Source organism: Corvus kubaryi, unplaced genomic scaffold, assembly GCF_017639235.1.
Source record: "Corvus kubaryi isolate FWS band 111438036 unplaced genomic scaffold, C.kubaryi_AGA036_p1.0 37396, whole genome shotgun sequence".
NCBI classification, from domain to species: Eukaryota; Metazoa; Chordata; class Aves; order Passeriformes; family Corvidae; genus Corvus; species Corvus kubaryi.
This window is the reverse complement of record NW_024581135.1, coordinates 18,792,559-18,853,506: the sequence shown is the minus strand read 5'-3', so window position 1 is coordinate 18,853,506 and position 60,948 is coordinate 18,792,559. Positions and strand designations below refer to the sequence as shown.

The window sequence follows — 60,948 nt, the reverse complement described above, 5'->3', positions numbered from 1 at the left end:
GGAGATTTATTAATTCCTACTGGCCTGCCATTGTATTTCATGCCTATTAAGAAAGGTTTCTGAAATCAAATAACCTATGAAGTTAATCTGGTCATAAGCAAGTGTTTGTTAATTCCTTAATGAAATACTGTGACTACTAATATTAGATACAAAGTTTAGTTGTACCAGATGCAGGTGCCCTCCTCTATGCTGAGTTCAGAACTGCTAGTATTGTAAACAGTATGAAAGTCATGCCCTTTACCTGACGCTCTTCAACAGTTTACTTGGGGTTTTTTTTGGTAGCAGTGAGGCATTTGTCTTTGCTGTGTCTGGTGTGAAGACTCAATGCACCCACTTTTGTTTGGAATGAAATAATGAGAAATGTTTTAAATGTTTATGTACTTAGACACTGTGCAACAGCTCAGTAAGAGATGTCTTTCTTCAAGCAAATTGGTTTTATTGCTTCAGGAACTGCTTCAAACCTTGAGAAGGTACATTGTTAATAGTAGTATTTGATACTTAAAGTATGAAGTTTTTTACACTTTGTTAAAGCAGGAAGGGTTTTTTTAAGCTTTGATATTAGCCATACTTTTATTTTGAAAGAAACCCCAAACCCAACAAACACACTTTATTTACTGTTGACAGTTTTCCAAATACTGCACAAATGATGAGAGCATTGTATAATTTTAACTTTATAACTCCTGCAAAGGAGGAAATATTAAAAATAATCCTTATAAAGGAATATCTTTGTAGTAAGCAGAACATAAATGTCATTTTAAAAATATTTTAAACTTATCTAAAAATGTAAACAGAAATTCAGATAATCATGTCTGAATTACATGTTCATGTTGAAAGAGTAGCCTTTAAGGTTCTACAGCAGTTTTTTGCAATTATATGCACAGCTCAGTGTGTAAATTAACTAAATCATTAAAAAGAAAGGCAAACCACCACATTTCAGCTAAATATCCTGTTCATGAGACAAAGCAACTCAGAGGTAGATGTTGCTATAAGCATAGAAGCACCAAATAATTAAAAGTAGAAAGCAGATGAGAAAAAAAGAAACAGCACACCTGAAATATGGGTCTGTTCATTAAAGTGCTTTACAGTACACATAATATATTCTGAAGTTTAGCAGTGCTCTTAGTACCCTGATAAACTAGGGGGAGTTTTGTATCTCAACCCATAAAACTAATTTAGCCTTCAGTCCCATATGACAGAAGGGTTCAACAGTTCTTTCTGAAAAACAGTATTATACTCGTGGAAAATACTAAAGGACATGCATGAGCTCAGCTGCTCTTACTCATAGCAGAAACAGTCTAAGAAATGTGATTTCCATACAGCTCTGTCAGCAGGAGTCCTTTCTGTCCTGGGTCAACAGGGGTGACAGAAGTTAGGAATCACACCTATTAAAGTCATTGTTTTAGCTGTTAAGACAGCCAACAAGATGTGAACTGTGGGCTAAGTGATGGTATTGGGGACTCTGGCAGATGGTAGGAACTATCCTGAAATTCCTCTATGAGAAAAAGAAACACAGTTGCTGTATATCCTTTAGTCTTTAACCTCAGGTTCTAGGAGAACAATTCTGTAGTACCGAAGTGTACTGTACTGGCAGATCTTTTACATCAAACTGTAAAATAACCTCTTAGAGATAAACATTTTTTCACTCTTCCCTTCTGGTAGGGTTTGAATACTTAACTTATGTATGGATGCAGCACTGCCTGTGTAGATCTGGGGGAGGAATATCTGATTGTTTATTTTTAAATGTGTTACGATTTGCTAGAATTATTCAGCCTCATTTGGTAACCCTTTTGTTAATACCATGTAGACATATGCTGTGGGATGCAAATCACAGTTATGTCCTAGGTGCTATACAGACAAGTAAGGAGACAAAGGGTTCTTGTCCCAAAAGCTTGCCCCCTCATGCACTCTTGTGGAAGTGCATTGGGATCTGATTTCACACTGCATGACAAAGTGTTTCCTTTTGTTATTTTATCTGTCAGGTATTATGTCAGCTGGAGGGAGCTAATCGCCCCATAAACAAAGCAAGGCAGCTTCCTTTGTGTGCAGATCGAGTCCTTCAAGATATTTGTTTATCTGCAGTGATCACTTGTAAGCACAGCTTCCATTTATATAGTGTCCTTCAGAGCAATGTCGCTATGAACATAATGAATGTACTTAGAAGTATTTAAAGATTCCATAAATATATATTTAATTGCAACTGCCTTGAACAGTGATGTAAGATAGGCCTTTTGTGTGGAGGAATGGATGGGTAGTGGACCATTTTTCAGATCCAAGTATTTCTGCTTTGCATGAATGACCAGTTCATATAAAGAACTTTTTTTCCCCTCTCCATTGATTCAATCAGTTTGGGTATTTTTATCTTTGTTTTTAATATATTGCAGTTTTATTGTTCGCCACCCCATATTTAATTTTGTGGTGGATCAACTGTTTTGACAAATATTTGCACTATTACCTAAGAAATTAATTATAAAAAATTAATTTGGCTCTCAGCAGGGTTAACCAAGAGAGAAGAGCCTTCCCATCACAGTCAGTGGCTGAATCCAGCTGGCAAAAATCAATGTGGTTCTGTTTAATCATGATTAATGTTTTCACTTATTTTATAATTTTGCAGGCAATTTTCTTTTTTTTTCAATTTTTCATCCTCTTGGAGGATGATTTGGCAATTGCTACTCATAAACCAGAGAGCTTGGTTCTGTATCATCTGATTGCTTACCGGCAAGAGGATGCAACCAGTAGTGGAATGTGACTGGTCCTTAATTTCCATTTTCTTGAATTACACAGCTACCAGAATACAGTAGTCACGTTCCCTGGTACGAGGACTGCAAAGCTTGAAATTGTCATCACTGGGACTATTTTATGATTGACACACAGGACTGTTTCTGTTACCCTTCTTTTCATTGAAAAGCACCTTAGGAAAAATTACTCACATGTTTCTCTCTCTGCAGTGGCATCCTCATAGATAAGGATGTCTGCCCTCTAAGGGACTGGGGATATTGGTACCAAAAGTTATTCAGAGATAAAAGAACTATTCAGGAATATTTGTCTGTGTGCTTCTGCTTATCATCTGGAAGAAAAAGTTGTCTAAAACCTCAGTTCCAAAGAGCTTGTAATGATAGTAGAAGAGTAACCAAAGGAAGCATAGGGTATAGAAAGAGATAGAAAGAGTGAGGGGGAAACAGTGAAGCCACCACATTATGAAGCAGTTTAGTGGCACTGAGCTTCCTAGTTCTATATATATACACAGCTGGCATTACAGTAATTTGCTGATTGCTTGTGGTTCTACTTCTGTATACATGAGTCTCTATATATGTATATGCATACAGACATGATACTCATATTACATTAAAAGATCGTTAAGTTTGAAAATTAAAATGCCTGAGTTCAAAACCTATCTGGTATAGTCTTTAATTTTGTGATTTCCCAGTGTTTTTCTCGGGACTCTTAACTTATTCAGAGTATAGGAGGTGAATCCTGCTACTTGCACAATTATTTAATATTTTGATTTATTGAATTATTAAAATATTACCTCAGGCTTTATTGATTACAACCTCCAATTTATCTTCTAGCTGCTACACCAATTCAGAAAGAAGTCCTAATAAAAATATTCCCCTAGCTGTATATCAAGAGGACATGATGTGTACCCTAAAAAAATAATGTGACATGTTGAAATAGAAAGCTATATTGCAAATATGGTCAAAATAGAACCAGATCGAAATTGAGGCACTAGATTGATAAAAGTTTTTCAGCTGAAAGATATTTTTTAGTATGAGCAAAATTCTATGCTCTTACCAGGTATTTTTCCTGGAAATGGAAGATGCCTTTTGGTAAAGTTTTAGAAGTAAATCAGTCTGTCTGTCCTTTCCTATGTGCAGAAAGCTTCTCCCCAAACAGATAACGTCAGACAAAATTATAAGCAATCAAAAGTCACATTTTTTTAAATGGCAAGTATGCAAAACCATTACTAGAATGGCATTACCTTATCCTACAATTAAAATACATACCTGCATGTGTAGGATAGAAAAAACCACAGATTTTAACATTACGGCTTAGCTTGAGTAAGTGTCTTTTACAGAAATCACCCCAAAGACGTGTTGCATTTTTTTTCCTGCTCCACCAAAGCATTCTATGTGTGTTAAAGAAAAATCATTCTAGAAAGTTCTTGAAAATTCTAGGATTTATTTTTTATTCCAAGACTTGAAAAGAGGGAGGAATTACCCCCAATATTTTAAACTTTAAACTTTAAAGTTTAAAACTCCAGAAGTCCATAAAGCATGATATCTTGATGCTGGTCTTTAACAGTTTTCATAACATTCAAATTGATCCAGATTTTGAATTTCCAGAACTCAACCACTTGAATTGTATTTGGCACATATGTAAATATGTCTTCAGCAAATATATTAAAGGAACATTAAAGTTTCAAATTCACGCACTCAGATATTGGGCAATGGTAAAATTAAGGTTGTCTGTTTGACCTTATTGCCTTACCCTGTGGATTAATTTTTAGAAATTATGGTCATGTAACAATGAATCAGTAATACAGTAGGTATTAGTAAATATAGTAATACATATACACATATTTGAACAAACTCAGTCAAGGTACAGGAGGTGCAGAATTTAATTTGTTTGTCATCTTCTCTGTTTAGCCAGGTCTTCATGTCAAAGAAAGTAATGCTGTGTCATTTCTGTTTCTTGGAGGTGATGATGAGATTTGTAGCTCATTAAAGAAAATGGTTTGTTTTCTGGAGCGTTGCAGTAGTCTTGAAATGTTATCACAGAGCATAAATGTCTGGACGTCTAATCCAAACCTCACCTAACTGGTTGGAAGCTTTTTGGAAGAAGTTTATGAAGCTGAGCTTTCTTACACAGGTGCTCACAAATAAGGTAAATTAGCCCTGTTTTTCCCCTCATTTTCATCTCTTTCCTATAGCGCACATATGCTTTCTCTAAAAATAAAAAGGTAATGGTGCATTCTGCAGTATGTCAGTTTATAACATTAGTGTTTTCAGATATAGTTTGCCATACATTATTAGCCAAATGTTTATATCATGATGCCTCCAGAAACATATAAAGGTATTCTTGGTTGTTGTCTTAATGCTTCATCTTGAAAAAAAACTATTTAGGCTTCATATTCTGGCCTAAGAAGCTGAGTCCATGCTGTTGCTATTTTATGGCATGCTGTCAACACGGATAGCTGCCAGCACCTGGTAAAGCAACTTTTCATTACCTTCACTCTGGGCACATAAGAACCATTGCTGGTTTTCTCAGCCAAAGCCACTAAGACCCAATCTGTAGCCTTCAGTATAGGAGTACTGTCCTACCAAAGCAGAAAAGCAATTTACAGGAGATAACAAAGAAAAAGAGGTTCTAAGCACTGTTTAGAACAGTATATGACACTGTTTATGCGCTATTCCCACTCTAATATTGCTTTATGGAAAGCTGTACAAAACCTCTTAAGATTGGAACTGCAGAATTTTTTTTCTGTTTCCATCTACATAAGCTGATGTTATAGCTATTGATTTCTTCCTTTTTATCTAATGTTCTGTAGAGGTCTTAACTGTGATTACAGAGAGAAACTGGAAGCATATTTTAAGTGGTAAGAGGGTATTTCATATAGATTAGTTATTATTTTTATTATGATATGTGCACCAGTATTACAATTAAGATGACAATCTAATTTAGCAAGCAGTATATTGAAGCACTTTGTTTAGTGTTCCATCCCCTCATGGTACAGCTGTACCTTCATTCCCCCTTAAGTTTTTAAATATTTCATCTTTTTTACTGAAAATTAATCTCTTTTTTGTTGTTGAGAGATGACTTTATTGATCATGAAATTTTGTGTTTGGTCTTTTTTTTTCTCTAATAAGGTTGACTGGAAAAACAGCCTGCTTTTCAATTTGGAATACACAGTTACTGTGGGGAAGAAATGGCTCTCATAGGTATTTGTTGTGATAGGGCATTATTCCTTGTCAGCATCTGTTGCATGTATCATTTCATCAGTCTAAGAGTCATTTTATATGGCTAGTGATGGCTACAGTGTAGAGAGTCAAAAGGTAAAATGGTTTGAAACACTTTGAGATTTTCCTAGTTTGTTGGTTTTTTTTATTTAAACAGATGATGCGATTTTGGAAATCACCTGCTGAAATGTGTAGTAGATTTTTCATGTCTGTTTTTAGTAAAATTATAATGTACTTAGCTAATGAAAGTCAGATTAAAATTTTTATTTTTGATAGACCTTATTCTTTCTTTTTAAGAATTTAAGACGACTTCTTTCTTTCTTTCTCTCTCATACCCTACCCTAAGAGAGGGGAGGTGAAGGAGCAATGGGAAACAGGAATTTTCCTCTTCTTTCCCTGAAGTAGTACAGTACAAAGCTGCCTTATTTTTTTTGAATAAGGACGGTACTGAAGAATTCAGAGTTTTCATGGCTGAATTGTAATTTACTGTTTTAGAAAGCCCAAAAGTAAGATCAGTCTGATTGTTTCTAAGCCAAATTTAATGCAGATCCCCTCTTTAGAACATTTGAAAATGCTTTTCATGTCAAAATCATCAAATGTAACCCACATACAAGGTGAAATGCTGTTTTTGAAAGTCAATAAAATTTACCCAAAGGATTTAACTTAGGTTCCTCTCAGTGGATGAAAGCATTGTGCTGGTTTGGACAAATTTGGAGGAAAAATATCCTGTGATAGAAGGCAGGTTACAACCCCACCAGGTTCGGGAAAAAAGAAATTTTCCTTGGAGGAAAGTGAAAGAGATAAAAACTATTTATTTAACAAACACAGAGGAAATGGATAATAATGCTAAATAATAAAACCTCTTGCTGTGGAGAGAAACCTGGGAGAATTTCAGTCCTTCTATAGATGTGGTCTCTCTCCTCCTCCTTGGAGCTGGGTCGTGGGCCCACCTCCAGGGCCTCGGTGGAAATTTCTCCCGATGTGTTCTGATGTAGAAACAGTCCAGGAGAGAAGAAGGGAAAAACCAAAGTCCCAGGAAAACAAAGTTCAACTCTCTGTCTCCCTCCCGAGAAGAGGAGCCGAAAGCTGGCTGAAAAGCAAGAAGGGTGCTTCCTCATTAGCCCTACTCTTGGGGACATGAGCATCTACATGGTGGACTTTCACAACTAGCTTTCTTACTCAGGCAGTGATGTCTTTCCACTCTTCAGCAGCCCAGATTGGTTTTCCCCTACGCTGCCAATTAGCCTCTTCCCACTTTTCCAGCCATTCTCATAGAGCATTGGCTACCATCCATGAATCAGTGTAGAGGTATAGCTTTGGCCACTTCTCTCTTTCAGCAATGTCCAGGGCTAGTTGAACAGCTTTGAGTTTGGCAAGTTGGCTTGATCCACCTTCTCCTTTGGTAGCTTCTGCAACCCGTCGTGTGGGACTGCAGACAGCTGCTTTCCACTTTCGTTTCATCTCTATGATGCAACAGGAACCTGTGGAAATACTCACAGCTTTTTACCGGCTAGGCTCAAGGTTCAATGCCTTAGAAAGCCTTGGGCAGCCTAGAGAGGTAGCACGGGCAATCCAGCATTTCAGTAGCTCTAAAAGCAGCAAATAGTAGCTGCAAAGCTGATACCACCAGTAGAAGCAAAGAGGGAGAAATATAGTCTTCAGTTTGCCTAATTCCTGCAATTAGAAGCTTTCAAACGGAGACAGAAACGCACAGATGCTCGCAGAAGGATTGCAAAGCCAAAGAGGGCGGGCCCCTTCTCGGGCCCTTCTTTTATTCAGAGAAAGGAAAAGGGGAGGAGTGGGGGCAGACCCGGGGTGACTGGCTAATCAGACACTGCTAAAGAGTTGGAGTTACATTTGGTTTTGCCCATGCTTGAAACAAAGGAGTTCAGGAGCACATGGCAGAGGCAAGTCCTGGCTTGTCTTGGGGAGGGGGAAGGGAAGCTTGGAACAGGCAGCAACAATTCCCTATTTTTTTTTCTTTAAAGCTGGGTTGTAACTCTTAGTAACTTAAAGTGCATAGAACAGTAACAAAACAACAGTGCAAAACATAATTGGAATCTATCATCCCTACAACTCGACAGTACCTAGGATGTCTTTAAACTAGTTCCCCAGTTAAAACTCAGGGGGTTAGTCAGGACATCTATGGTATGGGGTATCAGGACAAAGATTTACAAAATACAGTGCAAAATGTGAGTGCAAAACAGTGCAACTTAATTTAAGGGATTAACATCAAAATCTGGAGTAGGGGGTTTACATGAGGGTGCAAAATCAGGATCCTTTTTACAGCGTCCCTCCAGGAGGTAGTTTTAACCACCTTAACTTTTGAGGAAGTGACATAAGGTTTTACCCATTTCCCTGGGATCCACCTCAGTCCTTGAGGGGTAGATACACTGGCATATCCACGTCCCCAAGTTACAAGTTTGTATGGTCCTTGGATTTTTTGAGTCTCTGGGTCCCAGATCAGGACTTCTGGATTTTCCTTAAGTTTCTGTCTGCTGATGTTCTGGAAATGACGATAGATGGGAGGGTTTGGATCCTCAAAGGTGCCGTTCAGGAAGTTTATGGTAAACAACGCTTTGCTGAGTCTGAGGACAGGTGAGATGAGTTTAGTGGTCCCTGACTGTTGTAGCAGCAGTTGCTTGAGGGCTTGATGGGCATGTTCAACAATGCCTTGTCCAGCTGGGGAGCGAGGAATACCTGTAACATGTCAAAATCCCCACTGCTGACAAAAGTTTTTAAACTCCTGAGAGGTGTAGGCAGGTCCATTATCAGTTTTTATCTCCTCAGGTATACCGAGCACAGCAAAAGCTTGGACAAGATGTTTTTCAACGTCCTTAGCCTTTTCACCTGCATGTGCAGAGGCATACATAGCACCAGAGAAGGTATCAATAGAAACATGAACGTATTTTAATCTCCCAAATTCAGGGAAATGTGTGATGTCCATCTGCCACACTTCACCGCTATTAATGCCTCTGGGATTGACCCCATGCCCAGTGATGGAAGCTGTAGCTTCTGGCAGTTGGGACATGTTGCCATTATTGCTTTTGCCTGTGTCCGCAACAGATGGAACATGCGGATAAGAGCAGGAATTTTTTGATGGTACATGGCATGGCTCAATTTTGCTTGTTCAAAAACTTGGGGAAGCTTTGGTACATCGGCTGATAGAACTATGTCTGCTGGCATAGCCAGAGCATCAGCTCTACGATTACCTTCCGCAATAAATCCTGGCAGGTTTGTATGTGACCTCACAAGCATGACAAAATAGGGATGCTCTCTGTGGGAAACCAGATAAATCAGCTTTGAGAGCAAATAATACATTTTTTTGTTTGAGATTTCTTTTAGGAGAGCATGCTCAGCTCTAACAGTTACTCCAGCTACATATGCTGAGTCTGTGAACAAATTAAAGGGTTCTTTGAACCTCTCAAATGCTCTAATGACGGCTGCTAATTCAGCTACTTGTGGTGATCCCTGGATTACTTTGATGTCAGATTCCCACTTTTGTGTCTTTGGATTTTTCCACGCGATCACTGATTTTTTACTCTTTCCTGATGCATCGGTAAAAATGGTAATCGCATCGAGGGGTTTTCTACACTGAATCTCTCGAGGGATGAAAGAGAATGCCAGATTAAACATGTCATGTTTTGTGTAATGATTGGAGATCTGGCCTGAGTAACTATCTAATGCAAATTGTAAATCTATATTATTTTGAAGTAGGTGTTCTAATGCGTCTGTTGTTACAGGTAAGTAGATGCATGCAAAGTCACAACCTGCCAGGGTGTGGAGCCTTGCTCTACCCTTCATGATAATTTTTGCCATTAGTTCTTGTGGCTGGGTGATGGTCTTAGGCGGTTGGAGTGTAAGGAACACCAATTACGATGAGGGGTTCCTTCTGCTCTCTGTCCCACTGAAATATGAGGCTGTGAAAGTGTGGTGCCTTCCCTAGAATGACAAGCTTAAAGGGTAGGGAGGGCTGATACCTGTGTGCTTGTTTGGTGGAAATGATCTCTTGTATCTTTTTGAAAGACTGCCTTGCCTCTTCCGTCAGGGATCTAGGGGATGCTGGACTGCCTTCCCCTTTTAACAGGTTTGCAATAGGAGCTACATCCTCTGTGGTGAATCCTAACCAGGATCTTAAATAATTCAGTGTCCCACAGATCTGTTGCACTTCCTCTAGTGTTTTTGGGTTATTATTAATGGTAACGGGTGTTGGGGTGATAGAAGTTTCTGTGATTTTGAGTCCGAGGTATTTCCAAGGGCTTGTTCTCTGCATTTTTTATGGTTGTAATTCAAAGCCCTTGGCCTCTAGGGCCTCAATCACCATGTTAAGTTTCTGCTCAAGATACTGATTATTGGGAGCACATACCAGTACATCATCCGTGTAATGTAGGATGATGGCTTTCTCTGCTTTGGCACGTATGGGAGATAGAATTTTAGCAATATATTCTTGGCAGAGAGTTGGGGAATTTTTCATACCTTGGGGAAGTACAAGCCAATGGTAATGTTCCATGGGAGTTTCACGATTAATAGAGGGCACAGAAAATGCAAATTGAGGGGCATCTGCAGGGTGGAGTGGAATATGAAAGAAGCAATCTTTAATATCAAGAACAGCTAAATGCCAGTGTTGTGGGAGCACTGAAGGTGATGGCATACCTGGTTGAAGGGGTCCCATGTCTTCAGTAACCTTATTGATTTCTCTAAGGTCTTGGAGGAGCCTATATTTGTTCTTTCCCAGTTTTTGTATTACAAACACGGGTGTGTTCCATGGGCTGTTAGTTGGAACTATATTTCCTTTAGCCAATTGTTCAGCTACTAATGTTTTGAATGCCTCTAAGTTTTCTTCTTTTAGCGACCACTGGTTAACCCACACTGGTTCAACTGTTTTCCAAGTTAGCTTTTGTGGCTGGCACTCAGCTCCAGCGGCCGCAAGGGAAAATTTTGGTGTCTAGGAGTGATATCAATTTTTGTTCCCCACTGAGACATGGCATCCCTTCCCCACAGGGTGAATTTGGTGTCCAGGACATACAGACGAAGTGTCGCTATTTGTCCTTCAGGACCTTCAATTTGAATGATGTTTTTGGATTGCTTTGCAATTTGAGTACCACCAATCCCTTGTATGATACCCTGAGACTGTAATTCCCATTGCACAGGCCACTTATCAAATGGAATGACAGACACATCAGCACCTGTGTCTGTCATTCCCATGATACTGATTTTATGTGATCCGTGACGGAGCTTACATTCTACTACAGGTTTATCGTTTCCCAAAACCTCAGTCCAACAGATGGCTGGGATATGACCATCTGTGGGAAGGTATTTATAGGGCAGTGGAATGGCCTGTGCAATGACTTGACCCTTTGGCATAAAATACGGTGGATATATGCATTGTAACCATTAGGTTAGAACACCTGTTCTGATCCACTTTCATGAGTGTGGGTGTAACCTCTATCCCAGCAGGTGTTTCCTGAGTGTCAGGAAATAACAAAAAGGTATGTAAAGTCTGGCACGTGGTCCACATTCTGGAATGAGATGGGTATTACAGTCTGGTTGTTGTTGAAATGGTGTGTTTCATCACAGGTTACCTTAAACCTGAGTCCAGAAGTTGAAGTTGCTTTGTCTGCAGCTCTATTTATGTCTGAACATGGAGCTGTTAGGACGCATTGAGTCGCTAGCTTCCCTGCTGTTGACCTGGGAAAACAGTCTTTGGAGAGTTTTTATCAGCAATTATAATTGTTCTGCAATTGCGAGCTACATGTCCCTTTTTCTGACAATGATAGCATATAAAGTTACCTCGAGATTGAGTTTCCCTTGTACCCATAGAATTCTCCATAACCTCCCCAACCATCCCCAATTTTTTCAAAAAGGGAACAGCTGTATTCAGCTGCACCTTCTTTGTACAGACTTCGAGGATGTTTTCGACAGTCGGAGCTGGGTGCAAAGGAAGAGTCAGAATGACTTGTTTGCAAGCATCATTCGTATTCATTTGGAGCAGTTCGAGTAGGAGTGCTTGTTGGAGGTCAGGATTAGGGATCTGGGAAAAGATAGCCTCGCACAAACGGTTATAAAAGTGAATAATATTTTCATTTGGCAATTGTTTGATGTTAGTATAATGAGATGTAGGAGTCTCAGATGGTAGTAAAAGCCATTTCAGCAGCACGTGGTAGTTAAAACCTTTTCAGCAGCATGTGTGATTTCAGTAAGAACTGGATGAGGGATAAGCATTGTTTGTTTTTGGGGATTTGCCATATTATTGTGACCAGATAAAAGGTCTAATGTGATAAAATTGTTGTCAAAGTCCAGGTAATTATCTGGAGTTTGCCACAAAATTTGCAATACATCAGATAAAATTATTTTCTATTGTTGTTTCCACAACAGAAAATCACCAGGTGTGAGAAGAGTTTGCATTATTGTAATGAAATAATGAGGTACAAGTAAGTGAGTTGCAAAAGTAGCACTTAAAAGGCTCTTAAAATAGTTACTATGCATACCAAACTCCTTAATTGCCTTGCACAAATCCTTAATATTAGAATAACGAAAGGGCATCCAGCCAGGGTTCACTCCTGTACAAGAGAATGTAGTAGCAGCCGGAGTTACTTCCTGGTAGCCATGTGTTTCAGGATTTAAGAGGGTAGTCACATGACTGTAGGAACCTGGGGCGGGACAATGGGAAGCAGGGGTGGGGAGTGGAGGGGCAGGGGCGGGGAGTGGAGGTGGGGATGCGGCAGGAGGGAGGGGCGGGGTTGTGGGAGGCAGGGACGGTACTCGAGTCATGGGCGGGAACAGAGCGAGGAGTGAAACTTGACACTGTGGGGGCGGGGTTGGGGGCGGGAACAGGTTCAACGCGGGAGTGGGAGGGGATGGGGACAAGAAGGGATTTGTGGGGTGGGGGAGAAAGGGATTGTAGGAGGTATAGTTTGGAGATGAAGAAACATTGTGTCCACCATCATTGGAGACAAACAAACTTGGAGAAAAGGTGTTGGGGGGAGGGGGTTTTTCCCAGGTTGCGAGCACATGGCAATGGCTGTCCCTGGGAACAAAGAGATCGGGGAGAAGGGGTTTTTTTGCGTGCTTAAAACATGAGGTCTAGAAACTGGGGACAAAGGAGTGGAGAAAAGGGGTTGGAGAGGTCCTGGGATGGGCTCTGGATTCCTATCCAAGGCAGGGTGCTGAGGAAGCACGGGTGAGCCAGGAGGACAATAGCTCTCCTGTGCTAAAAAGCAGTCTGCTCTAGCTGTGTTTTCCAGTGTAGGGAAAGAGGGGTCAGGGACACAGGGGTTGGAAGAGGGTGTAAGGGAATTAAAAGAGGTTTTTTGCGGTGGCTTTTCATGTACTGCTTTTTTCTCCAGTAAAGTATAACTTAGTAACAGGAAAAAATTTTGAAACTGTTTTGTCTCCTGAGCGCCTAAGAGAGGAGAGTTTTCTCCCCACCTTATCCCAAAATTCAGAAGATCTCATATCCTCGGAGGTCAGATTAGGAAAGTACTGGAAAAGCCATCGTACAGAGATTGAAGTAGATTTTTAGGGTATTTATGCCCAGTACAAGAAAGGTAGCTTTGAACTTGGTAGTATATTTCTCTGTGGTGTGCAGAAACCTCGGATCCCATTATGAATGCAGCACCACAAACCTCAGTCCCAAATCGCAAAAAAGAGAAAAAAAAAAAAAGAGAAAATTTGTAACCAGCTTCAGACAGGAGCCCCTAAACCAGCAGGGAAATACTCACCAGAATTCTGGATTTACCACAGTAAAGCAGGTCCGGAGAAAAAAATAAGCGAAATGGGTCTTCCACTTTCCAGCCGTTCCCTCGCCACGTGGTGTGGGGGAGGGTACAGGCTGAGGCTCTGGGCTCGCTGTTACGCAAAAAGTAACAGCTTGCTAAACAGAGCTGGCACGGCAGGATGTGCAGAGCTAACTCCAGCAGACACGCAGCTGCTGGGACACCCTAAAAGTCTCTCAGAACTGAGGTTCAGAGAGAGCACGCTGGGTACCAGATGTGGAGATACAGCTTTTTACTGGCTAGCGCTAGTAGTTCAATGCCTCAGAAAGCCTCGGGAAGACTAGAGAGGTAGCACGGGCAATCCAGCAGTTCAGTAGTTCTAAAAGCAGCAAATAGTAGCTGCAAAGCTGATACCACCAGTAGAAGCAAAGAGGGAGAAATATAGTCTTCAGTTTGCCTAATTCCTGCAATTAGAAGCTTTCAAACGGAGACAGAAACGCACAGATGCTCGCAGAAGGATTGCAAAGCCAAAGAGGGCGGGCCCCGTCTCGGGCCCTTCTTTTATTCAGAGAAGGGGAAAGGGGAGGAGTGGGGGCAGACCCGGGGTGACTGGCTAATCAGACACTGCTAAAGAGTTGGAGTTACATTTGGTTTTGCCCATGCTTGGAACAAAGGAGTTCAGGAGCACATGGCAGAGGCAAGTCCTGGCTTGTCTTGGGGAGGGGGAAGGGAAGCTTGGAACAGGCAGCAACAGGAACCATCAGTGAAAAGAGCATACCATGTGTCTTCTGATGGCAGTTGGTTGTACGATGGAGCTTCTTCAGCTTGTGTCACTTTTTCTTGTTCTTCTTTGTCACTGAGACCAAAGTTTTCACCTTCAGGCCAGTTTGTGATTATTTCCAAAATCCCAGGGCAATTCAGTTTCAATTCAGTTTTCCGATATGGGCGTGCTGTGTTATGAGGGCAATCCAATTGCTCCATGTGGCATCGGTGGCATGGTGGGTAGAGGGAACCTCTGCTTTGACCATCCACCCCAGCACCGGTAGTCGGGGTGCCAGGAGGAGTTGTGCTTCAGTGCCAATGAGCTCTGAGGTGGCTTGGATTCCTTCATAGGCTGCCAAGATTTCCTTCTCTGTTGGGGTGTCGTTGGCTTCAGACCCTCTGTAGCTTCAACTCCAGAATCCTAGTGGTCAACCTTGAGTCTCACCAGACACATTCTGCCAAAGGCTCCAGGACAGACCATGGCTTCCAGCTGCAGAGTAGAGCACGTTCTTCACTTCTGGTCCTGTCCTGACTGGGCCAAGGGCTACTGCATGAGCGATCTCCTGCTTGATCTGGGCAAAGGCTTGTTGCTGTTCAGGGCCCCAATGGAAATTGTTCTTTTTGTGGGTAACCAGGTAAAGAGGACTCACAATCTGGCTGTACTCAGGAATATGCATCCTCCAAAAGCCTATGGCACCCAGGAAAGCTTGCATCTCCTTGTTGGTTGGTGGAGACATTGCTGTGATCTTATTGACGACCTCGGTGGTAATCTGACGCCATCCATCTTGCCACTTTACTCCCAGGAACTGGATCCCTCTAGCGGGTCCCTTGACTTTGCTCTTCTTGATGGCAAAACCAGCTTCCAGGAGAATCTGGATGATCTTCTCTCCTTTCTCAAACACTTCTGTTGCGGTGTTCCCCCACACAGTGATGTCATCAATGTACTGCAGATGTTCTGGAGCCTCACCCTTTTCTAGTGCAGTCTGGATCAGTCCATGGCAAATGGTGGGACTGTGCTTCCACCCCTGGGGCAGTCAGTTCCAGGTATACTGCACGCCCCTCCAGGTGAAGGCAAACTGAGGCCTGCACTCCGCTGCCAGAGGAATGGAGAAAAATGCATTGGCAATGTCAATAATGGAGTACCACTTTGCTGCTTTGAACTCCAGCTCGTACTGGAGCTCCAGCACGTCTGGCACAGCAGCGCTCAGTGGTGGAGTCACTTCATTCAAGGCACGATAGTCCACAGTCAATCTCCAGTCTCCTCCAGACTTGCACACAGGCCAAATGGGACTATTGAAGGGTGAGCCTGGCTCTCCAGCTCATGGATCATCTTGTGGATGGGAATCACAGTATCTCGGGTTGTCCGCTATTGTCAGCGATGCACTGTCGAAGTGGCAATTGGTACTCTTTTTTCTTCCACCTTCAGAAGACCTACTGCAGATGGGTTCTCTGGCAGTCCAGGCAAGGTGTTCAATTATTTAATGCCCTCTGTCTCCACAGCAGCTATTCCAAAAGCCCACTTGAGTCCCTTTGGGTCTCTGAAATACCCTCTTCGGAGGAAGTCTATGCCCAAAATGCACAGGGCCTCTGGACCAGTCACAATGAGATGTTTCTTCCACTCATTTCCAGTCAGGCTCACCTCAGCTTCCACCAGGGTCAAATCTTATGATCCACCTGTTACACCAGCAATAGAAACAGATTCTGCCCCCACATGTTGCGATGGGATTATTGTGCACTGCACACCAGTATCAACCAAGGCATCATATTTTTGTGGTTCTGATGTACCAGGCCAACGAATCCATACAGTCCAAAAAACACGGTTTTCCCTGACCTCTACCTGGCTAGAGGCAGGGCCCGTCTATGCCTGGTTATCCTTCTTTCCCTGGGCATACGTCTTAGAAGTTCCTTCAAGGGGATCGGACATGTCATCATCTTTTCCATCATTTCTGGCAGTTTGTCTACAGGCAACTGGAGCTACTTCCTTTTTGGTGGAACTTCCTTTCTGAGTCTTGCGCTCCTTCAATTCACGCACTCATGCTGCCAGAGCAGAAGTGGGTTGTCCTTCCCACCTCCTCATGTTTTCCCCACTGTCACACAGGAAATACCACAGCTCACTTCGTGGGATGTACCTTCTCTCTCTCTCTGAGGAACATCTGCATTTGGTAGCAGAATCTCTGATCTGTACTGACGAGATTTGGAGAAGGCCCTCTTTAATCTCCTTCTTGAGTTCCTGGTGATTCTTCTCCATCTTATCTTCCGCTTTCTGCAGACGTGTTTCTACAGCTGCGATTCTTGCATGTGTTGGGCCATGCATGGCATCTGCATATGCTTGGAGCTTCGTCACCACATCCTGCGCAGTCTCATTCCCACCATGATCCAGTTTCACCATTGCTAAAGCAGAAGTATATTCTTGTGGCCCAAGTAGTATGAGTTTTCGCCACATCACTGGATTAGCTCTGACCCTGTCTGGACTCCTCAATCCTGGGTCATTTGTGTAGACAATCTCTACCACTGCTAGTTCTCTCAGGCACTGGATCCCTTGTTCTATGGTCTTCCACTGGGTTTGCTGCATTTAGAAATTGTCTGTGCACAGATATCTTTCATTCATGCCTGTCAAAACCCATGTCCAGAGACTGACAGAGTCAGCCCTCCTTATTATTGCTTGGTCGATAGCTGGATCACATGACAAGGATCCCAAATACCTCGCTTCAGCACTGTCCAGCATTATATCATCACCTGCAGCATCCCAAATACAGACCATCCAACTTATTATGGATTCATCAGACTGTCGGGTGTAGTCCTTTCTTAGGCTGTGAAGGTCCTGTATGGACATGGACTCGGTAATGGTTTCTGTGCCTGATTCAGTTGGTGGCTTTGAGGTTCCTTCCCCTGCATCATCATCATCTTTCACGGGGCAATCAATTTTGGTTGTGTGCTTTTTCCTCGTGACAGGAGCCACTGTCAATGGCTTAGGCTCTCCATCTGGTTTGGCTGCAGCCTGAGTGACTGGGGTGTCTGCTGATTTATCTTCCTGCCCCTCTACCTTTACCTGCTGCAGTGTGCGATAGGCATATGCCAAGGCCCAACATATTGCAATGAGCTTTTTCTCATTAGAATTGTCATTGTATTTCTCTTTCGGGTATTTCCCCCCCTCAGCTGGAGTCTGAATTTGTTCAGGGGGGAAATTCCAAGCTATGGGGTCATAGAATTTCTTCAGGGTTTGGCCCATATCCTCCCATTCCCCACACCACTCAGGATTTTCCACATCTGGGTCAGGTGTCTCATCAGTCGCCCTGGAAATCTGAGCTCTCATTCTAGACCAGCTTCAAACCACATAGAGGAAGATTACCAGATAAAATACCAGGAAGGTGGTCTCTTTAACATCTGGGGAAACTGAACATTCTCAAGATAATGTATCAAATTTAAAGGGAAGGGAGATGAAAGGCTGGGAAACCCCATCTCCTCCTCTTCTAACAAACTGGGTGCAATTACTAATAAACCCCCAAAACAAGCTACTGAAACTAGGACTGGGATTAGGATGGAGAAACCACAAATCATACACGCTTTGAACAACTGCCTGTACCTCTGTTAACTTCTTATAAATCATTATCACCGAGCACAGCGAAATAGAAATCCGAATTCATGCCCCTCCTCTGTAAAATTTACGTATCAGGGAAAGGATCGGACCAAGTTGTGGTTAGGCAAACAGCCCTAGGGACCAGAACAGCATTAGTACCTCAAACAGGCCTAAGGACCAAAAATACATGAGTACATCAAGCCAGAGACACATTAGGAACTCAACCAACATGGTGACTACTTTACCCAACACAAAGTAATTAAATTCAAACCAAAATGTAATTAGTACAGGTTTTTTCACTTTCCTTCGAGCCATGCATTGGGCGCCACTAGTTTTCTGTGCTGGTTTGGACAAATTTGGAGGAAAATATCCTCTGATAGAAGGCAGGTTACAACCACCCTCCCCCACTGGGTTCGGGAAAAAAGAAATTTTCCTTGGAGGAAAGTGAAAGAGATAAAAACTATTTATTTAACAAACACACAGGAAAAGGATAATAATGCTAAACAATAAAACCTCTTGCTGTGGAGAGAAACTTGGGAAAATTTCAGAGTCCTTCTGTAGGTGTGGTCTCTCTCCTCCTCCTTGGAGCTGGGTCGGTGTGAGCCCACCTCCAGGGCCTCGGTGGAAATTTCTCCCGATGTGTTCTGATGTAGAAACAGTCCAGAAGAAAAGAAAGGAAAATCTGAAGTCCCAGGAAAACAAAGTTCAACTCTCTGTCTCCCTCCGGAGAAGAGGAGCCGAAAGCTGGCTGAAAAGCAAGCAGGGTGCTTCCTCTGCTCTTGCTTCCGCAGCAGAGGAGTGTGTATCTGTGTCCTTGAACAACTGCTTTGAAAAGTTTGCTCGGTTTTTTTTTTTCCTCTCCCCCCTCTCAGGCTCATTTTAAGGCACAGAAAGGCACAAAGTTAATTTCTGGGCATAGAGCAGCGATAGGGGATACACATCATAAAGTCACCCTAAGACAAGCATGAAAAGAGACAAAGGCTTTTATCTGTGTTCTTGTCTTCATGTTTTCCTGGTTTTGTGAGTGTACCCGGGGTAGTTAATGTTTTTGCAATTATACCTAACAGCTGGAGGTATACTTGACTGAAGTGACCCAAATCTTTTATAAGTAATTCTGATAATTATCCTGCACTTTGAAAATAAGGCTTGAACTATAATTATTTGTGGGAGGGATATTTCAAGACATGTTGTGTTAAAACAAGGCAGATCCTTAGCATGGTTTAATTGTCCTCCCTGGGCACTGTGTCATTTAAGATAACTAGTGTAGGTCTGCCTGTAGATATGTGTGAAGGAGATAAATGCTTAACAAGAGACAGACAAGGTATTTACACTTTTTGCAGTAATCAAGCATTTGCTTTCAGCTAGTCCTTCACCTAGGAGGAGTCCACTTCAGCTGTATAGTCAAAGTGTTACTTAGGTCTCTTTAAGGAGTTTTGAGGATGCCCCTGACTCTACAAAGACTCCAAAGGGACTAGTTGATATGCTGCACCTATAAAAATGATTTAAGTAGCTCTAAGTAAGCCTTTGTGCCAATTATGTTAATGAAGTTGCAAAGGCACTGCAAATTTAGAAGTCCTCTAAAATCCAGTGCTGGCCCAGCCATTAAATCAGGCTCTTTAATCTCTCTAATTGGTGCTTTTCAGTATAGAAGAATACATGAACCCTGCTGTGTTCTAAAAGCAGTAGAACATCTTCACTAGCCAATAATAGCCAGTGAAAATATACTTCTCAGACTGCAGGTCTCCCGTACTAAATAATGAAAAAAGTTTCATTTTACTGCTTCTCGTCAGTGCAGTTTTACTGTTGAACAGTGCTTGGCTGCAGCTGTGCTGGAAATGGATCAGCTCTGCTCTCCATGACTGTAAGGCCCCTTTCTTAGGCATGGGTAAATATCCTGTCCATGACATGAAACTTAGGAGTAGCCAGAGGAAGTTATCCTGCTGAGAGAATAGGGGGTTCAGTACCAGGATTCTTCTCAGGAGCCATCAAGCTTCTCTTAGCAGAATGAGACTTTTACTGACTGATGACTGGTCATTTAAACTCAGGTAGCAAAACTTAGAAAGCCTAGAGGTTAACTTGAAGATACTTAAACTTAGAATAACAACTTTCCCTCACAGAAATACAACTCTAATGGATGCTAGTCCTTTTTAAACCAGTAAAGACCAGCTCCTTGGCTGCAGTAAATCTGTATATGCTCACCAAAATGCATGAGGCTTTTTAGCAGCTAAGGAGGTACTATTCATTTAATATTTCATTTACAGAAAACCTCTAAGGTTGCTACTTTCTACAGGTTTTATCTCAATCTCACTTTCAGCTGCTAAATGCATTCTCTCCACAGTGTGACTTCTGTAGTGGCAATGTATGTATACATCAGGGTGATTCAGATATGACATCTCCCATCCTTTTGCCCTGTAAGGAGAAGGGTGTAAGACTCAGTGAGTTCCAGCCTTATCTCATCTCTGATTACTTCAACACTAAGCTTTTGGCTGAAGTTCTGAAGAACTCTTCTACTTCAATTTTTTTTCCAGGTAATTTCCATAGTATTTTATTACCCATGGCTGTTAGTTTTCCAGAACAAGTTTAGAGGGTGTCATCCTTATGATTTGTTTATGAACCCCAAAACAATATAATAGGGCTTGTGCTTCAAATAAATAATTATGCAATATAATCTCATTTTTTCCTTAACATTCATCCTCACTACTGGCAGAAGAAAAAAAGTCACTCACTAAGAGAAGAGAATGCAAAGCTAATGAATCCATTAGAGGAAGGCTCTGCATTTCTGTGTCTGTCCCATACTAAGCAGAATCTCAGTTGCGGAATATCCAAAGAGATTTACCCCATATGGTATGTCATTTATGTATGTTGACTTTACATAATATTCTCTCTGGGAGTAAAAATTTCCATGTAGTGTTGCTTTTTTCTACTGTTTCATCAAAGCTTTTATTTTAGTCATATCTAGCTGGCCAAAAGGAACACACTTTTTTTGTAACTCATTTTTGATTTTGTTTGGGGGAAGCTAAAAGGTCTGTATTTTGCAAGGGTAGTTTCAGAGGTGCAAATTTCTTGTGTGAGTTTTTATTATCATAATTGACATCTGTGACTCTCCTAGATTGTAGTATACAAGTTTAAGTTCATCAGAATATGCAGGAAGATGACAAATGGCATAGTACTGTACTTTAGGTACAAATGTTGCAGCCACGTTAGCTTGTCTTGAATTATCAACTTGCATATGATCACACCTACACATGTGCACATAAACACCCCCATTTCACCCTCAAGATAATTCCCCTTTCCTAACTAATACAGCCAAAACCAATCTTCTATCTAGTAAGAAACTGTGAGAAATGGGAGAGATTTAAAATTTTAGTTCATGTAGAAGTTCTAAATATACCAGCCAAATTCCCTTTATTTTCTTAAGGCATGCATTTTCTGTTTGTTTTTTTGGTTTTTTGTTTGGTTTGGTTTTTTTGTTTGTTTGTTTGTTTTTGTTGTTGTTGTTGTCTTAGCAGACGATTTTATCTGGAATTTTTTTGATGTTATTTTCAGTTGTGTTATCTACTCAAAAAAGAAAGCAAAGTCACTTAGTGCTATGTAGTAGCTCTTGGGTTTCGAAAAACAAATTATGATGGTTACACCCTAGTGGGGGGAGCAATAAGAGAGAGAGAGAAATCTTGATGAAATAATTCTAAGATGTTCAAAAGCAGCTGTAGGCTAATGCTTTTTAATAAAGTTCTCAAATACAGTGGTATTGGAGTGCCTTGTGCAAAGGCTGTTCTTCTGATAACATTCATTTAAAAAGGTCTTCTTATATTTCTGCATTTACTGAGAATACTTTGTAGCAATATACTCTTGAAGTATTCTTGTGGAAAAAATGCTATTCATGGTTTTCTGATGTGTGTGTATAGTTTATGGTTGTTTCTGTGTAGGGTTAGAAGAGTCACACGTGGATTTCCCACTTACCCAAAACCCTGTTGCTTTGGGCAATGAGTTGTAGCGCAGCTGACATTTTGTTCTAGAAGTCTGAGGCACAATTTCTTCAATGTTTTAACACTGTTAAATGTTAATGCTTGTCTTTCCTGTAAATTATTTCAAATGCCTGTCTCTGTTGGATCCTTCAGGAATTATTTTGAAAAATGTGTTTTGATTACCCTTCCCTTTCTCTCTGACACGTGGGTTTAAACTAGTCTAGTTTAAACTAGCATGAAGAATTTCACAGACTATTTAAGGAAAACAGTATTTATAAATTCATATTAAAAAAATTCACAAAATACTTTTTTGTAAAGTGCTTTTTTATTATGCATTATCAACAGTTAAATGATATGTTGCTGTTTCATGCAAGATGGAACAGTGTTAAGAGGGAAAATGTTAATCTGGAAGCAGAGGTTTTAAGGAAAAAAGTGCTAGATCTGCATAAGTTTGTAGAGGTTTAAGTATGAAAGTGGAGAGCTGCTTCAGCTAAAATGACTTTGAATTAGTTACTGAAACAACCACTAGTCTTCATTGCCCAGTGTCCCCAAATCCTGTTTCAGCTCTATCTAGGGTGTTTGGTTTTATCCAGTGTTAAAATTTACACACTTTTTTCCCCCCTCTATATATACTCAATATAACTTAGTAGCAGCTCGAGGAATATAGCAAAACAGTGCTATTCACCTCCCCGATGTGGTTACTATTCAATAATGATCCATTTCAAACTAAGTATTGCATGATATTGCAAAAACAGGAAAAAAAAGATTAGCCCCCCAAAATCTCAACCAAACCCTAGATTTTCTAGCATGAGTGAACACAACCAATGTACATAATATGTCATGGAGCAAAAGCTAAGTTAAAATAATAATACATTAGAAAAAACAATGGAAGCATTTTTTTCTTTGTGCACACCAGGTGCTTCACATCTGAAGTTGTTACAAATAATAAATTTTGAAATGGATTATGTTTCTCCAGGACAGTCATGTAGTAAAATATTCCTTGCAATGTTCAGAAACATAGAAAAACAAGGGGTATTTTATAACTACAGACTGAAAAAAATCTACACATCTTCATTACCTTAAATACAAACCAAGTGAATAAAGTCTGGGTAATTGACAGTATAATTGTATATTTTTATGTAATCTCTGGATATTAAATTCTTCAGGAAAGACTAAAATAAGTGGACTGAAGAAATATGTATTTATGACATACTTCATAATGAGTGACAGACATAGCTGACCACTTGGATGTTTTATCAATCTGCATCATAAAATCTATTATTTTTAATTTGTTCATCTGCAGTGAGCCATTTGAACTTGACTTTCTTGCCTTGGAATGATGAAACAGTAGTATGTCTTGAGCTCAGTAAATCTAAGCTTGTGTTTATGTCAGTCTTTGCCATTTGGATTATTTCACTTTCTTGACAAGCATTAATATAATTCAGTTCTGTATCATAATTTTCATGTTCTTTTGAATATGAACTGCAGGATTTTTTACTTACATCTACAGAGTCTATTAGACCACAGTTTAAGACCAGGTTGTCTTTTTTAAGAAAAGATGTCTTCAGAGTGTCAAATAAAATAGTATTTAGGCTTTTGTCTTTTTTGTCATATTCTAATTCTTCTCCAGTGCATACCAACTCCGTATCAACAGACAATGTTGTGTTAGTTGCCTTCTTCAAAACTAATGTGCTGCTAGTATGAGACTTCGGACAAGTGGCATCATTATTAAACTGAGCAAGTCTCTTAGAAGTAACAGCATCTTCAGCTTTTGAGTTCTGTTCATCCTGTGGCATTACAGCATCACTAGAATAGCTCTCATGAGGTTCATACATCTCATATATTTCTTCATTTCCAGACTGACTGTCCAGCTTTGCAAAGGCATGCTTTGATTCAGTGCAAATAGCATGGCTTAATGCTGTCTTTGGGGTACACATAGCTGAGAGAGTTGTTTCCTGTCTACAAAAGTTTCTATGTGAAAAACTGGCATAATTATTATTGTTGTTGTTATTGAAGCTGCATTCTTTGTGATTCTTTTGTACTGTTACATCATCAATGTTAGTAACCTGTACAACTTCATTATCAATTTCACTAATTTGTTTCTCTTGCTTCTTCCCATTACTATCCACATTTACATTATCACCTTCATTAATATCCTTTCCACTTTGCTTCCTATTCTCTGATGCTTCTAGTTTATTGACATTATCTTGCATGTTCCCAGTTTCCTCATAAATTCCCTTATTGCCTTGTTCATTTTTCTTTGCTTTGCTGGTATTTGTACCTTCTTTTTCAGACAGAGAGCAAAAGGATGAGTGTTGATTTTGTTGTGAATTTATGGTGTTGTTTTTATTTTGTTCCATCACAGTGTGATTTTTTTGAGATTCCTTTTCATTGCCCAGAGGTTTATTTGTATGTATACTAGAATATTCTTCAGCAAAACCTTCTGGGGGCCACTTCAACTTATTTACTTTACCTAATTCTTCAGTAGAAAATGTTTTCTTAGATGTTGCATCATCTGTTGAAGGAGGCCATGTCATCTTTAATTTACCTCTTTCTGTAGATTTTTTCAAATTATTATCCAAAATATCAGGATGAGCACCTTCAGTACCTGAGTACAAGTCTTTATCAACTTCTGTAATTGCTTTAGGATCAACAGGTACACTATTAATGGGATTTGTTTCGTCAGCTTGAGTATTGTCAATTGAACTACGTTGATCTTTAGAATTCCATAATTCCTTATGCTGCTTGTGTCCAAAACCTTCATCATAATTTCCTTTTGATTTGAAAAGTTGCTTAAAATGGGGTTTACAGTATATTTTTCCATGGAGAGATGCATAATTTCCCAAGCTGCCAAATGGAAGAAAATTTGGTTTATGCTTTTACATATCATAAATTACCATACGCCTCCCCCTTTCTCCCTTCCCCACCCCTCCCCCCCCCCCACCAAAAAAAAGTATCTAAAATCTTTGCTTGCAAATTCCCATACAATTTCAAAGTCAAAATGAAGGAGAAGAGTCATGCTTGGTGATTTAAGAAAGAACATAAACTCATTCGGTTGTTGCACAGAATAAGCTTCAAATAGAAGTGTTCCACAGGACCTCAGGGCTGTTTGGACCATTTTTCTTCATCTTATTAAAGTCCAAATCCTCAATTTTTCTACAAAGTAGCAGTAGAATTTAGTCTTTGTCCTTTATTTGGATTCTTCTCCCAAATGAAGTAAAGGAAATGTGTGTAGCTAACCCAAAATGTATTAAAATAAAAATGGTTGGCCTTTGCAGTCTTATAGTGCAATAAATCCTACGTTTTATATAAAGGTTACAGAATGATTTGCTAATGCAGAGAACTATCATAATTCATTTTATGAATGAGGAAAATTCAGAGGAAATTTGGTGTGTTTCGGATGTCTTAAATTCCACCTGAGTTCTTGTATCTACTGCCTCCGTTTCATGCTGTCCTAAAGGTCTGTAACAGTCAGCAGGAAGTAATATGGAGAAGAATTTGGAAAGTATTGGGATGGAGCAGTTCTATAAGAATTTAAAGGACTTGTTCTATGTCACAATGCAGATGTTAGGAGCACAGAATAAAAGGAGAACTCGGGATACCACCCTGTCAACCCAGCATCCTACAGGCTGAATAATCCTACAGCTGAAAATAATTTCTCCATCTGTACTTATATTCAAAAGCAGAGTTGTGTGGGTGAGCATGCAGTTACTTCTTACCTTAATTGACTGCCACAGTGGTGACATCGGAAACAGGATTTATGAAAATTCTGCTTATCGGCAGCTAGACATTCCATGGGGTAAACTCTCTGTTGACAGAGTTTGCATGTTTCATTTTCCTGAATCTGCAGTTTCTACAACCACATATTATAAGGTTACAAGTTAGTCTAAGCCACATGTTATGATTTGATTTGAACAGTATCAGTCCATATATTTTGTTAGAATATTTTCTGTTTTCTGTTAACTGGTATCTCAGCTGTTTATTGTAGGGCTTCATTTTTGTTCAGCTAACAGTAATACTTTGAAAGTTAAAAGCTACTTACCTTTCCATTTGCAGGAATCCATGCATTTGAAAGGACTATTCGCTTCATCAGGTACAATATCTCCCATTTATTTGTAATAACTAATTATTTAGTGAAATGTGGTAGTATAATAAAAGGTTTTCTAGTACAAGTAGAATTGAGTATAATGTATGTATAATTGTTGCATGTACAATGTGATTTGAAGATCAATAAATAGGGATGGATGTTTGAAATTCTGATGAGGACGTTTTGCTTAGCCATGCCAAATGCTCATTAGGGGTTACCCTTTTTGTGGTAACCTCCAGACCATGCACTCATATGGTCCAAATATGCTACGGACGTAATTATTTGTGACTTTCACAATTTGAATTGTCAGGCCTGATACTTTTTTCAGTTGAATTTTAATTCTAAGGTAGCTACATATATATTAGCAACTTATAAAGTTTTTTGCCTCTATGAAGCATATTTAATTATAAAGAAAACTATTTCTATATAAAGTACAAAAAATGAATAGAAAGCTTCATACCAGCAAGGGGCAGAAGGAAATAATGGTGTTGGGCTTGGAAGAATGCCTGCTGCTCTTCTGTCTTGATCTCTGAATGGCTATGAAAATTGTGTTAGCAGACAAATACAAAAAGGGTGGACCAAATAATTGCTGTATGAATATATCTGCACTGATGATAGTAATGCCCCCTGACATCAGCAGAAAATTTGGCCCCTTTCAGCATCCTGTCTCTTGGTTTGCCCGCTGGTATTGGTTTTATAACAGTTCACAAATCAAGACAAAAAATGATGTAGATTTTATAGCTACAGCTTTAGTTGCCACGTCTCTCTAGTGCCCATAACAAGGGCTTTGAAAAGTGCTGAAAGTTAAATATCTTTAATATAATGTAGAACTTGCAAAAAGAATAAACCACCAGTAAAAAAAAATCTCCCATAGAATTGTTGGTCGTGAATTATAAAGTCACAAATGTAGACTCTGCTTAGACTCCAAGGAGGCTGAGAGAGAGGCCTGGCAGGCATAAGTTCAGTGTTCCAGACATGCCTCCCACTCACTACGCACGGATAGCTTGTGAGCCAAGCACCAGGACTCAGCTGAATATTCTTAGGTACACAACTATTTTGAATGTAGAGAGGGAGGAGAGGAAGGAGCTAAGGTAATTAGGAGGGGGAAAAAAATGGTGACGTCTCCTGGAAAACCATCTCAATGAATGGTTACTTCGCTTAGTTGGATAATTGATAGCGAGTGTTGTGCTTCAGAAGGAAAATCAGGAGAAGAAAGCAGAGGGGAAATTTAAGGGAAGTTTAGCCCAAAACAACTTCCAGGAATGAATAGTGAGCCAATATTAATCTTCTTGAAATTGAATCATGCGTTGTGTGTCAGTGGCACAGTTTTGGTGGCTAGGCCGCCTCTGTGAGGAGCGGCAGGGGTTGCCCCATGCTGGGCACAACCAGCTCTGGATGCAGTGCACGGCAGGGCTGCTCAGCCATGCTCCTTGTGTCTCTGGGAAAATGTGTTCAAAGAGGGCAAAAAGCTGCACATGCAGCCAGGACTGAGGGGAAAAAAGTGTCGGAAACGGCCCTGTGAACACCAAGGTCAGAGAAGAACAAGGGGAGGAGGTGCTGCAACAGAAATTCCCCTGCAGCCTATTGAGGAGACCAGGGAAGCAGGTATTTCCCTGCAGCCTGCGGAGAGGACCTGCAGGAGCAGTCATCCACACTACAGTGGAGGAGGTGGGTATTCCCAAAAGGAACTATGGCATATAGAGAGCCCATGCTGAAGCAAGGGAAAAGTGTGAGAAGGAAGGCAGCAGAGAGAAACTGGTATGGAGTAACCCCAGCCCCCTATTCCCCATCCCCTCTGTGCTACTGGGGGTGGGAGAGAGACAAGGAAGAGTCAGGAGTAAAGCTGAGAATGTGAAAAAGAGGGCAGGAGGGGAGGTGTTGTAGTGTTTGTTTCTCACAATCTATCTTAATTGGCAATTAATTTTTCCCATGTCTGTAAAACTAATTGGTAAGTGTCCTTATGTTGTTCCCTGTCTTAATACTGTCCCATGAGCTGCTTCATCCTATTTTTTCTCCCTATGTTGTTGAGGAGGGGGAATGGGTGATTCCAAATGGCTGGAGGAGGCAGGTCAACACACCACATGTGAATGGTCCTACAAAATCAGTGAGGAAAAGGCTGGTCTGCTATTTAAGGCCATCAATATTTACCAGATAGAAGAGATTAAAAACAAAATCCAGAGGCTTGACTTCTAGAGAGCTCCCTATTCTACTGGAACTGGGTATTTCTACTCACTTTTAACATACTTGCTTTTACTGAGACTGTCTGGGATGCAGTTATTTTCTTCATAGCAGCCCATGTGGTACTGTTTTGAATTTGGGCTCAAGTGTTTATAACACACAATGTTTTAGCTATTGCTGAACAATACTTGCACAGTGTCAAAAGTCTCTTCTTCCTCCCACCCCAAGCAAGTAGGCTGGGGATGTGCAAGAACTTGAGAGAGCGCATAACCAAAAGAGCTGACTCCAGCTGACTGGAGGGATATTCCATAGCATATGGCATCATGTTTAGCAATAGAAACTGAGGGAGGGAAAGGAGAAGGAAGACAGGAAGTTCAGAGTGTTTGTCTTTCCAAGTCACAGCTGTGCATGTTGAGGCCTTGCTTTCTAGGAAGTGACTAGACATCAATTCCTTCTTTTGCTTTGCTCATGCCCCAGCTTTGCTTTATCTATTAACCTGCCTCTACCTCTGCCAACAGGCTCTCTTGCTTTTGCTCTTCTGATTCTTTCTCCCATCCCACTGTGGGGGAGTGGATGAGTGGGTGTGAACTTCGCTGTTAGCGAGAGTCAACCCACCACATGAAGTATTTTGTAGGATCACCACAAGGCTGTGCCTCATTTTACAGGCTCACAACCTACTCATGTTTAGTTCTGCTCCTAGTGTGAGCAGAGGTAGCACTCCTCTCTTGGTGCACAGTGCTGGGAATCCCAAAGCAGAGCTCTGTGCTCAGGAGTTACGCTGGTACAGGAGTGTTTAGCTCCATTCTGCTGTTTTCTCTGCTGTTCAAGCAAAAGCATTCGGTTCATGTATCAAATGGCTAAAGCTATGTCAACATCTGGTCTTCCTGCAGGATCCCATCCATATTCAGCGCCCAAAATAGATGCAAAAAAGGAGGACACTGATGTTCATCTTTCAGTAGCATATGTAATGTTTTCTGTGTTTCAAATGCATAACTTTGCAATCTAAGTGCTATTTTAATACAATTTTTAAGTAAAACATGCACCATGAGAAAGAAGTCATGCTTAATTTTCCATTTTTACTTCATATTCAGTTATATATATATACATATATATTCACATCTTATAGTTAAAACGTTTAGTTCAATATGGAACAAGTAGCAGGCTTCAGCTCTTTGAAGGACACACTGAATGGCTCCACTCCTTCGTGATGTGGAACCTGGACCTTGACGTCTTCTTTTGTTGCCTAAATTCAGACTAGGGCTTTATGAACTGGTTTAATCACCCAGTAGGAAATAGCACTTTTGGTTTTTTTTAAATTGCATAGTAATTTGTAAACCATTTCAGTAATTTTACTCAAACAGAAAACCTACTGAAACATAGTTCACTCTGTCTAAAGTCACATCTTGTATTTTACTAAACTAAAAATGGATGTGCACAAAATGTGAGCATTATTTTATCTCTTCACCTGTTTTATACAGGCAACATTTTTCCTCAGTTTAGAGGATGTTGTGTTAATTTTAAGCATGAAAAGCCAGGTGCATTCTGTGCCCATTTTCTAGCATGTTAATATATTTCAAATACAACAGTAATGCTATATTAATTGTGATATCTATTTTTAGTATCTTTTTATTTTGCTGCATATAATTCTTCAGGATAGCTCTCTTAGTCTCTAAGTTCCTGCATCTTCAGCTTCTCAGTCTTCTGGACTTCATGGAAATCTATCTATTTGAATTCCTACATCTTATTTTTGTACTACTTGGGTATTATTGCCATCAAAATCAGAATCAGAAATTGTGCTTTGCTCTGGCGTTACAGGAGCTGCTGCACCTTTTGTGGGACCTTGATCTTTCTTGTCTGATTTTTCTAATGGATATTTCAGCGGGACTTAATTCCTCTGGATCCTGTGTGTGCCAAGGCTGTATTTCAGCTATTTTGCCATGCGTGTAGCACCACTTATGTTTTCCTCCACTGAGATTACACATAGGAGTTTTATTTCCACCAGATCTTTGGTCACAGGTAAAAGCTGCATTTGTCTGGTGTGTTATTGTGTAATGCCTCTTTCCAGTGTCTTATCCATGGACAGCTTCGTTCTCCAGTCTTTGAAACTCTCTCTAGTAACAGACAGTGGCTGAGGTTCAAAATGTGTTACACTTCACACCTCTGTGAAGAGCTGAGCTTCTCCTTCAGCTCAGGCCTTGTCTGCAACAAGTTAAGGGAAATCACTGGGTTGAGCTGCTCAAGTTTATCCAGGTTCTGTGTTTCCAGCATGTACCTCAGTCTTACAGCACCATTAGAAACTTCTTAGATGCGTGTTTCAGCTGATGCTTGTTCCTCACTGGGGTGATTTTTATTCGTATAGTCCAGTGGCTGCATTTCAAACATCCACCTGCCTGCGCCAATGCCTCTACCTAATGCAAGGACATTGTCCATAGTTCCTGCAGAGCCGGGAGCATGTACATGCAGCATGTCAAGGGGCTGGGTCTGAAACATTCAGGCTGTGTATTTTAACATTTCCTCCTGGAATGGTTCCTTCTCTGCTGTACTTCTAGCTTTATCTGGGTCTGGAGGAGCATCTTTAAGTGGAACAAAAGGGTGAGTCTCACAGACATGTCTCAGAGAGAGGATCTCGCCTCTCTGGATTTCATGCCACTCTAAGCATTATTTTTCTGGTCTTGTGAACATCTGAATGATGAAGGCAAAGCCATTTCTAGCCTGCTGCACATCTAAAATCATATTCCATGTTTCAGATCCATGAGACAAAATATTAGAAAATGTTTTTCTAAGTGTTTTCTTAATATTGGGTATAAACATTTATATAAATATCTTAGTTCACATAAATTGCTGTGGGTTCAGATCTGTGGATGCAGGGGACTTTGTTGGAGAGCTGGATGATCCAGTGGACTCAGAATATACTGATATTTCCATTGGTGCATAAGTAGTGGGAAATTTTCCTGTGCTTCCATGTATCTAGAGCAAATAATTGCAGAGGTAGAAATTCCATTGTGTTTTTTCCTTGGTGTAGAAATTTCCTGTAGCCTGCTTGCTGAAGTTGTAGCAGTAGCAGATGAACTATTGATGGCAATGTAATTTCCTGGTAGGTATTTTCCATCTTTAGGGAACAAAAATGTTGGGTTGTCTGTGGTTTTTTCTTTCTTTTTTTTTCTTTTTTCTTAAGCATAGTAATATAGAAAACAATTTTTCTATTCTGCACAAAGGCTAGTTCTGCAAGCATCCAAGCAATAGGATTATAATAAGATCTGGAAAGACACAATCTATCAGCTATTGCTCAGAATGCATAAAACCAATCTTTTGAGCTAAGAGCTGTGCTATTTGCACCATAGAATATATGTGAAAAGAAATGTGGAATTAATGCAAAATGATGATTGAGCAGTCTTGGAGATTTTGCTGCGACAAATGAAGACTTTGCACTATAAGCATAACAAACTTTAGCTGTAGCTTAGGCTCATTTTCATTTCTTTTGAAAGTGGTATTTTCCATGCTTCTGAGAGTCTGTGGTGACAAATTATACATACTTACAGATTCAAAACAAGGAAAGAGGAGACTATTCAGCAGAGGAGGAGAAAATGCAGAAGTTTTTACCTTGAATTGTTTTTGTCACATACTGTAAGTACTTATGGAGCCTTCTAATGTATTTTGTATTACATTACGTGTGCTTAGTTCTTGAAATCCATATATTCCCACCACTTCCATAGGTTTCATTTCTAATCATAATTATTCAAAATAGAAAATCAGACAGCATGACAGACCAGTGTCTTAACTTCTAATTTGCATAAGGAAAGATCCCTCTTACTATAAATACAGACCTTTATTTCTTTAGCAGCTGTTGTGATCTCTCTGTCAGAGTGAACAGCCTTTTCCTGAGCTGCCTTCTCAATCTGCTGTTTTAAAATCCGTGTTACAGTCTTTGGGAGCTCTTCATTCTGAGCTGAATTGATTACTGCAATGGGAAGAAGAGTAAAAAAAGATTTTTTTTCCTCCAACCTGCATTTTATGAAATTAACTTTATCCGTGAACTATAAAACATTATTATCATAGAAAAATTGTGTCTAGCCTTGTAGAAGTCTAGAGAATCACTTGATCAGTCAAGAAATCCATGGAGAAAATGACAGAATAATTGTTGAAGGACACGATAGAACCTACTGTTTTGCCATACCTGAGTGGTGTGGGAGGGCTGAAGGGTGACTGAGGTCTGTGGGAGAATGTAATGCACAAATTCTTGTACAAGGGCTAAACTGCAGCAGCAGCGGTGTCTTAACACAGTAGTCATATTCCGCAGGGTTATTCAGTTCAGGTACAAACTGAACCTGACCCATTCACAGCTTTGTACATGCATGGACTAGTGTTTGCCTATATTTTCAGACAAGTTATCTAGTCCCCAGTTCTTTCAAGAAACTGAGACCATATTTAAAACCACATCCTTATGCAAAAATAATCTCTTCATAGTGAATTCTAAACTAATTTCTATAGTCCCATTGAAGTTAAGGAATGTGCTTTGCTGAGAATTTGGAGTAATGTGTGTTTTCATATTTATATGCTAAGAACAGTACATTTCTGGAGTTAAGACCTTTGCCATTGCTCATTTGTGAGCCTTTATTCTCATGCCGCTTCTTACCTGTGTCATGCTGAGTGAATGTAGAAGCCATTTTTATTTCATGAGTAACATGCTCGTGAGGAGAAACCTGTGTACAAAACCTTCACTTTAGTCATGATTTAGTGCAATGCATAAGAATTTTCCATACTTCTGAAACCATGATATTAAAATGTCACATCAATGAAAATATGAACTTAAATCTAAAAATTATAATGATAAAACAATAGCACATGAAAAACACTTAGTAAAACACCTTTAAAAATTATTATGCACTGACTGATGAGGTAAGCTCTCAGCAGAACATCCAGATCTTGCTGTACCAAGAGATAAAGGAGGAAGAAGCAAAGCAGGTATGTATCAGCATCAGTGAAATTGTTCAATGAGATGATTATTAAATGATATAGTTACCTCTTGTGTTTGAGTGGCTTCCGTTTGACTTTCTTTGGAGGTCATTTCATTGCACTCAGCTTCTCTGGTGCTGCTTGATACTGTGTCCCTGTTACGTGATGTTTCCTCGAGACAAACCAAAATAATTCCCATTAACAGCTAATAGTAAATCAGATTTTTTTTTCCCATGAAGGGCTTTCAGAAATTAATTCTCATGTAAATGGTGTAACTAGAGCGGCCATTTTACAGCAGAGTACCATTGTTATTATCTTTGATATTTGTTGCTATCAACATTGGAACAGGCTTTTTTATAACACAGAAGATGTCAAGTCTTTGTTACTGCAGAAAGACACTGGCCAGCACATATGGCAAGCTGCATGAATAGATACAATGCATAATTGGACTGGGAGGGGGCAGAGGTGACAAGGAGGACTTGTTCTGGCTTTATGTGCTGTGCCTCCAACTTGTTGCCTGTCAGTGGGCATGACTTTAATGCAACTTTTTAAAAGGAAGTGTAATAATAAGTCTGTATGAGGTGCTGCTTTATAAAGTTCTTCCAAAGCAAAAATCATGCTGAACTGCAATTGCGAAAAGACCCATAGAGTAACCAAAAGATCCTATAAAATACACAGGGTAGCACTGTAACTACAAGCCTGACAACTGCAGAGTAATAAATAGAGTGTATCTTCTGGAGTTTGAAGCACTGTCTGATACGTCTGTATAAACTGATTTCTGAGTCCATCTGTGTTTGGTTTGGCTTCAGATTCTGACAGTGATTTGTTATCTTATTTGAAGCCTGCCACAGAACCTGTGTTACATCATATTACCTGTGTCTATGGGGTACTTTGAGACTTAGTGATTAGAAGAAATAAATCTGAAAGGTTGATATTATTAAGGTAGCATTCCTGTGCTTCCTCTCCCATGCACACAGAGCCATCTAACAAATAATTTCACTCATGTCAAATTATATTTTCTTCTTCCTTTATTAGAAGGAAGCTTGTCTATTAGTTTCTACTGATAATAGGTTTTCAAATGAAAGGAGCTTCCAGTTCCTCCAGCAAGAGTTTCCCAAGAGTTTGGTGTAACTTGAATGTGGAAGCAGTACTGTGTTTCTGAGATTGCTGCTGTACACCTAGTGCAGCATAGAGCTGTAAGCTTCCTGCATCTCAGGTCCTGGCTACTACTTGAAATTCAGCTAATTGTGAGGCAAGAAATTAGTTCTTTCTCTTAGTCATGCCATGAAAAACATATATTTATGGGATTTATTCCACTTTCAAACTAAGGAATGCTTACACTGCTTGCCTTTCCATTAATATTTCTGCTGAATCAATATAGGGGTCATCTACTACCTGGCCTGTAATTTCTGCCATGCAGTAGTCAGCAAGGGTTCTTAGATCTATGGCAGAGAAACAATGAGCATCCCCTCCATGGGCTTTAGGAATTCTTTTCCACCTCTGTGCTGCCAAAACCTGTTTCAGCTATGAGATGAATTAAAATTGTACAAACAAAAGGTAGAATAAATTTTCTTATTGCTGGCTCAGTAAATGATTTAGTGCATTACCAGTAGCAAAATCAATCCTATCTGAACTGTCAGAGAGCATTGAGCCTTGAGGAGAGCAGGTCACAGCATGTCCTGCTTTTACAGGATGTCCTGGTTTACCCTTGCAGGCTCTGTGTGCATAACAGTTGTGAGGGAGCTGCACAACATGAGGAGATGTAGAGCTAACCACATACCAGGTTGAAAACAGGTGGTTCAAAAAGAATGAAGTGCAAATTTTTCCATCTATTCTCTGTTTAATGACTGTGTAGGTGTATGTCTAATATGCCTTTTCATTCCATATGGATATGCTTTTAAATATATTTATGCATATATATGCTTTTTAAATTTAAGATATGCTTTTCTGTTCTAATGTGCATGTTTTAGATATGTAATTCAAGTTCTCATCACTGGAAAAGCTCATTCATGAGACATGAAATATGTTCAGAATAGTCATTATGTGTCCTTTGAATGGTGTGGGGTATTAAAAAGAAATATAATTAGACTTAATGTATTCAGGAAGCAAATCTAATCTGAATGTCACTACTGCTTTATTGCTGTAACTTTGGTACTGCTTGTGAAGTAGTTGCCATATTGCAAAAGATCATAATCATTTAATGCTATAGCTATGGCCATCTCAAATGCAGCCCAAAAATCATGAGCCAGATTTTGACGATATAATTACACAGCCTTGCTCTGGGTGTGCTGGGAGGAAGAGGGACATGGAGGATCTCTTATTTTGTGTGTCAGTCAAAATGGCTAATTGAAATTCCAGTAACAGAGTGTTAAATGCTGCTTGTTTATTACTCCAGACAAGTGGAGAGTTAGAAAACCTGTGGTTTCATCCCTCCTCTATAACTGCCAGCTGTTGGATTACTGTAGGTAGGATTAATTTAGTCTACCCCATTATGGTTTGTGGCATGTTTTGTAGATCCCATGGACTTTGTAGTGTATTCTATAAAACTGATCAATTACTTTTTGTTTATGGCATATCATGAGTAAGCTTCAGAAAACACTGTCAGCTGGATGATTGTTGGCATGCAGCTCACTCATGAATTGTTTCTTACAGTTTTTAAATTTTCTTTCAGACTCCTTTATCCTCCAGTCTCTCACATTTGTTTCCTGACACCCTTTGTGCGGGCTGCTGGCTTTCCCGTGCATATCTGTGTACACAGAGGAGTGTAGTGTGCTGTTGTGTCTCTGGGTAGTAAGTCATTCTAACCTAAAACAATACTATTTAAAAATAAACATGTAAGTCTAAGTCTGTATTAGTTTTGTTAGAGGAGTGGGTTTTTTATGTAGGCATTCAGATTCTGTTACTGAAGATACTGAAGAGAACTGTAATTGCTACGCACATTTTATGTGAGTGGCCCATGCAACAACTTAAGTGCTTTGATACTGCAATAATTTAGATAGAATTCTTACTGAAACATGTGCCAAGACTTGAATTATCAGTAATTATTCTGTGTAACTTAAACAAAGGTTTGCTTTTTCGTGTTGATATTTTTAGTTTTCTTCTGTTCTAATAACAGACAATCAGATTTTCCCTTTCAAAAATAAAATTGTTTTTCAGCTCAGAATATATGCACTACATTATATGTATACAGACATAAAACATGTATGTTTTATATATACAGACATAAAAGACATAAAACATGTATACATTTGTAAGCATGTATTTCAAGGGGATCAAATAGCTCAGAGGTTCATCCAAGCACAAGAAAGACTTTTACTATCTCAAAATTGATGCAACTAAACTGTTTAGCTGAACTGTACATTATGGTCAACATATAATCTCTCAGAAGTTGGCTAATGTAATATTGTTTATGTTTGGCAGATTTAGAACTTTCTGTTTTAAATGAACAGTATGTACAAACTTGCAAGCAGCAGTGGAAGTAAATTGTGAGCCTAAATCTTTGGTTACAAAGTTAGTGACAATGGAATGACTACTTGACATGGATCTTAATTTCTTCCTCAAAGTGATTCTTTTTTTCCTATTTATGTTCTTAGCACAGTCTCACTGCACATCAGCACTGTGAGAGTCTTGCAGAAATTTCTTATGAGAACTTCACTTATCTGAACTTCAACCCTATGATTTGTCAGCCTTGCTCATTTGTATGTATATACTTAGGGTTTCCTGGGCACTATATGAAAGATTTTCATAAAAACGTAAGGTTTTCACCATTCACTGACATTGTCGCATTATTCAATCTTATTGTCTGCAATTGCTGGAGAATTGGCAATTGCTACAGAAGCCATCTTAGAAAATTCCTCTGGAGGGGCCCTCTGTGAAGGAGGGGTAACTATACCCATGTCAGTTCTGGCACGCTGTACTGTGTGGTTGAGTGAATATCAGATGTTTTTGCTGTATTTCACTCCTCTTTGCTCTGTAGGAGGTTCAGCTCACCTGCCAGCAATGGCTTGTTTCTGACACTGGGTACTGAGGCTTTGCCTGAGCAGTCAGGTAGCTGAGCTGGGGTAACAGAGCACTCCAGGCTGGCACCTGAACAGGTGCAACACCAAAGCTTGTGGCCTCTTCTCAGCTTGGTGGCTGATGCTAGAAGGTGCTCATGGTACCAGTGGTCAGAACACAGACCAGGTGTGTTGGTTGAGTTTATGAGCACAGAGCAAGTCTGTGATCAGTGTTCATTGCTGCTCGCCATTCTGGCCACGGGTTTAGTGCATTCTACTGGTATTATGGCACCTATTACAAAGAAACAATCTCCATTACAATGTAGAGAGCTATGAGTGATGCCTGCTGCCTGAGAAAAACTGGAAGATGATTAGTAATTATTTGCATATTTGATGACAATATTTTGAATGAAAAGTCATGAACTCCTTATACAGTAATTGAATATGTACTAAAATCTTCAGGTATTTAGATTAATGTTTAAAAATTTAATTGCTTTCTTACTTTATCTTGGATTAATAGTTTGGATTTACCCAGATCTGGAGATCTGTCTTCAAGCTAGGTGTTTTCTCTGATTTGTCCCAGGATGGATTCAGTGACCTCGAATAATCTTTCAACTACTTAAGAGTATAATCCCATTTTCCATGAAAGTGCAGTTATGTTACATAGAAATGGGATTTTGTGGTCTTGCAGTAAATTATTTAACCTAAATTTAAAGATGGTTCCATATGGTCTGAGTGATTTCATTTTTCCATGAATGTGGCTATTTCTGCTGATGATTTGAGAGAGCCTCCTTGACTAGCCACAGAGGGAAAATACATGGATAAGTATGCTTTGAGGTCACATCTTGACTGACAAAATGGAACCATTATAATGGCTTTGTGGAGTGCTAGATGTCCAGCGAAAATGCATCTACACATCGCAGAAATGAAATTACTGGGTTCCGTGTAAGAGAAAAGTCACATAATTTCTGTACAGGGTTCTGCATTCCTTCATCCAGAAAACTGGCAGGTAGAGTGGGCCACGTCATCAGAAAAGTACGTGCGTAACACCACTTCCTATTACCACAGATTATGCACCAGTGTCCCACTATGGGATTTTTCTGCTTAGTTAAAGATGCATTAATACCCCCGCAGCAAACTGTGTCCTCTTCCCTGCAAGCTGGAGTTTTGCTCTTTGTCCAAGCAGATTGTTGATGTAGGTATTAATGTATAAGAAATGAGAGGTGAGTGGTAGATGTGATGATACTTATTTAACATTAAAATAAACCTATGGCAAAATGTTAATGCGTCTTTTTCTACAAAGCTGGGAGAACAATAGTGCTTAAAAATCTCTCCAAGAAGTGCAGATGGTAAAGAAATTTACTTGTTTTCAGAGTGCACGGGACAGATTGTACAGTATTTTATTGTAGGGGATTTCACATAGTCCAAAATCATTATGTCCTACAGTTTTTCATGGTATATGCTAGTAAAGCAATGAAATGTAAAGGTCTTTTATATGAAGTAACACTTAGCTGCTGCTTTGTTCTACTTTTATGTAATGTCTGCGTTCTTCTGGGCAATTTTTGATCTGTTTAGGGGAATTTATTAGATTTAATTCAATGGAAACAGGAAACTCCTTTTGAAAGAGAATGACTTAACATCAAGTGCCATAAATGCAAAATATCACCATGACACATGATAATGTATAAATCATGGTCTTACAGACAGGGTTCAGTGTAAAATACTGCTATAGTAATAATCTGCTTTATTCAGTCTAAGTCTAGTTGAGTCTAGTCTATACTGAGTGTTCATCTGCATAAAAAATACATGAATCCCGTGGTACATCTCAAACATAAAATTCTGTGAGTTTGAACATCAGAGAAATGTTATCTCAGTCATAATGAAACCTCTTCAGTAAAGCAAGTAATCATGTTTTTTCCTCAAGTTATCTAGCGGGGCAGACCTAATTTGTTAGTATTAAAATGCTGTTGTTACCTGTAGAGATCTATGCTGGTGCTGGTGTTGGTACTGAACAAAGGTCCTTTTTGGAGACATCCTTTGTACTTTCTCGAATTGTTTCCTCACTGCTGCCAGGCCACCAGGCACGGTACAGAATTTGGTTTTCTGTGAACTCTAGAGTGACAAAATAAGGCCGGTTGTTTTCTATTTGCACTAAAATCATACTTCTGTGAGTTAAATTTGTTTTTAAAATTAGTTAATGACAGTATGCAGGAATGACTCAGACAATCATAAATACTATTTTTGGCAAGTTCATAGACCACTGCACGAGAGCCATACTTTATGATTTAGACAACTTAAAGGGATGCTTGGCCTGAATCTTGAGCACCAAAAGAAGTAAGTCCCATCTGCTTGATTTGCAGTAACAACCACTTTCCAGAACAATCCTTCTGCTGTTCCCTCTTCTACTTGTCTCTTCTGAATTCTTTGGCATTCAGAGTTGTCACCTCATCCTCTCTGTGTGTCCAACAGGTATTGTTGAAAAACATGCAGAGAGCTTCAAGCAGGCCTTTGTGAGATGACCTGTCTTTACCAACAACAGCAACAAAGATCACAAGAGGGCACTTACCCTCAGGCTTCCTATTCTAGTTCTGTGCCTTATATGTTACTTTTTAGATGGTATTGGACAAAGCTTTCAGCATTTCAATTTATTAATCACTATGCAGGAAAAAGCCCACCTAAAAATTAGAAATACCTTTGTAATGAAGCTACTAAGTAAAGTTAGATTTAATATTTATTTATGAGTAAGTAAGCAGATCATAAAAAAGCAGGGTTTTTTTTCCCTGTGGTGAAGGCAGCCTGATTATATCTGTAAATGGATATGTGAATGTGGAAAGTAATTATTTTAGTGAATGAACATTTCAGGCACACATTAACAGCCATTTGGAGATATTTTGAGCAGGTAAATGCAGTTATGGTCCTCTAATGAAATGTATTAATTCCCTTTAATGGAACCAAATACAAAGTTCCTTTTTCAGTCAACCATCCATTTCATCAAGAAATTGCAAGGAGTTTCTGAATGTAAATGAAATAGCTCTATGTGCTCAACACAGTTAGGTTGGGCCAGGCTTCATGCAGCTCTTTTCTTTGTGAGAGAGAGAGTCCTAACTTCAGCAAAGTTTCCAATTGCTGGACTAGGGAATTGGGACCTTCTCAGCCAGGTGAAATGCAGGAATGTGCTCCAAATACACACCAAGCAGCCTGGAAATAAGGAAGTCAGCAGGCGGGAATTTGATGGCTGGAAAACACCTGGACTCTGGTGGCTATTTTCAGTATGCGGTTTCTGGACTATACAGGCACCCAGAAGGTCCCTTCAGGTGATGCAGACCATTTTTCCCAAGACTGAAGTGCGGGTAAGACTGGGAATCCTTCTACAGCTGTACTTGCATATGGATGAAGATGTTGGCTGAGTTGTAGTCCTTCTTTTGTCAAATATGGTCTATGATTTACAGAAATTACTCTGGCCTAGTTTACAGAGAGTAAAAGGTGTTCTGTGTGCTGAAAGTTTAGTGTAAACAAAGACCATTGTCATTGTCACACTAGAGCAAGCCATCATGATGCCTTCTGTTTCCTTATACAAGGGATCTGAGCTGCAAGGTCTAGGTAGGATTTTAAGATACGGTGAAAACACACCTTTTAACCCTTGATATTTCTGCAGAACTGTGGAAGATTTTCCTGGCTGAGACCTGAAGACACAGTTTTCAGATATTCCTGACTGATAATTCAGTGTGTGGTGAAGCAGTCTATTTTACTAGTTTATAAATTCTGTTAACCAAATACATTATGTGCTACTTGGTATCAGTATTATAAACTTTGCAGTAAAATACTTAATCCCTATTGATGCCATGAAGATTTTTGCCTTTTCTTTTATATCTGTTATAGCTTTTTACAACTTCTTATTGTATTCTTAGTGCTTTTTGCCTACCTTCTTGGACTTGTTTGTTCAGCTAGGAGACTAAACATTTTAGAAGCTTCGTAGGTAGAGGATAGTGTGCCCCAGAGCCCAAGGTCCTCTCCAGAACACATTCTGTAAACCAAGATAGAACCATCCAGGGGAAGGTTCCTTGGGGAGGGGGGCTCACTCAAGCCTCTCATTGGAGAAATTTTTGATAGATATGCTAATTAGTAAAACCTATAATGTTATACCAGATCTCTTGGGGGTGTGCATTGTGGTGTGCATTGAGGTGCATTCGACCTGGACGTGTGCACCTAAAGATCCTTAAAATAAATACCAAGGTAAAATCCCTTTTTCCCTTTTAACTGTGTTTGACTCTTGATTTTAAGACCAGGAAAAGGCATCACTATTGATAGACATGTAGAGAGAGATGTAAAACAAAATTAAGAAGCTCTTTCCTAAATACTCTTTCGTATAACGCCAATTTTTAATAATTTTATTATAAAACAATACTTTTTCATAGACCTTGTCTCATCGGGCTACTATTTTTAAATGCAGCAATTTAAAATTCTTTAGTTTGAACAGCAGGAGGTCTAAACTTAATGTGCTTTTGAATATGATTTTTTTGTTCAGTAATGTTTTTAGTAATGCAGAAGCTGCTGGGTTAATCTGTCACAAGCCTATGGCCCTAATAAATGCAGCTCATGCAACTGTGGAAAAAAACCCCAGTCCTTCTAATGAGTTAAAGGGAATTGTCCAGGTGACCAATGGCTTATAGCATGAAAAATCTCATTCAGCAGAGACTGACACATCAATACCTTTGCTAAGTAGGTTTGCTGATTTAGGTGTCAAATTCTGATCCTCATAATGGTCCATCAGTCAGCTTGGATAAATAAAGAATGCAGGATATGTCACTATGCAAAGCAAATGGAGAGCTAGGAAGGTGAGAAAGCATTGATATCTTACATGAGCAAAGGACACAGCAGCCTTGTACATAGCCATTCTTTCTTTAAAGGAGACAGTCTCCTGGAAATCCAGCAGTGCATTATCAGCCCTGGGAGTGCTCTCTTTAGGTAGTCCTCTTACAAGTTTGCGAGACTCCACTGTAAGTACAAACAGACATTGTATTTTCTAAGAGGAAAATAGCTACATTTTTTCTAAATCTTGAAAGAAAAGCAGAAAAAGTAAAAAGAAATATCATCGATTTTTTTGGCAACTGTATCTTATTTTCAATTTAGAGCTTATAGAGCAGAGAAAAATTTAGGTCAATGAAACTTTTCAAGAACAGTTCATCTGGCACAGAACACAGTGTCAGGAATGGCGTAACCCACCAAACAGGGAAGATTTCTGAGGCACACCTGGTCTTTCTGCCTTTTCCCTGTAAAACTGTTAAGCTGGCATAGGTGTTCAAGGTTCAGATATAACAAGCAAATATAGCAATTAATTCTAATCTTCAGTAAAAATCAGATGCAGACATGCATAGAAGAATGATCTCAGTGTAAAAATACTCAGTTTCTTAGTATTTTCACCTGACCTTACTAATAATTTACATAAGGATAATTTTCTTTTTTATTATGCCTATCCCATGCAATAATTTTGCATATTTCATCTTATCATGATAGACAAAAGAATTGTACAGTTCAAGAAATAACAATAGCAGCAGTGAAAGAGTCAGTGAAAGACAGCTGGAAGTAAAAGAAAAAGCTTTTCAAGGAAAGTAGAAATCAGAAGGGAAAGAAAACTGCTGCTTTTCATATAAGAAGTCTGTACATTAAACCAAAGCTAACCAAAACCATGGAAAAATTGAAAGTACACTTTGGCAACACAGGGATAGTCCACCACAGCCAAAAAGTGTCGGTTTGTTTTTAAAGGCAGATTAAATTATCTAACAGACTAGTACCGGAATGAAATTTGTAAGCCATTGCTTTAATTCTCAAAGATGTTTAGGAGTTGAAAAATTTTTTTGGTATCGCTCTGGTTCAACAAGGGATTTTTGGATTCTACATAGTGATAAGCATGTGACTGGTTTCATTAAGTGCAATGGGAATACATGTGTGCATGAAGTTAGACGTGATTTAATTCCTTGCTGATATGGGGCCAATGAATTTAATGGACTGTTTTAAAAAACGTTTTAATAGATACATATTATTAACTACCTGGGGAGTGAAGGCAATAGAAACTATTCTCTTGTTAGCTTTAAAAGCTTTAAACAGAAAATTTTGTGTCTTAAGAAGCTAGTTGGTTTATAACATAATGTGAAACTCCTTGTAGTGGTATGAGAGATTATGTGATCTAAACCTTTGCTCTAAGCTTTGCTCATTCAAGAGAACCTGAAGGTGTAATATATTGTGATATATTCTGATTCTTTCAGAGATAAATGTATGTTTTGAAATGAGCTAGTTGGTAAGAAGAGCCTTATCTTTATCAAGCTGAGGTATGCCAACAAAATCTGTTTGCCTTTATGATATGGGACTTGTACAATAGTATCTGTTTCAGAGAATTTAATTCTTCTATTAGTCATGAGTTACATTAATTCTATAAAGTAAACAAAGCTTGACAAATCTTCTGTGCATAATAGAACTTGAGAATTCTGGCTTTCTGCCATTTTTTTCCCAACAGCATGCCTACATTAGCTATCCAGTATGGGCTTCTCCAGGTTTTCATGGTAGGTTGAACAGCAATATGAGCATTGCCTTCATTGTTTTTAGTGGAGACAAAAAAAGTTGTGGGTACTCAGTCACAGAGTTTGCAGTAAATGTTGCTCAATACCTCTTCTAGGAAAACAAGATTTTGGCATAACTGGGACATTTAGGAAAAACTTCTATAGCACTTTAGTGGTTTGAGGGTATTGTTCGTGCTGAAAAATTGAAACAAGTTGACATACATTGTTATTGGTTATAGAAAACTCAAATCTCATGGTGATGGCAGAGATAATCTATGGATCAGCATTATCTTATTTTTTTCAGGACCTGAGTATTTATTCAAGTGCAGAGTTGCACATTTCAGTGCCTGACTTCAGCTATTAGAAGTTTAAGGGTTTTCACCAGTGGTTTGAAACTAAAATGAGTCTATAGGGAATTTACTTCTCATAAGACTGTCTGAATGCAAAGTGGGATATTATGGTTCTCACAGGAACATAGAAAAACATTATCCCCTGTGGGTCTGTCACATTTTTGGAAAAAGCTTCATTTATAAGAGTCTGAATTGTTGACTGTGCATTTTTGCATAAATCATATTCTTATTCCTGGTGGATCAAAAAATGCTTCTGAAATGTGCTGTGCCATATTTCGTGGCAAAGTGGATGTGGAATGGAGGATTCTGTTTTCTTGTTACAGAAGAAAAAGAAAGGCTTTTTGCTAGAAGACTCTAAAAGGAGAAGGGAAAAACATCCCCAAAATAGTCCTTGAAACCAAAGATACCTGAAAAACTTGAGAAGATGCAGAGAAGAGGCACAAAAAATACTGCAACAGAGAGAACTGTAACTGTATCTAGTTAATGGAATAGGTGGTTATGGGGTGATCTGGTCATAATGTATAATTATCCTTCCAAGAAGAAATGAGCAGGTATTAAAGGTCTCAATTTCGTAGGCAAAAAAGGAAGAAAGATAACCAGTGGCTGAAAGTTAAACTTGATAAAAGAGCAGGGCTGTAGTTTGAACAATGAGCTTAATAAATTTAGCAGCATTAACTAGAAAAGGTCTTGTGCATTGAAATTTCCCTTTCCCTTTTAAATTCTTGAGTCTGAAATAGATAAACATGCAGTCTAAACATTTTCTGATTTAAAAAAGAGTGGAGTCAATAATTGTTTGATATGATGTAGAAGGCTTATTAATTTTATTGGCAGACTGGACAAGTCTTTTAATGCTATTTATTTGGGTAATCTGTTGTTTTACATCAGGTCAAGTCCTAGACACTCAGAAAGTCAATAAGTGGTTTTCAGTCAGAAAATTTGATCATGCATATTCTTTCTCTGTTAAAACAAACCGAAACACAGACATGGCCACTCTTTGATATTGTCAAGCAGTGGTCTCCAAAGTGGAATGCGTGCACCTCAGGGGCTGTGCAAGACAGTCCTTTGGGGTGCAGGAATCTAATATTTTTTGTGAATAAACACTTTTTAAGTATTTCTTTTTTTAACCATCCTGCTTTAACTTTTATTTTGTTGTATGTTGCCTAAGGTTGTGTTAGTAGAGTAGTACAGGTACATGATTTGTAAGTAAATACACAAACATTGGGAGGGCACACTCATAAATATTTTAATGGTAGAGGTGACCATCAAAAAGGTATGGACACCACTGCCATAAAGCAAGGTATCAGGTCAATGTGGTAATGCTAACCTTCAGAGCTGTTGCTGTGGCCATTTTCTGATGACATCTTTTCAAAGATTGCTCTCCCTCTTTTCACGCTTGACTCCTCCAGAGAGATGGCAGAATGGTTCCCAGGCTGACTCTTCAATGGTGGTGAAAGTGAATTTCTCTCACTTTCTGTTTCCTGTTCCAGGACATCAAGAAGAGGATATGCGTTACAAGATATTGGTAGGAAAGAAATGTAGGGTTTGGGGCAAAGGGAGTGTACAGAGAGCCAGAGGATTAAAAGGAGGTGCTATTTGGGGAGAGATGTTCTCAAGAATGTCATAAGGTAAATTCCTGTAGCACTGCAGATTCACGTGGTATGGCCCATTTTATTGTTCAACAGACTGTGTGTGATGCTTAGAAGTTTTATTTGACATTTCTTGAATATGGTTTCTTTGACAGGAAAAGAGTGATGATGGTGTAAGGATCACTGAAAAATACAGCAGTTCCTCTTTTAAACACCTTTTGTGCATAGAACTTTGTCAGAGGGAATTTTATTAACTTCATTTATCATTATGTAAGAATATGTAAAAACAACAAATGATATCTTGGAAACCAGATGTACATGAGCATTTGTATTTCAGAAATTTGATTTTCAATTCTGCTGTGACTTATCAACTGAATTTAGGTTATCAATATAGTGCTACTGCTGCAGTAGCAAAATTAGACTTTTTTTTGCAAGGGAATAACTTGAAAGGTTCACTGCATGTCCATTTCTGTCATCCCTGAAAAGAGTATGGTATCAAAAAAAAAAAAGTGACTAGGTGCTTGGTCTGGTGACTGCATAAATCTCTCCAGCAAGATTTTGCAGAACTTATCTGCTAGAGCCCTTAATTATGTAAATGGCATAGGTTTTCAAAATGTACTGGCTTCATTAGACTACTTCCTTTTTATTGTTTGCAGGCAGTTTTATTATTGTATACAAATTTAATGCTACCCTTGTATGCAATCTCACTGAAGTAGCTTCTAACTGCTTTTAGACTTAGATATTATGTATGGTTTCTGTAAGAAGCAGAATAATTTGACCCCTGAATTGATTATCCTATATTCAAGAGTGTTTTCCAGTAACTTCTGAAAAAAAAGAAAAAAAGATAATGCAAGGCAAATTAGTGAATCCTCAAATAAAAGTCTTACAAAGAAAATAATGTAAAGTAAATTGTAAAAGCCGTTTTTGCAGTAAAATGTAAGCAATTTATATATGTTCACCTTGGATTTTATGAAACTAACAATAAACCAGCCGTGGAAATATACTTTTAACATGAGTGCATCATTGGCAATCAAGGATAATTGTGCTTCACCCATCTTCGATAAATTTATGCTTTTCTCAGAGCTGCTGCTAAATTTTATCTTAAATACGGGTTGTATTTCATATCCTAACCAGCAGTCATTCATTGCAAGAGTATTCCTTCCAGTACATGTCCAATAGGTTATGCCTTGTGGAAATTCATCGTTTTTTAACAGTCTGTCTGCTTCTGTGACTTACAGCAGCTCTTGCTTGACAGCAACAGGAAGTTTTTGCATGATGTGTGCATTGAAAAAAATGGTTAGACCATAGAGACTAAAGGTGTTTTTATTACCATAAGTATAGTAAACCCCACTTCTTGGAAGAAGTTCCTGAGGTATCACCAATCATCCATAATCTTGTTCTATCAGTCCATCCCCTCTTCCCCCTCTGTTCCTCCCAACAACCACAGCTGCTCCTGAATTGAACTTGAAAGGTGGTCTTGGATATGGTAGGTAGTTTTAGCAGATAGGCCAGGAGGTACAACCAATACACTGGAAAACCTAAATAAATTTGCCTGAAGATGGTCCAGGGGATCCTAGCCAATACTGTGGGGTTTTTTGCCTTTTATTTATCAGTTTTACTGGACATAATTGGCTTAAAACTAATTCTAATTATTCTCTAATTGCTTTTACAGTTAGAAACATATTTTCCATGGCTATGATTATGGAAAGTATTTTTGGAGGCTAATAGCAAGATAAAGATTTCTGGAGTGAAGAAAGTAGCTGTCCTTGTATTCCATGACACTTCCATGCTCTTTCCTCACTAGTGTGTCGATACTCTCAGGCTGTACGCCCCAGGCAGAAGGGACACAGTGGCAGTGAGACAAGCTCTGTGCCCAGGCTGGGTTACAATGCTGGGTTACAATACACAGCAGTAGTGATGGACAGTTGCAGCACAGGTAGGAGAGCTTGGCCAGAATGTGGGTGTGCTGAGAGGAATGAGATACTTGTGTGCCAAGGGTATCAGGAGACAGCACGTGGCTGAAAGGAATAGGGTATTTTATGTGGGAAGGGCTATGGCTTAAAAATGCTATTAATTTTGTACCCTTTTTCAGACTTGGTTATAAGTTACAATTACAGCCCAGTATTAATTATGATACTTTGGTTTAAAACAGCTCAAGAGCTGACCGTTACATCTGAACTCTGGTATGGACAGTCCACGATGCAGAAGTGGCTCTGCAAAGGAGAAATGCAGGATGGGGAGGGAGAGGAGAAATTAGAAGAAAATGCACCTGTGCATGTTGTTAGATCCTATTTGTTTCCTCCAGGTACTGCAGCCAGCCAGTACCTGGCATAAACGAGAACAGCCTCAGGATCATATTGTACCAGCATTGTGTGTGCTCTCCCAAGTGAACACCAGAGAATCACTTTAATGATGTTCTAACTTCTACAGTATTAGAACAGAATAGAGAACTCAAAATTTACTGTGTTTTCAGTTACCATTGGCATCATTGAGAACAAACTCATCTATGCTGTGTTTTTTGGGGGGATTTTTGTTTGTTTGGTTGGTTTGGTTTGGGGATTTTTTGTCATTTCTATTACTATTTTTTCTGTAGATACCAGTAACAGCTAAAAACTTCAGAATTTACTGTTTCTTACTCTTCTTGCAAACTAAGGACCAATATGAACTTGATTTGCATTTTACTTAACTCTATGAATTTTATTAGCTTGTAGCATGTTTCTATGATGTTTTTTCAAATTTATATCTCTGTGGTAGCAATTTCATTACCTATAAAATTGAAATAACTTAGTATTTTTGACAGGAATTTTAATAGGAATTTAGAAAAAATAATGCATCATTCTGGACCATTTTTAAATATCAGGAATATTGGCCCTACTGAAGAGATTTTAGTGTGAATTCTCTTATGGAGAGACTTTTAAGATTTGGGCTACTATGGCAGAAGGTACTTTCAGTCTCAAGCTGCTCTAACCTCATTTTGCAAAGAGCATCCCTGTCTTAGTGGGGGCTTTGGAGTGATGAAATTCTTGCACAATGGCTCCAGCTGCAGTGCTCGATCTCAGACTTATTCTCAGGAAATCATATTTCCTACTGTGAAAAAGTTATTGAAAAATGTTATGATTACAATGAACTCAATTTAATCAGTATAAATTTAATTTGCATTCATTTCTATTGGGGTATCTACCCAGATAACCTAATGACAGTGAATGTCAAAGACATCTTCTTAATAAGGATAGAATTAACATTTGAAAAGGCACTGAGGTAGTGCCAAGAGGTGCTTAATTAGAGGCTAATACATGCAACTCTTGCAAAACTTGCCAAATGAAAAGTAAAAGTTTTTTTTCTGATTAATGCAGCATTCAGTTCATATCAAGCTTTTGTAACTATATGTGTGGTCTTGGTGGAATCAGGCATTTAACTGGGATATAAACTGTTCTCTTGAGCACCCTGTTAACAGCATTTATACAATTTCTTTTTTATTGGACATAATTTGTTGAAGTCTGTCCATACTCAAGTAACTTCCTGTCATGTAATTACTTCAGTTTTATGTACTGGCTCTGATATTATATTCTATTTTTGCATGTACTTCTCGGAAAAAGGTGACACAAGAAGCTATTTTTATGTTCTGATCTCATACTCTAGAAATGATGAAAAGAATAAAGCACTGGAGTGCCAAATTTCAAGGAATATACAATCATTACAGTTAGAAATGCCAGCAGTAAAGATTCCAGTTTCAGTGGCCTACTGAGTGGCTATGCTTCATTTAGATAGTGAATTTTCCACTTGCTATCCAGTCCTGCACTAATCTAAAAGTCAGTAAGCCAGAACACATGAAGTTTTAAATAGAGGAAAACTGTTTACCAAATTACTACTACCTTTTCTGCATACATAGAAGTACCTTGGACTGCAAGAAGAAATTGCAATTAGCATAGAAAGTAGATTGTCAAATCTGCTGTTAATGTTCAAAGTATTTAATCTTTTTTAAAGGATATCTTTAAATACATTCAAAATACGCACTCATCCTCATCCTGTGTGTGTTACCTGCATTCATTACGTGTGCTACCTAAAGGAAAGCTGTCTACCATGTAACTTTCATTTTATATCTGGTGTCTACTAAAAGAATGCATGTGTAAGGAAGGAGAAAGTGGGTAGAAGGAATAGGCCCAAAGAGAAATGATAAAACCCTAAGTTGAAAGGAAAATAATAAGTCCATAAATGTATGAGGAGGTAGGAAATGAGTGGCGCAGTAGGATAAGTGTTTACAAATCAAATCTGTTGCTTTAAAGTTACATAAAATCTTGATCTGTTAATGCATTTTACTTGGGTTTTAGCTTTAAGTTAGGGTTGCTATTCAAATAATTGTTTCAATGGGAATTCAAGTTGCACTTTGCAGAACTGACTCCTAACATTTACTAACATTTACATTGCCTATAAAAAGTTGGCATCTCAAATTCTAATTCACAACAAGAGACTGCTTTTCTGGAGAGTAAACATAAATTATTTGAGGTTAATTCTTGTGCTGAGCCAGTTGATAATATCTGTAAATCCCTCAATCACAGTGAAATATAAAAAAAATTAAAAGATAAAACAGTATAATCTTGTCCTGTCTGGAAAAAACCTTTGGAAATACCTGCATGAGACAAGCCTCTTTCTGATACATTTCTCGTCTGTAATTAAAATTATGGTGAGAATCCATTCTGGTGCAATGGGAGTGCATGGAATCATGTCTACCATCTGCTGGAATGCTGATGGCATTATTAAAATTGATGACAGAGCCCCTCAAGTGACTATTAGAGAGGAGTGCTAATAGCACCTGCTGCTTAAACTCTCTGAAGCTAGTAAGGAAACCATTGAGACAAAGCCGTGGTTCTCAGTTGATGCTCTGCAATGGTCCATTTCAATAAGAGAGAATTTCTCTGGAGGCTTTAAAAAGAATGCCTGTAGCTGCCTGGAACCTGCTCATTCATTTCATCTCCAGACCAGGTCCAGAGATGTGTATCCTTTTCAGCTGGAGACGGTTTTGAAATAAGACTATTTCCATTTGGAGGAAGGGTATAAAATAGCTGTGCTGTGTACATGAAAGAGAGGCCCTGAAAAGAGCTTGTGCCAACCTGAGGAAAGAAGATCTATTTGCAGAATTGCCACCTGTGCTGGTTTTGGCTGGTATATAGTTAATTTTTTTTTCACAGTAGCTGGTATGTTTTGAATTTGTACTGTTAAACAGTGTTGGGTGATGCAGGGATGTTTCATTTTTTGCTGGGGTCACACACAGTTATATGCAGCCAATTGTATTATGTTGATTTGAAATGTTATAGCACTTCTCACAGCATGATAATGAAGATTGGGGCTAAATCAGCAGCTGGGCAATGGATTAAATAGGCAACTGTAAGACATACAGTAGGTACAGAAACTTCCCTGACCTAAACCAATCCTGTGCAGTGGTCCATATCTACTCGCATTTTTGGAGGTCAAAATACTTGTGTGTTTTATAAGCACACAAAGAAGCTGAGACCACAGTCAAGTAATTTGACAAACTTTGACAAGTTTGAATGAGCCTTTTTTAGAATATTACGATACTATAGTGATTGAATAACATTGTTTAAAGTAGGCCAGGTAAAATATCTTTAAAAAAAGAAATCAAGATAAAGTTTATAAAGACTAAAAAATAAAAAAAACCCCAATTTCATAGAAATAAAAATTTCTGCAGCGTTTGAAAGCAAATTTAAATAAAATCACATAAAAATCAAAGAGAATTTATACTAAGTGTGTACTAGAAGTCTATATAAATAACTGGCAGTACATTACCAGAAAAAGATGCAGAATAAGAAGTTTGGATCTGAGACAGTTGTGTTTAATATGAATTATATTAGAAAACAGCAACAAAAGACTATAGAGAGTACAGACAGCGTAGCTTTCTAACAGACTACAATCTTCAGGCTTGGTTCAAGTCGTGGAAACTGTTTACTAAACCAGTGTGATTAATAACCAAGAATAACATCAGGGGGTTTTTCCAGAATCGTGACCTGGGGCTGCATAAAAGGTTCTCCATAAAGGAGGCACAAATTAAGGTTTGAAACACAGCAAAAATGAAGCATAGTAGCTTTCCTCTTCTCTCTCCTCCTGCCTTTTTAAATTTACAGATATATACCAAACATTTGAATCAAATATGATAACTGGCACCTTCTGTTTATGTAATTCCAAACTAACTGGAAAAACTTTTACCACAATATTAAATAAAATCCACATCAACACTTTTTTTTAGAATTCTGCTCTTTTTTTAGTGCAATAATGTTTTATTTAAAGTGTTCACAATAAACTTATTACCTTCTTTGCATTGCAGTTGTAAAAGGAACACTGCTGTATACTAAATTCATGTGTCAACTTAAGTTTATCCTTTTTTTCTTTATGATATTTATCTTAAAGGGCATATTTAGGGATGTAATTTCTTATCTCTGTGTCTTCGCCTATACAGCAGAAATTTAGTAATCTGTATTTTATCGGTGCTACTGTTTGAATGTCTGCAAGTATGAAACAAACATTATTTATTTGGGGTTTCATGAGAGAATATGCGGATTCCAGCATTTTGTTTGTTTCTTATAAATTCACAGACAATATTTACTTTTCTGGGCACATTATTGCCAAAATTTACTTAGATACAGAGGCCTATCAGTTTAGACCTCTCAACATTCTTAAAATATCTTTGTGTGTGTCTCTGCCTTTCAGCAAAACAAAGCAATGATTGTGTTAGAAAACACCACTCTCATAATCATTTTGTGTCTAGTATTGCTGCAGACATTTACATTCTTTCTGTTGTAATTTTCCACAGTCATTTGCTATTTCATGATTTTTGTAATTATTTTCAATAGCTGAAAATTATTAGAAATATGTTGTGGTGTGAAACAGAAACGAAAAAACAAAGCAGAAACAAAAGCAGGGTGGGGAAGCAAATGGCTTACAAAATGACCAGTACTTCTAGTTCTTGGTAGGCCCTATATTTTAGCTGCGCATACACTCTTTCCTCAACCCTCCTCTTTGTTTCCTTCCAAAATGTTGCCTGGATGCTAAAGTTTGACAATTTCCTGTAATGCTGGTTCCCAGATTGCACTGATGCCGCTTTTTGAAGTGGGCAGAAATGTTTTCCTTTAGTTGTTCAAGCAACTGAGGCAGACACCTCTGTTGTAGTCAAGAGCCAAAAGTAAAACACACAGACTTAAGTCTAGCTGCAGTCTTTCCCCTAGTACAAGCTCCAAGGAGTTGACACATTATCAAGGCTTAAAGGTATTTATTTCCATTAAACATACAATAATTTTAAAATTTTATATGTGGTGCATTCTCTCATGTTGATCCCAAAATCACAGAAAGCAATATGTGTTCCAGTGCCCAGCATTTGTAATTTATTCAGTAATAATACGGGGCACCTTCAACATCATTTGCTCTGTACATCACCAGAGAATTGCATGCTGGGAATTTTGGTGGTCTAAGCACCCATGAACTTAAAATTCCTTGTAAACATTTTCTCAGTGAGCTAAATTAAGTTTTACTCCACTGCTTTTTTTATTATTATTTTTAATAGAATAGTTGTATAGGCTCTAGATAGTAACTATCTTTAGCAAAAGCTTTTTTATCTAATGTTCATTGCATGTTTTTAAATTAGTTTTTTTCCCCACAATATTACTATCTGTAGAAGCTAGTAAAATTATGGGTTATCAGCATTCCCTATATTTAGGAAATAGCGTTTTATTTGGTCAGATACTGGAGTGATGTTTGAAAATGAGCAATAAGAAAAAATGAAACATATTCAACAATGGATGATTAACAATGAGCATATAAAGAGGGTATTATGTAAGAGATGTAGCTGCAGGGAATTCAAGATGAGCTATAAATGATGGAGTTTCTGAGTCAGGGGGTATAATTAGGGAGTCTCAAATTTAGTATTACTGTGAACCATTTTGATATCCACAGTCCAGCAATGATACTTAATATCTGTGACAGAACTTCATATAAACAGCTTTAAAGAAATGCAGTGTATAGCTTGAACACCCTTGGGTATACAAAGCTCATAGACTGCCTAATCTGGAGTAACACCTATTATTCCAAATTTGTTAATCTGGTGTTACAGTTGAAACAAACATACCATCACACCATGACAGAAGAGTGAAAAGAAACAGTGTTCAAGTATGACAATGGTATTTTCTTTTAATTTTTTATTTCCCATCCGCTAAATGCCTCACAAATGCTGAGCTTTAAGATAACATGCCACGCTTTAAATCTAGGCATTGGACATCTGGGGAAGGATCACATCTTTACAGAGCATTTTTGGAAGAGACAACAGAGCAAGCAGAATTGCTGCCAACAGGGAAAAGACAGAGCTAAAGGACTAGAAACAGAAGCACACAGGTGAGATCTTTGTAGTGAAAAGGATTCCAGAAGAATCTCTTCTATTAAGATGGCTGTTGTAGTAAAATGTATTTAGTAGGTGATTTGTACGTTCTTCCCTATAATGGCCAACATTGACATCTATCCATATACTGGTACTACCTGTGCCTTGGACATATAAACATGGGAAGTCTTCTATGCTGTACTTCTCTTTGAAAACACAGGGACTGTTCTGCTTTCGTGAAGATTCACAACAGTAGCATGCAACTTCTGAGTATGGCTTGTTTGGACCCATTCACTTCAACCTCACAACTTAAGAAACATGGTGAGTCCATTTCTCTTTGTACTAGATACTGTCAGAGAATAACAGAATTGTTAATGGTTTCTTCTCACAAATGCTGTACAGGTTGGAGGAAAGATAACACAATAGATATATTGGAGGCTTTATTTTACATATTTAATAGCCTGTTGAAATAGTAATTGTGAGTATTGGTGCAGCTGCTTATTTAACTTGATCTTGTTCATTTGACATATTACACGTTGTACTCTGCAAGCAATGTCTCTTTCACTCTTGTTTAATTTATGGCTGTGCTCTCTCCTTCATACCAGCACCTGTATGCCTGATTTCTCAGGCTTTAGGTCACAAGCTTATTTTCTTCCTAATCAACTCAGTGTTATGTTTTCCTACAAGTGCTGTTTCCAAAGACATGCTAGTAATGACATATTTACTTCTCATCTTTCCACATCACTTTCATGCTCCAAGAATTGATTAAGCTACCACAGGCTGGTAAATTGTTCCAAATAGAGCAGACAGAATGACAGTGAAAATGTTTTGAGATTTGTTTTTTCTGACACACAGGACAAATACTCAAGAAGAAGTTATTTAGGATAAGAAGTATTGCCTATAAAATATTGCAAACTAAATTTAAACTAAATGTGAAGATGAAGTTAAAGAACATGTTATAAATAAAACATACTTTTCCAAACACCATTTTCTGGCTACTGACTGTGGAAAGGAGCTGTGCCTTTCCAAGTGCTTTATGGTCAGTTTCCCACAGAGGTTATCAAGCTCTGATGCGGCTGGTTAATAGGTTGGAAATCAAACAACAAAAATAGACTTGGCAGAAACGAGGTATTTACTGACTTATGTGTCAGAAAGGGAAGAAGTAATTTTTTTTTGATGACCCAGAAAACTCAGTCCTTCACCTTCAAGATCAAACTGTACCAAATGCAATGTACATGGCAACTTGTTTCTAAGTTAAAAAGTTTTAACTTTACTGATCTCTGCAGATTTTAAATTGTTAAAGATTATTTCTACAACACCCAGTTTTTTGGGTCGTTTATAAGTGATCACATCTTCAAAGAACCGTTTCATGACTGTGTCTGTGTGTATGTGTGTGTGCGCGCCTTTCTTAAGAAGTCCCAAGTGTCATATTCCTCAGTTCCCCATCCTCTTGGTGTGCTTGTTTAATAACACACAGTCAGATTAGAGATTGCATCTGCATATGAAGGCAGAGCTTCTTTGCTTTTCTCTGCCGTCTGGAGACTTGAGCCAAAGAATAGTCAGTCTGCTATAATTCTGAATTTAGCAGAAGGTAACTTCTGCTAAATCAGGCCCCAAAGAAATATGAAAAATATCAAATCTCCTCTCTGTTTGGAATGAAATTACCATTTTTTAAAATGAAGTTAGCTAGTTGCAAAATCTAGTTTCTTCTTGAAACCACCACAGCTTATGGTGCACTGTGAAAAGTTAAAGAAAAAATTAAAAATCACATTCCTCTAAATCCTTCTGAAAAACAAGGAGGGAGAGCAAAAGGAAACATCACTGTATTTATTTCCAGACACCTTGATGTTCTTTCATGTTTCACGTAAAAACAAACATAGTTGCTTCTATTTTACAAATAGATTTATATTACAGTACTAGCACATTAAAGAAAAACCCAACCTGATGCTTTTCTTTTTTTCAGTTTTCCTCAAGTGAATGAGATTCTTCTCTGCTTACTCCATTTAAAAATTACAGGCTCATTTGTAATTTAGCACAAAATGATATTACTCTTTAACTTCAATGGTCTTTACTGAAAGACCCAAAGGCAAAACTCATATCTGCAGTGATATGGGTAGAAGTCCTGAAAATCTCAAATACTGTCAGAAGCCTTTTTATTTCTAAAAAGTCTTGTGTGTTATACACTCTGTTCATTTTCTGGACTTCTACAATACCTGTTAATCTGCTGTATATATATTCAAGTTTGTAGGGATGTCTTTTACCATGTTGCCATGTAATGATGGAAATATGATGGTGTTTAACAGTATGAAAAAAATTGGACCTAATCTCCTAGAGAAGATGTGCTTTGTGGTTCTAAATGGTCCTATTTAAATACTTCTGTGTTCCAGAACTAGCTGTGATTTTTAGTCTGCCTTCCTAGGAAATTCAGTCATTCTGGGATGTGGCATTTTATGCACTGTCAAAATACATTTTTGTGTTATCTAACTGTATTCCAAAAAAGATTCAACTCATCATAATAAGATGAAAAGTGCCTCTTTAAATTAAAATTAAAACAGCCAAAAAAATGGACAAGAAATCTTTTTAAGGGTCATGCAGAAAACATAGACAAACAATAACCAGACAAAAACGTGACCGACATCTGAAATCATTGCAATTTTTTCACGATAAGTAATCCTAAAAATAAGCCACCCTCGTCCTCAGCACATGATACATTATGTATTTTTGTGGATTATGAATAAGCAGTAAAAAACAAGACCATTACAAAGCAATTAACCAGTATCTATTAAATCTTAGCACAAAGAAGACTTTCTTTGGAAAGTTTGTTTGAGGGCATAAGACTATAACCCATCCCATCCTCTTGCTTATAAAAATGCAACCTGTTCATCTGTGCTTTATATGTAGATGAGATTAAAAACAAATTTAACTTTTTGTAAGTAACTGGTGACACGCAAGTTCCAGTTTTCCAACTGATCTCTGCCACGTTTTTTTTTTTAGCAACTGTCATCGTTGCCACAGCTCAAACAGTAACTTCTCTCAGTGTGAGGAAAAGGGGATGATTCTACTCTTGTGAGATCCCATTACAGATTGTTTCCTCTGCTGTCCACACCTCCAAATAAAGCACAAAATTGGTGAAGCTGATAAAAGAGTTCTTGAGGATCTGCTAACTAAAAAAATTATCACTTGTTATTTGGAACACATTCAGATGTTTGACCGAAGCATGGTTGCTTAATAATTAGGCAAGTAGTGAAACGAGTTGCAGGGACCTCTAGAGAAACTAGTTAAGAGGTGTGGTGGAGGAGAAGGTCTGAAATGTTGATGTGTCCCAAGTGTGACTCCTTTGTGCTCATTTCAAATCGTGTTTTGCATAACATTATACCAAACAGTGTAATGGTGTAACTAACACAGAGAAAATAGCTCAGAGGAACTGAAGAACTGCAGGTGATAAACAGGGTTGGAATGTGAGTCTGTGCCCATTCACTGATTGGACAGGGAGGAACAACAGTACTTTAGAGAAGACCTTTTTTGTGTCTGTATGCATATGTATACACACATGCATAACATACTGCAGTAGTTTGGGAAACTTTGTGAACAAAGGAGGTTTGGGAAGCTTCATTTTTACCATCAGAACAGCTGTTTTTCCAAGTGTAAAACATTGTAAATACCAGTGAGAAGTCTGGTAACATGTACACTTTCTAGAAAGGCAAAAATTTAATACATCATCCAAACTGTGAAAAGCCAGGCCAATTTAGAGATGAGTTAAATAAGAGTAACTAAAGTGAGGTGAGGATTGTTTCTTCAGATGATTTTTAAGTTACCTGTAAAGAGCTGATAAATTTACTTAGAAACTAAAAGCACAGGAAAAATGTTTTCCTCTTAAGGGGAAAAAAAGAAAAACAAAAGCATTTTTACCAAAATCTATTCTTCATGATCTGGAGTTAATGTCCCAGAGAGGATGTGGTCTTTCCTTGTGAAATCTTTTGACATTAGAAAATGTTGATGAAAACAAAAGGGGGAATGCATGCATCACAAAAAGAACGAGTTAAGGAAGAGATGAAGCCAAAATCCAGAAGGCTGACCATACAGCACTCCCTTTAATAGCAAGCTTTTCAACAAGGAGAGTTTTGGGCCATCTTGTGTACTCATTCCCTTTCATTCATCCACGGCAAAAATACAAATGGTGTGAATGCTAACTGGGTACAAAACTGACCTATAGTTGTCATGGGGTTTCCATTCTTTTCCACATTCCATGGCTATGCTAAATTAATATACATGTTTCTAAGAGTGCTAAGGGAAAAAAAGATGTTGCTTGTTTAAACAATTTTAGTGAAGGTCTAACGTTTTACATTAAACATCAGTTGCCTTCATTTACTTCCTGGCTGTGGTTCATATGTTTTCAGCAAAGGACACAATTTAATGACCATATACCAGATTATTTAAATGAATGGTTCTAATGAGTTCTTTGAATAGGTTTCTCTCAGAAGTAAGCATGAAATTACTTTCTCAGTTGGGATTTTTTCACATATTTTAAGAAAAACATCTGTAATCACCTTACAGAAAACACAGGCCTTAGTTGCTTTTAGCATTTCCATGCCTTTTCATGCTAATAAACTGGCTATTTTGAGGGATTGAGACACCAGAATAATAAATTTATATTTTATTTTATTATTATTTCCTAAGAAAAACGTTTTCCTACAGAAAAGGGGAAAATACTTCTCATTTTAACAGAATGGGACATCAGTTTATGTCTAAATAATGAAAAGATATGAATGGGCCTGATACAATAGACCTAAATTAAAAGGCTCCAAAACTAGATTTGATTATTAACTTATTAATACCCCTAAGAAAGAAATACATTCAAGTTCCACTGGGATAAACTCAGGTGAATTCAAAGTAATTTGAATTCACCAAGTAATTTAGCTTCAAGATTACTTAACTTGGTCCCTGACTATTTACTCTTTTTTGTGTTATTTATTGCAATATAAAGTGTTAATTTCATTCAAATAAATAGGGTTGGGCAAAGTCTAAATACATTTACAGCTGTCTTTAATGATGTCTTTCACTTCTGAACCAGCAGAGTGTTCTTTATATGATTGATCTATTTCTTTATAAGTGGCTTTATGGTTTACTGTGATTTAATTGACCTGATTTTCTCTATTAATTTTGTACATAAACAAATAACAGCACTGCAATGAAAATGCAACCTGAATGAGAGATTTTAGAATATTTAATAATCAGTATTTTGCCTCAGAATAAAATGGGTTTTTCCTATGGAATAATGTAATAAAAAGGGGCTGGTATTGAAAGTCTGGTTAGTCAAGAGATTGTTCAAGCAGGGTTCCAATGATGCCTTTTCCTGCTCTTAAAATCAAGAGGCATACACGGTTAGAAGGGGAAAAGGGATTTTACCTTGGTATTTATTTTAAAGGATCCTTAGGTGTACACGTCCAGGTCATATGCATCGAGATGCACCCCGCTGAGTCTTTCCCTGTGTCTCTGTGTCTCTCTTCTTCCTCCCCCCCAACATTGGGTATATCATTATAGGTTTTACTAATTAACATATCTATCAAAGATTCCCCAATGAGAGGCTCAAGTGAGCCCCCCCTCCCCAAGGAACCTTCCCCTGGATGGTTCTATCTTGGTTTACAGAATATGTTCTGGAGAGGACCTTGGGGTCTGGGGCACACTGATCCCTAGCTACGAAGCTTCTAAAATGTTTAGTCTCTTAGCTTGACAAACAAGTCCAAGAATGTAGGCGAAAAGCACTAGGAATACAGAAGTTGTAAAAGGTATAACAGGGGTATAAAAGAAAAGGCAAAAATCATCATGGCATCACCAACAGCTGGCAGTCTTTTCCTGAGTATAAAGTTAGTAAAGATATTCATTTGTGCAGAAGGTAGCTGATAACTGATGTAGTTCACTGGCATTTTACTTAGACATTTTGTTTAAATTTTTCAGATTTCACAGTGATTTCTATGGCTTTGACATAGTTTTACATATTGCCATTTCTAATTTTCTTCTAACCTTCTTTATGGCATCTGGGTGAAACCACTACAAAAATCCAAAGAAAATGCATCATCTCATTCTTCATTCTTCACTCCTCCTGCCCATGGAAATGTACTATGGCTGAAAGAGACTGAATCTTAAGCAAACATTTCGCTAAAACCTTTCCATGGCCTTTCATTATATTGTGATATAAGTATCTTCTTGTGTCAGTCATTTCTTGATGATAGAACTATAGTCAAGATGTGCCTTCTGAAGGCATCCTAACACAAATGCTGTTGTTTTTCATGGTTAAATTTTTTATCTCATGGTATAATATTTAACTAGTAAAATACTTAGCAGTCATTAATATTAATAAACACCATTGTTAACTCTAACCTCTAGAGAGTTTAGCATTAGCCAGATACACATCAAATGCTTAACAGGTACCTTTAAATACCTTCATTATTGTTTAAAGAAAAGTCTTTGATTCTCTCAGGAGAATAGTGCTGTTTAAGGCGAAATATTATTCTTTCTCACTTAATAAGGAACTCTTTGCTTCATTAAGACTAAAAGTAGAACAAATTTTCTCCTACAAGATTGATCATATTTGCAATACTGAATGTATTGCTTCATAGGAAGAAAAGTTTATTTTACTATTTTAAAAAAATTTCTAAGAGCAACCAAAAAGGTCTCCACCTTAAAAGCATTCGAGCATGCCACTTAGAAGCAGTCTATGGCTATTTTTTATGGTCTTTAAAGTGCTCAATAATCCCATAAAGTTTTAACCTTTATTTTATTGGTTCCTGTTACTTTGTGTGTTATATGTTTAAAGCCAATGAAAAGATTTTTCATTAATCACGTGAATTTTTGTTTTACTGTTCACATAAAAAAGCTTTGTAATACCTTTTAGTAC

The 60,948-nt window shown here is 38.4% G+C and overlaps 1 protein-coding gene across 1 annotated transcript; it reads right to left on the bottom strand.

Moving 5' to 3' along the window:
* Window positions 1–22,253: 22,253 nt before the first annotated feature.
* On the bottom strand, window positions 22,254–45,568 carry XIRP2 (xin actin binding repeat containing 2). The gene is made up of 8 exons (XM_042041393.1): window positions 45,415–45,568; window positions 42,045–42,181; window positions 39,161–39,298; window positions 33,259–33,363; window positions 32,872–32,938; window positions 32,063–32,196; window positions 25,693–25,826; window positions 22,254–24,820 (listed from the first exon to the last, which is right to left on the bottom strand). Exons 1-8 carry the CDS (start codon window positions 45,449–45,451, stop codon window positions 23,230–23,232), a joined length of 2,343 nt encoding a protein of 780 aa, XP_041897327.1. The 5' UTR covers window positions 45,452–45,568; the 3' UTR covers window positions 22,254–23,229.
* Window positions 45,569–60,948: the final 15,380 nt, after the last annotated feature.

What these genes read in the sequence shown, in the direction of transcription:
- XIRP2 (XM_042041393.1), bottom strand. Translation starts at nt 45,451, where the DNA reads ATGTCATCAGAAAATGGCCACAGCAACAGCTCTGAAG. An exon ending in CTGCTGTGTCCTTTGCTCAT is followed by an intron (nt 39,299 to 42,044) that starts GTAAGATATCAA and finishes TTGTCACTCTAG; the next exon opens with AGTTCACAGAAAACCAAATT. An exon ending in AAGCCACTCAAACACAAGAG is followed by an intron (nt 32,939 to 33,258) that starts GTAACTATATCA and finishes TTTTGTACACAG; the next exon opens with GTTTCTCCTCACGAGCATGT.